This window comes from Cyprinodon tularosa, unplaced genomic scaffold, assembly GCF_016077235.1.
Source record: "Cyprinodon tularosa strain WSP-4 unplaced genomic scaffold, ASM1607723v1 ctg631, whole genome shotgun sequence".
In the NCBI taxonomy this organism is placed as follows: Eukaryota; Metazoa; Chordata; class Actinopteri; order Cyprinodontiformes; family Cyprinodontidae; genus Cyprinodon; species Cyprinodon tularosa.
This window is the reverse complement of record NW_024039376.1, coordinates 426,231-487,178: the sequence shown is the minus strand read 5'-3', so window position 1 is coordinate 487,178 and position 60,948 is coordinate 426,231. Positions and strand designations below refer to the sequence as shown.

At 40.1% G+C, this 60,948-nt stretch overlaps 3 protein-coding genes and 1 long non-coding RNA gene across 4 annotated transcripts; 1 reads left to right on the top strand and 3 right to left on the bottom strand.

The window, feature by feature from the left end:
* Positions 1-8,823: 8,823 nt before the first annotated feature.
* LOC119798631 lies at positions 8,824-17,897 on the bottom strand. The gene is made up of 9 exons (XM_038308185.1): positions 17,798-17,897; positions 17,473-17,718; positions 17,195-17,398; positions 16,927-16,965; positions 11,197-11,232; positions 10,470-11,061; positions 10,237-10,249; positions 9,969-10,007; positions 8,824-9,501 (listed from the first exon to the last, which is right to left on the bottom strand). Exons 2-6 carry the CDS (start codon positions 17,678-17,680, stop codon positions 10,772-10,774), a joined length of 777 nt encoding a protein of 258 aa, XP_038164113.1. The 5' UTR covers positions 17,681-17,718; positions 17,798-17,897; the 3' UTR covers positions 8,824-9,501; positions 9,969-10,007; positions 10,237-10,249; positions 10,470-10,771.
* A 4-nt stretch (positions 17,898-17,901) lies between these two features.
* On the bottom strand, positions 17,902-18,663 carry LOC119798641. Its single transcript, XR_005282746.1, has 3 exons — positions 18,545-18,663; positions 18,207-18,242; positions 17,902-18,063 (listed from the first exon to the last, which is right to left on the bottom strand). It is a non-coding gene; the product is annotated as an uncharacterized LOC119798641 (long non-coding RNA).
* A 10,156-nt stretch (positions 18,664-28,819) lies between these two features.
* On the top strand, positions 28,820-45,187 carry LOC119798647. Its single transcript, XM_038308204.1, has 21 exons — positions 28,820-28,839; positions 29,068-29,191; positions 31,940-32,389; positions 32,480-32,743; positions 36,175-36,240; positions 36,621-36,712; positions 37,251-37,475; positions 37,891-37,990; positions 38,097-38,223; positions 40,964-41,204; positions 41,310-41,466; positions 41,986-42,070; positions 42,184-42,246; positions 42,367-42,566; positions 42,647-42,778; positions 42,866-43,053; positions 43,216-43,364; positions 43,463-43,702; positions 43,800-43,962; positions 44,142-44,231; positions 44,807-45,187. Exons 2-20 carry the CDS (start codon positions 29,146-29,148, stop codon positions 44,229-44,231), a joined length of 3,078 nt encoding a protein of 1,025 aa, XP_038164132.1. The 5' UTR covers positions 28,820-28,839; positions 29,068-29,145; the 3' UTR covers positions 44,807-45,187.
* Positions 45,188-48,993: 3,806 nt separating this feature from the next.
* LOC119798634 (high affinity immunoglobulin gamma Fc receptor IB-like) lies at positions 48,994-53,527 on the bottom strand. Its single transcript, XM_038308188.1, has 6 exons — positions 53,406-53,527; positions 53,263-53,298; positions 51,155-51,418; positions 50,830-51,075; positions 49,480-49,593; positions 48,994-49,379 (listed from the first exon to the last, which is right to left on the bottom strand). Exons 1-6 carry the CDS (start codon positions 53,434-53,436, stop codon positions 49,324-49,326), a joined length of 747 nt encoding a protein of 248 aa, XP_038164116.1. The 5' UTR covers positions 53,437-53,527; the 3' UTR covers positions 48,994-49,323.
* Positions 53,528-60,948: the final 7,421 nt, after the last annotated feature.

The following is a 60,948-nucleotide window of genomic DNA, read 5'->3' as shown; positions in this document are numbered from 1 at the left end:
CTTGACAAAAGTCTGAATTTCTATTTAGCTTCCTCTTCAAAGAGTTAAGCCTTTGTTCAGCAATACCACGATTGTGTGGCATTATCACATTGTCATTTTTCAGAGGCAACTTGATGCAATAATGACCATCAATGAGCTGTGCTGATGTAGTTACAGCATGCATGAAATGCTTATCCTGCTGAGACAGTTCTTGCCTCTCCTCATACTGTTGCTCTGGGAAATCTGTATTATATTGCTTCTCCAGCATGTCTTCAATGCTCAATACAGAAATACGATTGACAAGAAAATCTTGTTTTTCAGTGAGACGTGATTCACTATTTTGACATCTGCTGACTGGTCCATTTACCACCCAACCCAGGGCTGTTTTCACGGCGTATGGTCCGTCATTCTGGCTGTTGACAATCTTCCATGGCTCCATAGCCTTGTGCGCATTAGCACCAATGAGAAGTCCAATATCTGACTCTAAACTTGGAAGATGAACTTGTTTCAGGTAAGGCCATCTCTCCAAATCTTCTTCTTTTGGTATATTACCTTTTGTTGCAGGAATGTCTGGTTGCGTGTACACATCTGGCAACATGATGAAGTCTTGTTCATCAAGTCCACAAACCTCTAAATCTGTAAGGACATAACTACAAACTTTCTGTTCCTGCGTCATGGTTCGAAGAAGGATTTTTTTCTTTTTTCCATGTACATTCAACTTTCTGGCCAGATCCTCGGTGCAAAAAGTTGCTGTGCTACCTTGATCCAGGAATGCATATGTCTTGATGATGGTTCTGTTTTTCTTGTGTCTTATCTGCACAGGCACAATGGGAAGTATGCATTCATTATCTCCGGCCCCAGTGACTTCACCTTTTTTATATCCAGTGGACACAAGAGCACTTGTTACTTCACTTGTGTTTTGTGGGTTGTCATCCCCGTTTTCTTCTGACACAACACTCTGCTTCACCACATGAAGAATAGTTGGGTGCTTAAGAGAACAGTTGGAACATGAGGCCTTTTTTCTACAAGCTTTATATAGATGACCTGCTGTTAGACATCCAAAACAAAGACCATGTGACTTCAGAAACTGTATTCTGTCTTTCGAAGGCTTTTCTTGAATTTTGTTACAAACACTCAAAGCATGGCTATTCTTACAATAAAGACATGGACTTTGAAAAGCGCTGATGGTCTTGACTGAAGAAGTTGTTACATCACGCTGGCTCTTGGTGGTATCCTTTTCGGTGCAAGATGTATTCACAGCAAAACTGCTTCTCTTTGAAAGACCTTTTAGTTGGTCAGACCTTTTCTTCAAACTGCTCTGATTAGCTGGTGTGACATCCAGAATATCTCCAAAAAGCGGATCATTAGCAACCTTTGCTTGTTGGTAGATGAACTCTACAAGATCAGGAAATTTGGCTCGCGTTCCTTTTCTTTCTTGAATGCTGTAAGCATGGTTTCTCCACTTTTCTTTCAGTTTATATGGTAGTTTGTACAAAATGCTTTTCATGTTGGTTGGATTGTTCATCTCACTCATGTAGTCAACGTCATTCACTGTGTTGGAACATCCAATCAGAAATAGTGCAAATGCATTCAGTCCTTTTCTGTCATCTGGTTTTATCTGAGGCCATTCCATAGCCTTTTTAATATATGCTGTGGCAATGGTCAACTCATCTCCATAGTGTTGATCAAGCAAAGCCCTTGCTTCTCTGTAAGCTCTATCTGGCTTCATGTGCTCACAGCTGCGTACAAGATCTAGTGGTTCTCCACCCGTGAACTGTTCTAGATAATATAGCCGATCTTGTTGGCTTTCAGTTTGGTTCTCAATAGCATGTTCAAAAGCTCTTATGAACGATCTATATGAAAGTGGGTCACCTGTAAATACAGGAATTTCTCTGTGAGGAAGTCGAGACATACTATGTTGTTTTATGAGCATCTCAGTATGTTGATTTTGTTGCTGTAGAACCCGGTACAGATCATCTGAAAAAGAATCAGAACATTGAGCATGTGTCGAAATCCCTTTAAAGCGAGACTTCCTTGATACTGGAGGATCAATATTTGCCTGCTGTTCATCATCTGACAACATTTCTTGCCTTTCTGATTTGCTTGCAGAATGAACAGATTCAACTTTAAGTCTTGAAATAGCTTGTAAGGAATTAATCTCAGACTTCTGAGCTTCTTCATTTCCTTCATACACCTTTAATTTTGCGTCTGAAATGGCAAGCTTCGTTTCAATTTCTAGTTGCTCCTTTCTGAACTTAAGACGGGCTTCTTCCAATTCAATTGCTTCTTTCTTTTTCATTGCTGCTGCTCTTGCTAAAAGCGCTTCACGTTCTGCTTTAATTTTCAGCCGCATTGAACTTGTACTTGATCCTTGGGATGTACAGCTTGCAACCGAGGTAGCCTTTGAAACACTGTCATGTGGGTGCACATCTTCCTCTGGAGAGCATTGTGCATCTTTTATCCATTCTTTAACGCTTTGCAAGAAAAGTTTAAACTCATAATGTCTACCCTCGAACACATCTTGGTCTTCACGTTTATCTTCCTCACTTATCAGTTCACATAGTTCGTTATTAATGTGTTCATACTCTCTCAGGCATTTGACAAATAATGGTAAAGATTCTTCATTAATGAAATCAGCATTGCATTCATTCTGTTTCAATCTTTCAATGTTATTCTTCTCTTTTGTCAACTGTGACAGCTTTCCTCTTCTTTCTCCTTTTAATCTAATGATTCTGTCATCTCGAGCTCGTTCTGTGGGCTTTGGCTCCCTCTTCTGTCCAACCTGCGCAACTTCACCGTCGTCCTCCATTTAGTCCTGTTTTAATTTTCTTTTAATTCTTACACATAAACTGTGAGCCTCCAAACAGCTTCTTACTCTTCTAAAACGTTCACAAACATGTGTGACAAGAGTTCCTTTATGTGCAGGATTTCTATGTGTAGTTCACCGGGCTTTTCTAGTCGACACGTTCTGGCTTACTTAGCAAGTTAGCTTAGCAACCGAGCTGATGCGGGGTAGCTTCTGTAGCCCTTGATAACGACGTGGTACTTACGGATTTTACCACTTCAACTCCGTTGTCTCCTTCAGCTGAATTGAATCTCCGTTCGTCTGTAAGTCCTCTTTTCATTTTGACTTAGTCTTGGAAGAGTCATTCCATGAGATAGTCTTTTGACTTGGTGTAAGTGCGGCAAGCCTCACTAGTTTAGCCCCTTAAAGCTCTTTCGAACGCGACACTTTTTTCTTGAAAAAAGGAGGTCTTGAATCCGACGGTATTTTTTAGGTCTTTACTGAATTTAAAAGAAATAAAATAACAAGCAGATTCAAAACAAATAAAGTGACGGTCAAAAGACTGTGTTTCTCCTAAGGTGCCAAACTTCTATAAAGAGCAAGTCCTTTTTTCTTTCATAAACCAATTATTCGAAAACCAATCAAAAGGCACCACGTCATAAGCTTAACAACGATTCAATTATAGATGCTTATCAATTCCAAAAATGTATATATGGCTCCTACAATCAGTGTTTTCTTCCCTGTTTCCAGGAACCAGTTTGTGAGCCATCTATTTTAGTACTTGGCTTCCTTTTCTTCAGAATTTTCGAGAGAAGCATTGTTTGGTAATTGCTGCAAATCTCCCTGTTTCCCCCATACCCTTCTGCTAGGTAGTTGTTGCTTTTCCTGCTTAGCTCCAAACCTTTTCACTCATCTGCCTGTCCACCTTACAACCCTCCACTGTTTCTCCACCATCTTCCATCTGAGAGAACGAGATGATGTATTATCTCTATAAAGACTAGCTCACCTTCCCAGGACTTTATTTCTCTCTAACAGTAAGTGGTCTCCTCCACTTTTTGTTTTACTTATATTTTTCCATTTTATAATCCACTGACCTACTGCCAAGTCTGCCATTTGAGTGAATTTAGCTGTACCAAGGTGGTCTAAACCAGCGGTCCCCAACCTTTTTTGCGCCAAGGACCGGTTATATGTCAGATAATATTTTCACGGACCGCCCTTTAAAGTGTGGGGGTAAATACGATCAAATAAAATGATACGACTGGCATAAAATCAAATACAACCAGCATAAAAATAAAACTCACCATTATGTTGAATTAGTGGGAGCCCTGAGCTTGTTTCTCCGAAACAAGCCGGTCCCATCTAGGCGTAATCGGAGACAATGACACACGAAGTGAACTCCTGATGTCCAGTCTGCTCTGTAGCTTTGTTTTGGTCGCTGTAACCACAGAAAATCCTGCTTCACAAAGATAGGATGTTATAGAGAGGATGAGTCTTGAACTGAATTAACCTGTGTCAAGAGGCACAGATGCACCGACTGATGTAATTGGGAGATAATACCCCAATGTTTTGTATTTTTCAAAATAAAACACCACTCGTCGATAAATTCTATATATATATATATATATTTTTTTTTTTCTGAGCCAAATGACAATTTCGGTACCAAATGACCGACGGACTGGTACCGGTCCACGGCCCGGTGGTTGGGGACTGCTGGTCTAAACCACAGAGCAGTTTAATAGGACAGGTTACACTCAGAACATTCTCACCATGGTCCCCCGAAGAAGAAGAGTTTAGGTGTTTAGCAACATATAATGTTTGAAGTAAAAACCTGGCTTGCATTACAAATGAGAGTTACTGTCCCGGTTTAAAAGAAAGCTGCTTCTTGAACCTATAGTTCAGACGACTGGATAATCATGCTGATTTTTGTCCAATTTGATCATTACGTGATGAACTGGCCAAAGTCTGGCGTAATGTTCCCTAAATAAATGTCATTGAAACAAAACTTTGGACAAATATATGTGATTTTAGTCAGTTGTGACATTTTTTTTTTAACTTTTATTTAAATAAAGTAAAGTAAATAAATACTAAGTCCAATTTAATGTATAATGGAAACCTAAAGTGTCTGGTTGAAATAAGTTACTCCAATATCGTCAAGAGAAGCCTGTTCAAAAGGTGACACAACTGGACACATGCGATAACCATCCCTATTAATGATTTTGAGCTAAGAACAAACCTGAGTGGATAAATAAGGCTGGAGGAACCATTTTTACAATGAGACACAATTTTTCACAAAACGAGTAGTTTTTTTTTTGCTAAAACACAAATCCCCATTTTTGAAAGCACATACTCCTACATACTTCAGCGCTAGTATCTAGGCGTTTTTATCATACATCTCTTTGCAGGTGATGAAGCAGACTGAAAATGTTTTATCGTTATCTCACTTTTATCTCCTCTTTCTTTCATCTTTTCTCCTTTTTTTCTGTTTTTCTTACATGGCAGTGTCCATATAATATAAAACTCCCTCCATAATTATAATAAAGCAATTTATATGCATGAAACAAGCGGAACACTATGACGATAGCCCTACTGCTCCACTTGTGAGAGTAAAATCTGTTGGGCTCTGTTTGGCATCAAGACAATTGTTGTTACCGCCACATTGTCAGACAGGACACTGTAAAAACAACAAAAAAAGAAAGCACATACTCCTTTTCCTAAACTATTTGTTAAATCAAACGCTCTTTTGGCCAAACCTCAAACAATTATCAGGTACTTAAACACAATCTGCAGATTTGTCTGGAAAATTCTAAATAGTTACAGCGAAATATGAACCTAACTCAAAGACAGCCGTCATCTTTACATAAAGAAAATAAAAACTTAACATACATGTATCGAATGATGTAATCAGACCAATTGGGTAGTCAGGTCCAAAGCACAGATTACAGAAATACAAACAGCTACAATGGACAGAACAATACAGACAAGAGGTCGTGGATGAGGAGACAAGTAAGAGGCAATAGTCACTGAGGGCTGTTTGGCACTGGAAAAAGGCAGGATGTCTTCCACATCACTGGAACAGACTCCAGGGTCAGACTAAGGGTAAAGAGGTTCTGTAGAATCCCACAGAGCTGCTCTGCACAGACCTTAAGGACACTGAGGCTGACACCATCAGGACCTGCTGATTGATTTCCATGAAGTCTCTACAGTTGCCTCTTTATTTGACTTCTAGTGACAGTCAGGTAGAAGGAGGAAGGATAATTAAAATCTTAGAAATAGAATTTTTTCCAACTTTGAAATAAGCTGTGTATTTTGGTGTAATAATTATAATAAAAACCTTTGAATATTACACGAGTCCAAGAAGCCAAAGAGTAATACGAAACGGGAATAAAGCTGATCATTTTTATTGTTCCAAACAGAAGAGGATCTCCCATTAACTTCATCCATCTTTTGTCAACCCAATGACATTTTACCAGAATTTGAACTCCACTTCAGGCAGACAAACCCACATAAGATACTACAATTGTTCAGCACAAACTTATAGTGAATTTGTTTCACCACAGAATGATGACATGGAATTTAAACCCAAGATCAGGCTCCAAACAGGATCAGGTCTCAGATATGGATCCACAGCGACATGGGAAGTGACAAAACACAGAAAATACAAACACAGAATGAATTAAAATAGTTAGTCTGCCCTCATAAACAACAAAATACAAGGCTGAGTGATTTATCAACAAGAAAAAAAATCAGACTTTAAAGGAGAGCAGAAAGCAGTCACAGAACTGTGAAACAAAACATAAATTACTAAATGCTTATTAAAAAAAATACGTTAATTGAATCAATCTAAAAAAAAATTAAAAACACTGCATACCTGAGTCCCAAAAGCCACCAAATCAAGATCAAGTTGGAACACCTATGTAAGAACACTACATCAGTACATGCAACATTAACAAATAATCAATTTAAACAGTTTTCCTCCAAACCTACAAAAGTCACCAAACAAAGGAAAGCATGGACCCAGCACACACCTGGTCACTCACCCAGGAAATAGACATCTAGCCTTCACCTTGCCAGCTCCCTGTTTATGGAATCTCTGGCTGCCACCTCATGGTACTAACTGTAACAAATATCAAACATAAAGGTAGGGCATTAGACCTGTTTACAACCTGGCTCAAAATACAGGGAAGGTAAAAAATTAAAGGAAAACACAAAAAAACAAGATTTCAAATACAAAAATAAAAATGAATTAATTCAAATCAAGGGGGAAAAGTAAATATCTGACAGTATTAATAATAATCGTAATTAATATTGTTATTATTATATGGGCAACAGTGCCGTCTGATGCAGCAGTTTGTGGTTGTGGGTTTAATCACTGACACCGGATTTCAATGTTGTTATTGTAGCGTCCAAGTTGAAAAGATGGTCTCTCAAACTGATGGTTCACAATTCTTTTTTATTGAATAGCCTTGCTTGTGAACACACCACAAGAGCTACATAATACACAAATAAAATCTACATCAGTAACTTAGACAGTATGTTGACTTTAACCTTTGTTACGTCCTCGATTTACCTTGAATCATATTTAACCTTAAACCTTTTTAATCTGGATGATCCTTATCTTTAGTGCTATCACCATATTTTGCCATGTATATTTATTTAACCCTTTAGTATAGTATCTCATAGTGCCTTGTACCATAAAATAAAAGAAAATGCATAATAATGTAACCATCTTTGACTTCCCATAGTAGATAACATTGCTGTTCACAAACATGTTTATTGCTGAATAAGGATGGAAAACTTAACAGAGACCATTAGCACCATCTAGTGGACAAAAAACGTTACTACAACAATTATAACTTAGCAGCAACCTGTAAGCTCTGTGAATATGACTAAATATGCATTAAAAATACAAACACTGATACGAATCTTGTTCCCTCATCAACCAGGTGCTAAAGACCCTTTGCAAATTAAAATTACTCTGTGACATTATGCTTTGTTCCTTTTTTAACTTTAGAACACAGCTTCTCTCTGCAGGCAGGTGTTCGCCCTACTGCTGTACACATTGCAACAATCTATCACGCCACTTTCCTGCTCTGGGCCTTTCACAATAAAGCACTGGCTGTATTTCTGCTTGAGCAAATAAACTCTTTGGATTAATTTAAGATGCAAAAATATTTATCAGGACATTTACAGTTATGTTCTCGGGCATGACTCTTCAGCTGCATTCCCTCCTGATGGAGGCCAGAGAGCAGCTCTGTATGGTAGCCTCACTCTGGATTACCACCATCAGTGTGTGTGAATGACTGAATGCATGGTAAAGCACTTTGCTCAAGTCTCCTGACTTGAAAAAGCACAATATAAGAACAGGCTATTTGCCATATAATCACTCCAATAGTCATAATTATTGGTATCATTATCAGTCAAGCAAACTTACTCATATTCATTCTTTTCACACTCTAATTTTTTTTTTTTAGCTTTTTCTAATTTTTCCTGCCCCTTCCTTTTTTTATTTAATGTATTGTTACATTTAAAGATGCCATTCAGAACCATGGACAGCGGCACAACAGGGATATTATGAGCAGGCTACTTATGAATTTAAACACACTAAATTTTCTTTGGAAAATATTTATTTGACAGACTACAGAAGAACAGTGTTCAGGAACAAGTAACAATCTTTTCTACTTAAATATATAACTTTTCTATTGGGTTATACCAGTTTATCTCCAGAACTAAACAGTAGGGAATAAGAGTTTCATTTGTGACACGAAGCTCAGACCAAGTGAAGCCAAAAGATTTGGTGAGGCACACACCACAGCATTAGGAAGGTACTAGGGTTGCGTTTTTTGATCTGAGTAGAGAAAGTACCGGGCTGTAGCATTTCTATGTTCTGATTGATCAGTTACAGTTATATTGAAGTTTTTTCCCTCAGTTTTTATTCTCTGCACTGATGGCAGCTGTCCAATAGAGGGCACTATCCAATAACCTTGATTATTGCAAAAATTAAATTAAATTGTTAAATTTAAATATGTCAAAATATTTTTATATATGTTTTTTAGATGTGCAAGATAAATATTTGATGTTTAATGACGAGTAAAGCATTTTGATTTTTCCTCAGCTTCGTTACGTATTTACGAACTGGGGTGCAGAAGCTTTGCCCATTGACTCTCATAAAAGTCGTACAGGCGCAGTAGCTCCTCTACTATGTAGAGGTATAGGAGAGTTTGGGGTGCAGTGTCACTACCCGATCCGTCCCGGAAGCACAATCTGTCCTGGGCATGCTGGAGCAGAGCAGCTCTGATGTTCCTCAGAGAGAACAGGACTCTGGAGTTGTTCTCAGAAGCTCTCCTCTTGTTCATCTCCTCAGAGGTTGGTCTGGTTCTAAGTCTTAGTGGAGCAGAGCTGCAGATGATGAACTGGTTCCAAACATCTACAGATGTTTCCAGAAGGTCAGCTCAGCCTGGAGCTGCAGGAAAACCCAGCTGGAGCTGAGATGCTCCAGGATGAAAGACATGATGCAGTCAGACATCAGTGAGGACAAAAACAGGATTTTATTTTCAACCACAGTCACTATCTGAAGCTATATTTACAGCAGATTTGATCTGAGTCAATTAAAAAAGGAAATTGATCTTCAAGGTGTCATGGAGCAGCTGTGTCTCTGCTCCTGGTTGCTCTGCAGGTGATTTGTCCCTGATGGACGTCTCCTGTCCTCACTGCTGAGTAAACTACAGATGTTGACGTTTCTGCAAAAGAAAAGAGTCGATTAGAGCAGCTGCTGCAGCTGGAAGACTGTTCTTAGTCTGCAGGAGCTCAGAGCAATGAAAGCTCAAACATGATCTCTGCTGCAGAGGGAAGAAAACAGACCGACCCGCAGTCAGAACCTAAATAACCGCCATCAGAGCTCATGGAGGGGAACTCTGACACCTCAGAGTCGGTTTGACCTGAATCTAAGTTGCTCTGTCTAAACATCAGGCTGGTTCTGACCAACCAGCTACAGGAAGCTGTGGTGGTTTACCTCTGATGATGCTTCCTAACACAGAGCATGCTCAGTCTGCAGGATATTGATTATTAGCTGAGATCACATCAACTCTTCTCTAAACTCTCCTGACTAGAGTTTTGATTCAAAGGCCTAAATTATGAGGATTTAGTTTCAATCTGATCCTGAACTTTGAAACCATTCCAGAATGAGCCAGAGCTCCTAAAGAGTTACCTCTGCTGTGTTCGAGCTCCTGGGGATTAAATCCAGCTTCTGAAATGAACAAAGACAGAAAAAACATTTAGTCTTTGGGAGGTTCAGTCCTTTCAGCAGGTTGGATATTGTTGCTTCATGTTGGAATTAATCTGTAGAAGATTAGCAGACAATAAACTCAGAACAGAAACTGTTGGAGCTGAGTGGAAAGAACCGATTAAAGAAAGTTTCTCTGAATTTCATCACAGAAAGTGAAGCTTCAATGACTCCAATAATTTGTCTCACTGACCTTCAGGCTTCCTCTGGATACATCGGCTCACCAGGAAAACCAGGAAGAAGAACAGAACCAAAACACAACCACAGGAGAGAAACAGGATGAGGATGGGAGGACGAGTGAGGGATGGAGGAGGCGAGGATGTAGGCGGAGGAGGAGCAGTGGTTGGTTTCCCTAAAATGATCCAAAGGTAATTATTTAGTTCTTGTCTCATAATGAAGGTTAAAGCAGAGAGAGAAGCTGCTGACCTTCAACAGAGATCCAGCTGGACGGAGACTCTCCATGACCACTGATGTTACACCTGTAGAGGCCTTCATCAGAGCTGGTCACATGGTGGAGGGTCATGTGACCTTTGGGCTCAGTCCTGATGAGGGAGCCATCTTTATAGAAAGCAGCTGGGAGGTTGGAGGGAATGGTCTTTGTTAGACAGCTCAGAGTGACGTCATCTCCCTCCATCACAGGGAGGACAGGACTCTGCAGGATCACTGATCCACCTCAACACAGAGACAAACTACAGCATTTCATCCATTTCCACACAGCTTCATCAACACTAACTCCACAGTCTGATCTTACCAGAGACAGTGAGCTGGATGCTGCTGCTGGCTGCTCCCTCTCTGGACGAACACCAGTAAACTCCACTGTCTGATATGAACAACCAGCTGATGTTACAGGTAGATCCAGCTGGTTTCCCCCATCCATCTCCACACTGAGTCCTGGTTCCTCTGGTTGTGTTCCTCCATACAGTCCATCCAGCAGAGCTGTTGTTCTCCTCACAGCTCAGAGACACAGAGTCTCTAGCAAAGAACTGAGATCTGCTGGGACTCACAGTCAGAGCAGCTGCTGAAATGACAAACTTTAGTATTTTTTCATTTATAAAAATTTCAGCTTCTATAACATTGACATCTTATCCAAAGTTTTGCAGAGATGTTTGTGCTAACTGTGAATAGTTTGGTGTAAATAAGGAAGTGAACCAACCTTGGTTTGTTGTGCAGCTCAGCACCGAGGTCAGAACTAAAAAGGAAAAAAATCACTTTGAACTAACAACTTCATCATTTCTCACATAAAACCAGTTTTATACCTCAGATAGTTTCCATTCAGACCGTTACTGTAAATGTTGTTCCAGCAGGTAGTAAATAGCTCTCTGTCCCAAAGTTTTATTAATATTTTCTATGTTTCATAATTTCTCCTCAGATTCCAGTAGAACTTCTCCTCAGTGTGTTTTAACCCAGTTCCAGGCTGTTTCCCAGCCTCTCCTCCATCATCAGTTATCTACAGAAACCCAGGAAATGTTCAGAAAGAATCTCTACTTACTGAGCAGAAATCTGACAGATGTTTCCTTCATTGTGTCTCTCAGAGCTCTGATAGAGATGTTCAGAGGCTGAGAGTAAAACCTTCCTCTTCCTCTGTGGTTGAGGGGCTGCAGGAACATGAAGCAGCCAATGATGTAACGACACGTATCTCCACCAACTGGGCCCTGGCTGTGGGTTAGCAGCATCACATCCCTTCCTGTTTGGCTCTAGGTTATTTATTTTAAAGTTGTTTCAAACAACTGTTTGCAGAGACAGAATCAGACTGCAGAGCTTCTATATATCTTGAAGTTTAGTTTCTGGCATCATTATATTAGTAAATAGGTTCATAAATCTTTTTAAACAGAGAGAAGAAGGGAGAGCTGCAGATTTAAAGGTGAAACAGATTTACTGGGATATGCAATAAAATATATCTGCAGGTTTACCAGAAATTTTACAAGAAAAAAATGCTAAGCTATATTTAAAATGCAGCGTATCCAATTTTTTTCTGGATGGAATTGAAATTGTACTTATAAGGAATTCATGATATATATTAATTTTGGTATTGTTCCCACCCTGCAGAAACAACCCCCGCCCCCACCCCAGAAAAAAAAGAAAAGAAAAAAACAAAAAAAAATTCCTCCTTTTCAGAAACCCAAATTTGGTCACCTTAAATATAGTGAACTATTTCTAGATAATTGTTAATTTGCATTTTCAGGAAATAAATAGTTTTTATAAAGCTGACTAATAGCTTCTCCTTCATTAAACTGATAAATGATGTTTTTTTTAGGATTGTGATTCCATATTGGACCATGCAAAACAGATTCAGTTGGGCAAGATTTATGTACAAAAATAAATCTGTACATGAAATTACGTTTTGCTTTTAATAAAGTGTTTTTATAATGTTTTTGTTGTTGACATTAATATAAATATACTGGTGTGAGTAGTTAGTATACCTTTGAAGGTTTTAGGTATACATCAGTGTTGATGTGAGGGCTGCAGCAGCAAACTGGCTCTATAACACTGTGTTGATATTTAGTGGAGCTGCTAAATGATCTTTATCTGTTCTTAGCAGGGAGGAGCATCAGTTCATCTGGAGCAGAGCAGCTCTGATGTTCCTCAGAGAGAACAGGACTCTGGAGTTGTTCTCAGAAGCTCTCCTCTTGTTCATCTCCTCAGAGGTTGGTCTGGTTCTAAGTCTTAGTGGAGCAGAGCTGCAGATGATGAACTGGTTCCAAACATCTACAGATGTTTCCAGAAGGTCAGCTCAGCCTGGAGCTGCAGGAAAACCCAGCTGGAGCTGAGATGCTCCAGGATGAAAGACATGATGCAGTCAGACATCAGTGAGGACAAAAACAGGATTTTATTTCCAACCACAGTCAATATCTGAAGTTATATTTACAGCAGATTTGATCTGCATCAATAAAAACTAAAATTGATCTTCAAGGTGTCATGGAGCAGCTGTGTCTCTGCTCCTGGTTGCTCTGCAGGTGATTTGTACCTGATGGACGTCTCCTGTCCTCACTGCTGAGTAAACTACAGATGTTGATGTTTCTGCAAAAGAAAAGAGTCGATTAGAGCAGCTGATGCAGCTGGAAGACTGTTCTTAGTCTGCTGGAGCTCAGAGCAATGAAAGCTCTGATGTCATTATTTAAAGGAACAGAACAGTCAGAGTTACCTAATGCTGATTGGATGTCAGCAGCTGCTCTTTTTTAGCTGCTCTTAACAAACTATATCCTATAACTATATATCATATATATATATATATATATATATATATATATATATATATATATATATATATATATATATATATATATATATGTATATATATATATATATATATATATATATATATATATATATATAGTACAACGACCAAGACTGCCAAGGCTAAGTGACAGAGTACCCTCTGAAAGTCTTCTAGAAGATGTAAATGCAGCACTACATACTATCCCTACTAAAGACATAACTGAGACCAACAAGCTGACCTACGCCACAGCTACAGTGATCCTAGAGATGCTTGGCTATAAGATAAACACCACAGACCACAAAGCAGAGCCCCCATGGAGGAGAAGGCTGGAAGCCAAGATCAAGGCAACACGAAGCGAGGTTAGTCAGCTGTCAGACCTGCAGAAAGGTGTAGGGAAGAGGTTACCTAAGTACAACAAGCTGTCGATTCCTGAGGTTCTAGAAACTGCCAAACAAAGACTCGCCGCCCTGGCCACCCGCCTAAAGAGATACAAGGGAGAAGCTGAAGCCAGGAGAATAAACCAGGTGCTCTCCACCAACCCATCCAAAGTGTACTCACAGTGGCAGGGTAATTCAAGATCAGATCCACCCAGGGCTGAGACTGAACAGTACTGGAGAAACATATGGGAGAAGGAGGCATCCCACAACACCAATGCTCAGTGGCTAGAAGATCTTAGAACAGATCACAGCAATCTCCCAGAACAAGAACCAGTAACCGTTACAACGGCAGTTGTCCAAGAAAGAGCGGCAGGTATGAAGAGCTGGACAGCACCAGGCCCTGACATGATCCACACCTACTGACTGAAAAACTAACCGTACTTCATGCACGCCTCGCAGCACAAATTAACCAACTGCTGATGGATGGGACCCACCCAGAATGGTTAAACCAAGGACGAACAATCCTGATCATGAAGGATCCCCAGAAGGGAACAACCCCATCCAACTACCGGCCAATAACTTGCCTATGTACAACATGGAAGCTCCTGTCAAGCATCATAGCGGCTAAGATGAATAGGCACATGGCTCAATACATGCACCCTGTCCAGAAGGGAATAGGCAGTAACACCAGAGGAGCCAAGCACCAGCTACTAGTGGATAGAGCAGTCACTCGAGACTGTAAGACCAGGCGGACAAATCTGTGCACTGCCTGGATTGACTATAAGAAAGCCTATGACTCAATGCCACATACATGGATACTGGAATGCCTGGAAATGTACAAGATCAACAGGACTCTAATAGCCTTCATCAAGAACTCAATGAAGCTGTGGAAAACAAGTCTGGAAGCCAATGCAAAGCCAATAGCACAAGTCACCATCAAGTGCGGCATATACCAGGGTGATGCACTATCCCCGCTGCTGTTCTGCATAGGCCTGAACCCCCTCAGCCAGATCATCACAAAGACTGGCTACGGATACCAATTCTGAAGCGGAACAATCATCTGTCACCTCCTCTACTTGGATGACATCAAGCTGTATGCCAGGAGTGAGCGAGACATCGACTCACTGATCCACACTACCAGGATCTACAGCAATGACATTGGGATGTCATTCGGACTGGACAAGTGTGGTCGCATGGTCTCAAAGAGAGGGAAGATGATCAGAACTGAGGGGGTTGAACTACCAGAAGGCCACATTACAGATGTTCAGGACAGCTACAAATATATTGGGGTGCCACAGGCTAACAGAAACCACGAGGAGATGGCAAGAAAGACTGCCACAGCTAAATACCTACAAAGAGTAAGGCAGGTCCTGAAAAGTCAGCTGAATGGGAAAAACAAGATCCAAGCCATCAACACATATGCCCTACCAGTCATCAGATACCCCGCTGGTATAATAAACTGGCCAAAGGAGGAGATAGAGGCTACTGACATCAAGACGAGAAAGCTCCTCACAATGCATGGAGGGTTCCACCCATAATCCAGCACCCTGAGACTGTACACCAAGCGTAGCGAGGGAGGCCGAGGGCTAGTGAGTGTCAAGACCACTGTCCAGGATGAAACAACTAAGATCCAGGAGTACATTAGGAAGATGGCCCCCAAAGACAAATGGCTTGGTGAGTACCTCAGGCAGGAGAAAACTGAAAGTGAGGACAAGAAAGAGGAAGGAGAACCATCATGGAGGGACAAGCCGCTGCACGGCGTGTACCACAGACAAATAGAAGAAGTGGCTGATATCAAAAAATCCTACCAGTGGCTGGAAAAGGCTGGACTGAAGGACAACACAGAGGCACTAATCATGGCAGCACAAGAACAGGCACTCAGTACAAGTTCAATAGAGGCCAGGGTCTACCACACCAGGCAGGACCCCCGGTGCAGACTGTGCAAAGATGCCTCTGAAACAATACAGCACATAACAGCAGGGTGTAAAATGCAGGCAGGAAGTGCATACATGGAACGCCACAACCAGGTAGCTGACATAGTGTACAGGAACATCTGCCATGAGTATGGGCTGGAAGTCCCAAGGTCAAAATGGAAGACACCTCCTAAGGTAGTTGAGAATGACCGAGCTAAGATCCTATGGGACTTCAAGATCCAGACTGACAAACAGGTGATGGCTAACCAACCAGACATTGTGTTGATCGACAAACAGCAGAAGAAGGCAGTAGTGATAGATGTGGCAATCCCAAGCTACAGCAACATCAAGAAGAAAGAACACGAGAAGCTTGAGAAATACCAAGGACTGAAGGAGGAGCTAGAAAAGATGTGGAAAGTAAGAGCAGCAGTGGTGCCAGTGGTAATTGGAGCACTGGGGGCTGTGACCCCCAAACTGGGAGAGTGGCTACAGCAGATTCCAGGTAAAACATCAGAGGTCTCTGTCCAGAAGAGCGCAGTCCTAGGAACAGCTAAGATACTGCGCAGAACCCTCAAACTCCCAGGCCTCTGGTAGAGGACCCGAGCTTGAGGATGACACATACCCACTCCACGAGGGGTGAGAAAACGGTTGGGTGTATATATATATATATATATATATATATATATATATATATATATATATATATATATATATATATATATATATATATATATATATATATATATATATATATATAATTATAATTATAATGTCGGCTATTGGAGCACAAAGAAGATCTCTGCTGCAGAGGGAAGAAAACAGACCGACCCGCAGTCAGAACCTAAATAACCACCATCAGAGCTCATGGAGGGGAACTCTGACACCTCAGAGTCGGTTTGACCTGAATCTAAGTTGCTCTGTCTAAACATCAGGCTGGTTCTGACCAACCAGCTACAGGAAGCTGTGGTGGTTTACCTCTGATGATGCTTCCTAACACAGAGCATGCTCAGTCTGCAGGATATTGATTATTAGCTGAGATCACATCAACTCTTCTCTAAACTCTCCTGACTAAATGGTTTTTTGTTCACTATAGTAAAGCTGCTGCTTTTATAATGGGTGGAAATGATGAAGGTGTAGTAATACAGTTTGACCACCAGGTGGTGAATGAAAGTCCAGCAGAGTTCCTTGAAATGCAACAAACATGAATGCAGGAAACAGACGAATGCCGTGACTTTAATGAATTTCTTATTCATCACTAAGTTTATAATGTTAGCAAGGAGTTTTTATTCAAAGGCCTAAATTATGAGGATTTAGTTTCAATCTGATCCTGAACTTTGAAACCATTCCAGAATGAGCCAGAGCTCCTAAAGAGTTACCTCTGCTGTGTTCGAGCTCCTGGGGATTAAATCCAGCTTCTGAAATTAACAAAGACAGGAAGAACATTTAGTCTTTGGGAGGTTCAGTCCTTTCAGCAGGTTGGATATTGTTGCTTCATGTTGGAATTAATCTGTAGAAGATTAGCAGACAATAAACTCAGAACAGAAACTGTTGGAGTTCAGTGGAAAGAACCGATTAAAGAACGTTTCTCTGAATTTCATCACAGAAAGTGAAGCTTCAATGACTCCAATAATTTGTCTCACTGACCTTCAGGCTTCCTCTGGATACATCGGCTCACCAGGAAAACCAGGAAGAAGAACAGAACCAAAGCAGAACCACAGGAGAGAAACAGGATGAGGACGGGAGGACACTGGAGGTAGGTGGTGAAGGAGCAGGTAGGTGGAGGAGTGAGGGATGGAGGAGGAGGTGGAGGCGAGGATGTAGGCGGAGGAGGAGCAGTGGTTGGTTTCCCTAAAATGATCCAAAGGTAATTATTTAGTTCTTGTCTCATAATGAAGGTTAAAGCAGAGAGAGAAGCTGCTGACCTTCAACAGAGATCCAGCTGGACGGAGACTCTCCATGACCCCTGATGTTACACCTGTAGAGGCCTTCATCAGAGCTGGTCACATGGTGGAGGGTCATGTGACCTTTGGGCTCAGTCCTGATGAGGGAGCCATCTTTATAGAAAGCAGCTGGGAGGTTGGAGGGAATGGTCTTTGTTAGACAGCTCAGAGTGACGTCATCTCCCTCCATCACAGGGAGGACAGGACTCTGCAGGATCACTGATCCACCTCAACACAGAGACAAACTACAGCATTTCATCCATTTCCACACAGCTTCATCAACACTAACTCCACAGTCTGATCTTACCAGTGACAGTGAGCTGGATGCTGCTGCTGGCTGCTCCCTCTCTGGACGAACACCAGTAAACTCCACTGTCTGATGGGATCAAGGAGGCGATCTTACAGGTAGAACCAACCTGTTCCCCCATCCATCTCCACACTGAGTCCTGGTTCCTCTGGTTGTGTTCCTCCATACAGTCCATCCAGCAGAGCTGTTGTTCTCCTCACAGCTCAGAGACACAGAGTCTCTGATGAAGAACTGAGATCTGCTTTGACTCACAGTCAGAGCAGCTGCTGGAATGACAAACTTTTGTATTAATTGATTAATACAAATTCAGTTTCTATAACATTGACATTTATCTGATCCAAAGTTTTGCAGAGATGCAGTGTTTGTGCTAACTGTGAATATTAAGGTGTTAAACAGGAAGTGAACCAACCTTGGTTTGTTGTGCAGCTCAGCACCGAGGTCAGAACTAAAAAGGAAAAAAAAATAACTTTGAACTAAAAACTTCATCATTTCTCACATAAAGACAGTTTTACACCTCAGATAGTTTCCATTCAGACCGTTACTCTAAATGTTGTTCCAGCAGGTAGTAAATAGCTCTCTGTCCCAAAGTTCTATTAATATTTTCCATGTTTCATCTGTTCTCTTCAGATTCCAGTAGAACTTCTCCTCAGTGTGTTTTAACCCAGTTCCAGGCTGTTTCCCAGCCTCTCCTCCATCATCAGTTATCTAAAGAAACCCAGGAAATGTTCAGAAAGAATCTCTACTTACTGAGCAGAAATCTGACAGATGTTTCCTTCATTGTGTCTCTCAGAGCTCTGATAGAGATGTTCAGAGGCTGAGAGTAAAACCTTCCTCTTCCTCTGTGGTTGAGGGGCTGCAGGAACATGAAGCAGCCAATGATGTAAAGACACGTATCTCCACCAACTGGGCCCTGGCTTTGGGTTAGCAGCATCACATAACTTCCTGTTTGGCTCTAGGTCATTTATTTTAACTTGTTTCTAACAACTGCTTCTGTTGTTAATCTCCTCATTAAGGAACCCTTCATAACATTTTTCTCATTAAAGCCAAAACATGTGTTAAAGAAAACATCAGAACTTTGGTTCCTGTTCTTCATCCAAAGATCTTTCTCAGTTCAAAGCTAGTGATGAAGAAGATGCCAGCTTTAAGGCGTAGGGGCGTTCTGTTCTGCAGACCTAACTCCACCTGTCGGTTGGCCTCCTAACAACAGGGGGTCATTAGTGGCGTTGTTATTCTGGCTCACTGAGAGAAACTGACTGAGGATCAGGCTAAATGCTGGACTGGATGTTGCTTAAAGCTGAAATCTGAGGTCTCATTTAAGCAGATCAGCTCCAAGCCAGTTTTCACTGCTGGATGATGGATCTCACATAGCTATTTATAATAAAAGCTCATCCAAAATCTAATCTCTGTCATTATGTCCTCCAGCAGCCTAAGCCTGTAGCAGCATAACTAGAGTGCTTAAGTGATGGTATGTGAGCAGCACACAGTTAGTCTGTCAAAGATAGGTTGGCACTGGAAGTAAAGGGCAAAACTTTTAGGTGTTCCCATTGACTCCACCTATTGGACTGAAAATATATTGCAATTTCTCAGACAATATACACTCACCGGCCACTTTGTTAGGTACCCCATGCTAGTAACGGGTTGGACCCCCTTTTGCCTTCAGAATTGCGTCAATACTTTGTGGCATAGATTCAACAAGGTGCTGGAAGCATTCCTCAGGGAGTTTGGTCCATATTGACATGATGGCATCATACAGTTGCCGCAGATTTGTCGGCCGCACATCCATGATGCCAATCTCCCGTTCCACCACATCCCAAAGATGCTCTATTGGATTGAGATCTGGTGACTGTGGAGGCCATTTGAGTACAGTGAACTCATTGTCATGTTCAAGAAACCAGTCTGAGATGATTCCAGCTTTATGACATGGCGCATTATCCTGCTGAAAGTAGCCATCAGAAGTTGGGTACATTGTGGTCATAAAGGGATGGACATGGTCAGCAACAATACTCAGGTAGGCTGTGGCGTTGCAACGATGCTCAATTGGTACCAAGGGGCCCAAAGAGTGCCAAGAAAATATTCCCCACACCATGACACCACCACCACCAGCCTGAACCGTTGATACAAGGCAGGATGGATCCATGCTTTCATGTTGTAGACGCCAAATTCTGACCCTACCATCCGAATGTCGCAGCAGAAATCGAGACTCATCAGACCAGGCAACGTTTTTCCAATCTTCTATTGTCCAATTTTGATGAGCTTGTGCAAATTGTAGCCTCAGTTTCCTGTTCTTAGGTGAAAGGAGTGGCACCCGGTGTGGTCTTCTGCTGCTGTAGCCCATCTGCCTCAAAGTTCCACGTACTGTGCGTTCAGAGATGCTCTTCTGCCCACCTTGGTTGTAACGGGTGGTTATTTGAGTCACTGTTGCCCTTCTATCAGCTCGAACCAGTCTGGCCATTCTCCTCTGACCTCTGGCATCAACAAGGCATTTCCGCCCACAGAACCGCCGCTCACTGGATGTTTTTTCTTTTTCGGACCATTCTCTGTAAACCCTAGAGATGGTTGTGCGTGAAAATCCCAGTAGATCAGCAGTTTCTGAAATACTCAGACCAGCCCTTCTGGCACCAATAATTATGCCACGTTCAAAGTCACTCAAATCACCTTTCTTCCCCATACTGATGCTCGGTTTGAATTTGCTCGGTTGCAGGAGATTGTCTTGACCATGTCTACATGCCTAAATGCACTGAGTTGCCGCCATGTGATTGGCTGCTTAGAAATTAAGTGTTAACGAGCAGTTGGACAGGTGTACCTAATAAAGTGGCCGGTGAGTGTAAATATACTGGTGTGAGGACTTAGTATACCTTTGAAGGTTTTAGGTATACATCAGTGTTGATGTGAGGGCTGCAGCAGCAAACTGGCTCTATAACACTGTGTTGATATTTAGTGGAGCTGCTAAATGATCTTTATCTGTTCTTAGCAGGGAGGAGCATCAGTTCATCTGGAGCAGAGCAGCTCTGATGTTCCTCAGAGAGAACAGGACTCTGGAGTTGTTCTCAGAAGCTCTCCTCTTGTTCATCTCCTCAGAGGTTGGTCTGGTTCTAAGTCTTAGTGGAGCAGAGCTGCAGATGATGAACTGGTTCCAAACATCTACAGATGTTTCCAGAAGGTCAGCTCAGCCTGGAGCTGCAGGAAAACCCAGCTGGAGCTGAGATGCTCCAGGATGAAAGACATGATGTAGTCAGACATCAGTGAGGACAAAAACAGGATTTTATTTTCAACCACAGTCAATATCTGAAGTTATATTTACAGCAGATTAGATCTGCATCAATAAAAAAAGTAAAATTGATCTTCAAGGTGTCATGGAGCAGCTGTGTCTCTGCTCCTGGTTGCTCTGCAGGTGATTTGTCCCTGATGGACGTCTCCTGTCCTCACTGCTGAGTAAACTACAGATGTTGACGTTTCTGCAAAAGAAAAGAGTCGATTAGAGCAGCTGCTGCAGCTGGAAGACTGTTCTTAGTCTGCAGGATCTCAGAGCAATGAAAGCTCAAACATGATCTGTGCTGCAGATCATGTTTGAGCTCTTTTCTAAACTCTCCTGACTAAATGGATTTTTGTTCACTATAGTAAAGCTGCTGCCTTTATAATGGGTGGAAATGATGAAGTAATACAGTTTGCTAAGCTATATTTAAAATGCAGCATATCCAATTTATTTCTGGATGGAATTGAAATTGTATGTGTAGGGATGCATGATATATCGATTTAGGCATTGGAAACGGTTGTTCTGGCACAGCAGAACCCCCCCCCCCCCCCCCCCCCCCCCCCCCCCCCCCAAAAAAAAATAAATAAATAAATAAATAAAACAATAATAATAACAGTCCTCCTTTTCAGAAACCCAAACCTGGTCACCCTAAATATAGTGTACCATTTCTAGGTTATTGTTAATTTGCATAGTTGCTTTAAAACAAACACATTTTCAGAAATTAAATAATTTTTATATATTAAGGAATATAAAGCTGACTAATAGCTTCTCCTTTATTAAACTGATACATTTTTATTTTTTTTGGATTGTGATACCTTATTTGACCATGCTAAACAGATTTGTCTTAACAAAGATTCAGTTGGGCAAGATTTATGTACAAAAATAAATCTGTACATGAAATTACGTTTTGTTTTTATAAAGTGTTTTTAAAATGTTTTTGTTGTTGCCAAGCTTGTGCTTTGTCCTTCAGTGTGTGCACACGCTCTTTTCTCTGCTCCCTGCTTGCTTGCACTTTCTGGTCCTTTTATCTTCTTTTTATCTCTTAACCAAAACTACAGAAAGTTGGATTTAGTTATTTGATTTACTATTATTTTATTTCTTTTCAAATATATTCTTTATTTTTTTCCCCGAAGTGGATATGGAGAAGAACCACCCGATTCAAAGGATGCCTACCTCCAGCACAGACGAACTTGAGAAGCTTCTACAGAAAATAGCTGTCATGGAGCTGAAAATCCACCAACTTGAAGTAAACTATGATGTAAACGCCGCGTATGGTAATGAAACAACGCTGCCTGTGATTCCGAACGGGGACCACCAGCCCAGCAACTCAGTGAACAAACAATTCCCAGAGGAAAATGAGAATCCCTGGACCACTCTGGCTGCTAGACCAAAGGATCAACGAACCCACCTAGACACAGAAAACTGGCCGAGACCACAGAGAGATGTCCCAAGAAAAGTGAAACAAAAACGGGATGTTCTCACAATAAATGATAGGAGTAAACCTGCTGGAAATATTGGAATTCCGTTACAAAACAGATTTGCTCCACTTCGAGATGAGACCCAGAAGGATCACGACAATCAAAGGTATGTCAACAATCTTCACTCTAAGCTACCAGAGAAAAAACAGGCCACAGGGCCAAGGACTCTGATATTATGCAGTGGATCTATACGTGGGATTAAACATTTCTGTAACAAGAAAAACACAGAGGGGCTGATTTATACCCCTTTGAACTATGGCCTGGTGTCTAATGTATCAGACATCCTTCCAGAGATCATGAAAAAACGCCCGACCTTGGAAAAACTCATCATACAAGCTGAAGCCTTTGGCGACGCAGGCCTGAGGAAATCTGAAATACTGAAAGAGGATTACATTCGTCTGCTGAATTTAGTTGATGGTCTTAATGTCAAGGTGTTTCTCAGCGGCCCTCACATGACCATTAATTGTGGAGATGAAATGTTTTCCAGAGTTCTGATGTTAAACAAATGGCTGGATGCAACATGCAAACAAACAACTGTAACGCTCATAGACAATTTTAACATCTTCTGGGAGCGGAGACATCTGTGGAGACATCTATTTAGGGAGATGGTTTCTCCCTAAATAGGTCAGGAGCGAAACATTATCAAACATTTTCTATTCTGTGAACCATGCACCATCAGCTTTGTTCCAAAACAAAGCTCAACCAGTGCATGAACAAACGATAAGCCCAGTAAAGCCCGAACAAGCCAAGATAAAGATGGCCAAAAAGATGACACAGAAAGAGCCTACATCAGAACTACAGGAGGATTCATCCCAGATCTCAGCAGGACAAAAAGAGGATTCCCCTTTACCGCCATCCCCACAGACACCAGTCCAGACTGCACCCAATTCCCCCTCTCCCCCACAAAGCCCAGATGTTCCTTTTCTGGAATTTTCTCATAACATGAACAAAGTTTTCAAGATTGGCCTACAGTTGACATCCTCTCCACATAGCCATTCTGAGAACCGCAGCTATGTGAAAAAAACAGCACCTTCTAAGAACAGCAGAGCCCCAGATCCTCCTCTACATATCACAGAACGTCAGGACCTTCAGATAACCTCTCTGTGATACACACCGGGCCCTGGCAACAAGCTTATCAGACATAACAGTTTCCAGCATCAGCTTGGGCCTTCCACTAGAGATTATGGAATATCTGTGATAATACCTGGCAGAAATAAGAAAAGCAAAATGGGAACAAACAGGAACAGACACTTATGAGTCATAAACTGTCAGATGCAGCCTGTCAAAGAGACAACATCAACCACTAATTCATATAAACTGGCTTTATTAAACATCACCCCCGGTTCTAAAGTCCTTACACTGGCTCCCTGTATCTCAGAGAATAGACTTTAAAATACTTCTGTTAGTCTATAAATCTCTGAATGGCTTAGCACCTAAATACATCACAGACTTGCTATCAGTGTATCAACCCTCCATACCACTCAGGTCTTCTGGCTCCAGCCTGCTCTGCATACCTAGAACCAGAACTAAACATGGAGAAGCAGCATTTAGTTCCTATGCTCCACTTATCTGGAACAAGCTTCAAGAAAACTGTAAAAGTGCGGAAAGCCTGAGTTCTTTAAATCAAGACTAAAAACACATTTGTTTAGGATTGCCTTCCACTGTTCTAGTTAAACAGTTCAACTAAAACATATTTTCTTTAAATTAATCATTTCAAAAGCATTACCATTAGTATAATAATAAAGAATATACATACAAAATAAAAGATAACTTTTCTTTTTGGGGAGCAGAAAGGCAATTCAGGTTTTTTTCCACCTGTGAACCAAAAGACCTCGCATAGGAACGTGAGGCTCTCTCTAAGACTGAGAGGAAGGTTGTAGGTGCCACCAGAAGGTATTTAATTTTACTGAGACATGGGTAATCTAGAGTGGGATCCCCCCCAGTTATCCAGGTTGGCACCATAGGATTGGTGTGTATCGGGCAGAGTTAAATTACCTGTAGATAATGGGAAAGGTTTTGCAGTTCTATGGTAGTAGAACAAAAGGCAAGGTTCTGGGGAATTGTCAACTGCCCAAGGAGAAATTTTTGATCAAATGCTAACAGCTTTAAAGATAATTAGTAATCAAATACTGGAAAATTAGCTCAAACAAAGTCCTCTTCTTCTCCATAAAAAAAAAATAAAAAATCAAATAAATAAATGTAATCTAACAAAAACTTCCAACTGTTTTTATATATTTTTTTTCTGCATTTTTTTATTTTATTTTATTTATTTTCTTTTTTTTTCCCTAATTGCTTTGATTCTGTTTTATCTTCCTATATTTTAATCATGTAAAGCACTTTGCATTGTCTTTGTACTGAATTGTGCTATAGAAATAAATTTGCCTTGCCTTGCCTTGCCTTGCCTTGATGAGTAAAGACAAAGCTAACAGGATGGACTGAATGCTACGCGATTCTACAGTAATATGTTTTGAGGTGTTGTTGAAGCTTGGACAAGCTCTATTTCACTAAGGGATTAAACACTGATATAACATTAGTGTTTATGTGTTCCTCAAATGCTCGTTACATTTCCATTACCAAGTATGACCAAGAGTCATTTAGTGGAATCCTGATGTCTATTCGCTGCTAGATATTTCAAAGAGGGTAAAGAATCATTTAGCTAAAGATTACTGGTTCCTGATTAAGCCAGTTATTTAATAAAACATCAGGCCAAATAATGTTTTATTCACCTCATGGATTTGCATTGTGAAATGGTCTGAAAACATTCCAATTTCTCTAAATTAGTGAAAAGCCAATTTGATCATATCCCGAATTCTTCTTAGCTTCACTTCATTGGCTTCCTGTTAAAAAAAGAATAGAATTTAAAATGCTACTTCTCGCGTATAACGCCTTAAATCATCTGATATCAGACATCTGATTGTTCTTTGTTTGTTTTTTTTTTAGGTTGAGGTCTGAATTGCCCCTTCTCCCAAGCACATCTCAACTCTCCGCCAAGTGAGGAGCCCATTTCCCCCGTCCTGCTCTCCCTCCGCTGGCTGGTGTCTGGGGTCGCCAGTGATCTGGTGGAGCTCTGGGTTTTGAGGTGGATGCCCGGGGCTACTGGCTTATTCCTGGCAGCTTCTCCGCGGGAATAGGCCAGGCTAGGGTTAGGGGTTGGGGCCTGCCCCTGCCAAAAGTCCAGGGCCGGAATTACTTCAGGGTGGTTGGCTGCCATGCATAATCAAGCAGAACACCATGGAGAGAGCCGTACTGATCCTCTTGTGAAACTAAAATATGTTGGGCTCTTTTTGGCATCAAGACAATTATTCCTATTGTCACATCGACAGACAGGACACTGTTAAAAAAAAAAGATACATGAAAATAATATGAAATGGGTGTCTGGGACTATGGGCCGGATCTATCAAAGGTTTGCGTGTATAAAAACCTGAGCTATTTCACTGCGCACGCTAAAAAAATTTACAAACTGATCTATCAACAGCGTGCTAAAAGGATTTGGTCTTTAAAACGTGCTAAATAGCGCCTCTTATCCATTTAGTACTTTTTCTGCAATGAATATGCAATATGGGGCGTTTACACGCAAAAGTGCGTCTTGTGGGCGGAGAACATGTAAATATATTAATTTAGCACTCGCAAAGTGATTTATCAAACCTGAAAGCAATTTTGCTAACGGTATCTGACTCTATATTAACACGTTTCAAAAGAAGGTGCAAATGGTCTTTATGCGTAATTGCGCACACATGTCAGCGGTTATTGTTGCAAGAAGGAGACATCGAAATGAAGCAAGGAGACGCAGAGAACGCATTTTTTCACTCCGTGTGAATATTTTTGCAATGAAGGAGGAAACGATCATCAAAACATTTCGTTTATCCAGCATTGCCATTTTGGAGCTGTTGGGGGAACTCCAAATGGATTTGGAGCCAGCCACAAGAAGGACCCACGCAATACCAGCTATCACAAAACTCCTTGCAACATTGCACTTTTTTGCATCTGGGTCATTCCAGCGTATGGTTGCAGCAAGAGCTGGGATCTCCCAATCTCGTTTTTCAGAAGTGCTGTCCGACGTTCTAAATGCCATGTCGCCCTGACGCCCTTCCGGAGAACCCCAACTTCCCACTTTTTTTTTTTTTTTTGGAGGGGGTGGGGGTGTCACTGTAAGATTAAAATTTCTTAATGCACTAGTTTGCACAAACTACAAACTACTTTGCCACAAACCACAAAACGCGCAAAACCATCATTTAAATAGGGCGTCTCCAACAGTTTTGCACCTGCCACCAGTTACGCAATCGCTCTTGTTAAATCACCCGCAAACCATGGTTCAGCCCCTCGCGCAAAATTCCAGTTTGCGAGCGCAAATTACTGCACGCAAAATTGGATCTTGATAAATCCGGCCCTATGTTATTCACTGATAAAAGACTATATCTGTTGTTAAAAGAAGAAAATATATGTTTACTTATTTGAGAATGTTGTGAGAGAATGTTTAAGAATGTTTGAGAGGTATTCTCTACGTTGGCCTCTGTTATACTTTTATTTGTTAAGTTCTGTCTCATTACCGGATGTGTCCCAACTGCTCTTAAACATGCTGTTGTACAACCTCTTATCAAAAAGAAAAATCTAGATCCCTATATGTTGTCCAACTTTAGGCTTATCTCGAAATTGCAGTTTTTAATCTAAAATTGTAGAGAAAGTGTTTTTTTTATCCAAATTCAATCATTTTTAATAGCCAATGATATATATGAGAAGTTCCAATCTGGTTTGAAACCTTTTCATAGCACTGACATGGTGACTGTTGACTCAGGAAATCCTGCTATGCTCGTGCTCCTTGATCTTATAGCTGCCTTTGACACTGTGGACCATGGGATTATCTTAGCATGACTTGAACAGTGGTTGGGCATTACAGGATCTCTCATGGTTCTAGTCTTATTTGACTGACCAGAGCTTTTCTGTGCAGCTAGGTCAATTCACTTCATCTTCAGCTCCTCAGTTCTGGGGTTCCCCAAGGCTCCTTTCTTGGAACTATTCTTTTTCTGTATATGTTACCATTTGGGTCAATTTTAAGGAACCATAATCTTTCTTTTCATTGTTATGTTGATGACGTCCAGATCTACTTTGCTTTAGCATCAAAATCCAACAACCTCATACAGTCATTTTCAATCTGTTTAAACAATGTTAAGCCGTGGATGACCTCAAACTTTCTAAATCAAAAGTAAGACTGAAATTATAATGTTTGGTTGTAGTCTAGCAGTTTTTCCTCCTGGCTCCTTGGGCCCTCTTACACCTAACATTCGACCATCAGTAAAAAAATCTTGGTGTAATATTTGATGACAGGTTGAAATTTGATCGCCAGGTTAGTTCGGTCGTAAAAAATGGCTTTTATCAGTTAAGAATTTTATCAAAAGTGAAAGGGTACCTGCCACAAAAAGATCTGGAGACCGTAATCCATGCTTTTATTAATACAAGATTGGATTACTGTAACTCTTTATATGCTGGCTTGGACCGCTCACTTTTACACCATCTGCTGTTGGTACAAAATGCAGCTGCCCATCTCCTTACTGCCACATGTTAAAGTGACCACATATCACCTGTTCTAGCCTCGTAGCACTGGCTCCCGATTGTTTTTAGGATAGATTTTAAAATTTTATCGTTTGTTTTTAAAGCTCCTTATGGTCTAGCCCCCCAGTATTTGACTGAGCTTCTCTAAATTCATGCCCCGGCCAGAACACTGAGATCTTCTAATCAGTTGCTGCTGGTCATACCTAAAACCAGACTTAAAACCAAAGGTGATCGTGCCTTTATGGGAGTGTCACTAAGACTCTAGAATAACTTGCCTTGGCATATTAGATCAGCAGGCTCCTTTGAGGTTTTTAAATCCTCTTTAAAAGCACACTTCTTTTCCCTAGCTTTTAATCAAGTCTAAGTGAAAATTGAGCAAATATTAACTTTAAAATTTTATTTTATTTTAAAATGTGTTTTAATTGAAACATTTATCCTACTATATTTAACCTCCATTCATTTTTTCTTTTTGTAATGTATTTATGTATTTTATCTTATGTTCCTTAACTGTGATTCCTGGAAAGCACTTTGGTCAGCCCCGGTTGTTTTGAATGTTTGAATGATTAGGTCTTCTTTTGTTCTGGTTGTGTGAAAACTGAGTAGTTTGTTTATAGCAGAAAACAGTAAAGAGAACTGCCCATAATAGTTTTCAGGGGTGTGGAAAAGACTCTGGATGGATATAAAAGAATGCAGAAAGGAACAGAGCACTAAGACACAGGGGTGACAGCAGGTAGGTCTGACAACAAAGAAAAACCTTCAGACATGTAAGATTTGTCTTTTTGAATCACACATCTGATTCTGTTTTATCTCTCGTAAAACTGTAACCAATAGATTGTGAATCGCAGTTTCTCTGTCTGCTATAGTTTATTACTGAATTGTCTTTTTGTACTTTAGCACAATATCAGCTGCAACATCATTGTTTATATATACAGTCTGTTGTTTGCTATTGTTTTTGCTAACAATTCTCTTATATTAATTTATTTCTTACTCAGATTAAACAACCGAAAGAAGCTGAACCTTTTGGCATCCGACAGAACTTCATCTCGTCAGTTGTTTGCCAAGCCACCAAGATGATTCGCCTTTTGCTGTTCTTATGCACCCTTATATTTCTGACAGGTATTTAAAAACACACACGCGTATTATATATGCACAAACATTTGCTGTTATTGCTGGAATAAAAAGCTTTATGTCAAACATTATATTGATGAAACTGAATACAAATATTTATATCAACACAGCATTTTTACCTTTGTTCCTTTCCACTGAAACCAAATATTTTAAAATGGTCAAGGATCTTAATCTAGCATAAATCTTGAAGTCCTAAAGTATTGCCAGCTGTGATTAAGCATATGGAAAAATGTATTAACCGACAACATGGAGGGCAGAGGAGGGTAGATTAAAAAAGAAAAAAACAGCAGCTCTGGAGTTCTGGTCCTCTGAAAAACGGCATTGCAGCAGGCTTAATTTTCAGAGTCTTTGGCTCAGATCTAGGTAGAGAAAGATACATCCTCCCAGTACTGCTGCTGGTTGGACAGAAGGAGGAGCGGTTCCAGTCTATTCAGCTTCTCAGGAGGGAAGGCGCTTTGCGCATCCCACATCCCACACTAACCCAAAAGAAAACACAACGCAGAGTCCATAGCGTGTCTTCCAACAGCTGAAGGTTAAAGAGGTAAAGCCTGGGTTACAAGATAATTGATAACATACATAATAAGTTAATCACTGTAGGAGTTTTTTTATATCTGGAAAAAAGCCTTCAATACTATGGTCATCAAATATTAATATAAAAATTTGAGCAAAATGGCATTCCAGGAGTTTCACTGAACTGAGTCCAATCGTATTCTTCTAATAGGAAACGATATGTACAGCTAGGGGAATTCTCAACTAGAAGACTCTACATCACTTGTGGTGTGCCTCAGGGATCAGCTTTGGGCCCTAAACTGTTTCATTATATATAAATGATCTTTGTCATATCTCAGCAAAATTTAAGCTTACAATCTTTGCAGACGACAGTAGCATAGTCTGGTGAGTGAAAGATCTACAGCTCCTGATGACTGAAATCTCAAGCAAAAACTTTTTTTATAATGAGTAATCGATTAACATTTCTAAAAGTAAGACGTTTGCTATGATTTAATGAATTTAGTGTTAATCAGTAAAAAATGAATATTCCCGTCAGTAAAAAAAAACAAAAAACAGATTTTTCGTCGCCATCACTGAGTCTTGGAGCGGCCATTTATGCCCAAATATAGCAACCCCTCCCTCCTGCCATCTTCCAGCAGTGACGTCACGGTGCGGTAAGCCTAGCGCCATTCTCCCCGCTTTACAAGCAAAATCAATGGGAACTACTAGACACATCTGCAATCAACAACAATTATTGAAGATTTCCAGAGGACTTCACCATTGAAATTCACCAGAGCTATAGTGAAACTGACAATGCCCACGTGCATGGCAGCTGGATGCTGGAATACATCGGGTAAAAGAGAAAAAAAAAGAGTTATTCCACCTTTCTGATTCCTGGTCCTCCACGGACGGGTTGGTCGTTGGATCGCCAACTTGAAGAGGGAGGATTTACCATCGAACTTCTGGCCAGAGAAAAAACACGTAATATGTAGCCAACATTTGGAAGAAGAATGTTTTCAAGATGACTTGGATAATAGCGCGTTGTGACAAACACCAGATACAGCAGTAGGACTTGATCAACAGCCGATACCGCACCGTGACGTCACAAACCAGTAGGTGGCAGTAGTGTTCTTTGGCATGGATTTCAAATTAAATTACTCTTAATTTAGAACACTTATCATTTATTGAACAGTATGAAATTATTATATATATAAAATACTTTCAGAAGTTGGAATTCTGAATATTACTGGACTTTTCCTTTAAAAGTCTGGGGCTCAGCCAAGCAGAAGTTATGATCTGGAACCAGTTAGATATGGAAATAAAAAGGAGTACCACACTAAGACAATTTAAAAGCATGTATAAATGTGTTGTCTTTTAAAAATATTCAGTAACCCAAACACTTAACTGTAAAAATTTGCAACATTTTCTATATATACTACGGTAATAGATATCTTTGTCTCTATGTAAAACTGCTTTCAAAATAAGACTCTGTATTCGTGTAACTGTGCTTTGATTTGTAATGCCTACTTTTAGCAAAAGATCCTACTTAAAATCAAATATTGGTCAGTGAAGCAACTTGAAACTGAAAAAAGTAATAATAAGTATAATAAATATAAATATTTTTTTAATGATTCAATTTAAATCAGATTAGTCTAACTTCTAAACAGGTCTGAACAAAAAAAAAGATTGAACTTTGAACTTAATATTTTTTGTTCAGCCTTTTGCAATCAAACTGACTCTGCGTCTTCCCACAATGACTCTAGCCAGCATATTTCTCTCCAGAATGCCTTTATAGTCCAAAGATTACGTCTAACCCTGCAAAGATTCCATCAACATCTTGACCGCAAATCTTTTTGTGTAAACTGGCTGGAATCCATGATCTGAATTCTTCACCCCCATATTTATCCATCCAATTCCCCCACAAACTCCACACAATGTTATAAAATAGGATTATGTAACAAATGTGACTTATCTAAGGATGGTTTTTCTCTTAATGGTTATCTGCTTGTACTTGAAACAACAAAATTAAAATAAAAGTAATAGGCTGTGTATTTTAGCATGGACTTACTGTATGTTCTAGATTGCCTAATTCAAAACCAAACTGAGGTAAACCAAGAATACAGGAGATGCTCCTGAAATGAACACATCATCTTGACAGAATTTAATTTCTTTTTCTGTTGTTTGACTTTTATTGTGGAAGTTATTATTAACAGTATCTCTCTCTCTCTCCCTCCCTATATGTTGTAGAACAAGCTCTCTCATGTGTAGTGGGAAGTTGTTCTGCAGGCATGGACTGCATCAGCGTAAATGGAGCTCTTCAGTGCGTCGATCCCTGTAGCCACTATACTGAACTACATGATGATTGGCGCTCAGTGAATAACACAGACCAGTCCAATATAAAGTGTGACCAAAATATTAACTGGGATGGCTGGTATCGTTTTTATCTAAACCAGATCAGTGCTTCTATTCCTGAACACTGTGTGGAAAAAAACCGATGTGGGACAAATGCTCCTTTGTTCATAACAGAGCCTCATCCTGCACAGATCAATGAAATTGTGACACGCAATGTGTGTGGTCACTGGGGCTCTTCCTGTTGTCAGTTTGCCTCAAACTCTATAAAGGTCAAGCTCTGCCCTGCAAACTTCTACATTTACAAACTTCAGAAACCATCTAATTGCCATCTTGCTTACTGTGCAGGTACTGTTCCATGATCACTATTATTAATATTTTTAAATGTTTCAGTGTTTGTCTTTAACCCAGAACATCTTGATATAATTCTCTTTCCAGATATAGCTCCGCAGAACGTGTTTGATTTAAAATCAGTGGGACAAACTGAGACCAGCATCACTCTACAGTGGGGCAGATCAAGCAGCATTGTCAACTTTGTTCTCCAGTATAATGGTATCGAGACACAAGTCGGAGCACAGAGTGGAAGTGGACCGGTAACATACACCGTTTCATCCCTCACCCCAGCAACTAAATACACCTTTACTGTTTCTGATGTGCTTGGAAATGTTACAAACCATGGACTACAACTTACAGCTGCCACTGGTAAGATGCTTCACTTTTACTTTTGAAGGAACTTCATCATTATCATTATTTTCACCATCAGCAGCATTTGCTTGAGATACAAAATTTCCTGATTAAATTTTCAGCTTCTATAGAGCTTAGAACTGACATGGGAGACATAATTATTTATAAGGTGGACATGAAATACTAAATCGTTCCCACAAAATATTAATTTGTGGCCACAAAGTATTTCTTCGTGAGCAAAAAATACTAATTAGTTCTCTCGAAAAACCAATTTATGCGCAAACTTGTTTTCATTATGTAATTATTGGTTATCTAACACCTGATTGGTCACCCTGCACATTCAGGCGAAGCAAATCGATTACAGAGACTCAATTCGCCTTAACCCCGCCCCCTAACTTTGATGGGTGAGTTTGACAGATTCTTTTAATGGCTTTGATGCACTGCGACACAGGACCATGAAATAATTAAATGCACACTGAAATAATTATATATATATTTTTTTTAATAAAATGAAGACGTATTTTATTTATTAAATTGCACATTTAATTAATTGTTTATCGTTGTATTTATTTATTTAATTGTGGCACTTTATATTAGTGACATGGTTTTAATTAATGAATGACACATTTATTTATTTAATTCCACATTTAATTAATTATTTACACATTTAATTATTCATTTAATGCTGTATTTATTTATTTAATTTTGGCACTTTTTATCCTCCTTAGAAGAGGGATCCAATGAAGCAGTAAATAATTGAATTCATTACTTGGCACATGGTATTGTGTGCATCTTACTGTATAGTCAGCTGCAAATATTAAAAGAGGTAGCTATGGTCTGTAGGTGGAGAAGATGCAGGCAGAGAAAGGGCCTTCTCTTTTAGAGCTTTAAATGACAGGGGAAAAAAACTAGAACCTCTTGCCTAAGATGACTTGGAGATTCAATTTCGGTTTCAATGCAAAGAAAGGGCCCAATCTGGGTGTTAAAATAATGTATTTCCTTTGAAGAAAAACAATATTTCTATCAGTTTTTTAGTGTTTCATGTTTGAAATTCAATTTTCACATTAAAAAATACATTCAGTGTAACGGGCAGGGACTAGACCTAGAGTTCAAACCAGCGCAGGTAAGAGACTTTTGATGCAAGCTTTATTGAAATATAACTTAAAAGCGGAGGTTCAGGGGCGGGCTGCTTGCTCCAAAACAGGAAATCTCCTGTAGCAGAGACAACAGGTTAGTGATCAGCAGATAGTAACGGGCTAGAGAGAAAGAAGCTGTATCACTAACCTGATTACGGGTCTTCCGAGTCTGGGGAACCGACCTGATGTCAGAGAGCCGGTCCGGTTATGGAACCCGACTTGGTCCAGGGCTTTGGGGGGTTACTGTTGGTACGGCCAACAGGCAGGCAGGCACTCCGTTCAGGGTTATCCAGGGTCGTTATCCAGAGGGGTCCGGTGTCCATACACATAATTATATATATTTTTTTTAATAAAATGAAGACGTATTTTATTTATTAAATTGCACATTTAATTAATTGTTTATCGTTGTATTTATTTATTTAATTGTGGCACTTTATATTAGTGACGTGGTTTTAATTAATGAATGACACATTTATTTATTTAATTCCACATTTAATTAATTATTTACACATTTAATTATTCATTTAATGCTGTATTTATTTATTTAATTTTGGCACTTTTTATCCTCCTTAGAAGAGGGATCCAATGAAGCAGTAAATAATTGAATTCATTACTTGGCACATGGTATTGTGTGCATCTTACTGTATAGTCAGCTGCAAATATTAAAAGAGGTAGCTATGGTCTGTAGGTGGAGAAGATGCAGGCAGAGAAAGGGCCTTCTCTTTTAGAGCTTTAAATGACAGGGGAAAAAAACTAGAACCTCTTGCCTAAGATGACTTGGAGATTCAATTTTGGTTTCAATGCAAAGAAAGGGCCCAATCTGGGTGTTAAAATAATGTATGTCCTTTGAAGAAAAACAATATTTCTATCAGTTTTTTAGTGTTTCATGTTTGAAATTCAATTTTCACATTAAAAAATACATTCAGTGTAACGGGCAGGGACTAGACCTAGAGTTCAAACCAGCGCAGGTAAGAGACTTTTGATGCAAGCTTTATTGAAATATAACTTAAAAGCGGAGGTTCAGGGGCGGGCTGCTTGCTCCAAAACAGGAAATCTCCTGTAGCAGAGACAACAGGTTAGTGATCAGCAGATAGTAACGGGCTAGAGAGAAAGAAGCTGTATCACTAACCTGATTACGGGTCTTCCGAGTCTGGGGAACCGACCTGATGTCAGAGAGCCGGTCCGGTTATGGAACCCGACTTGGTCCAGGGCTTTGGGGGGTTACTGTTGGTACGGCCAACAGGCAGGCAGGCACTCCGTTCAGGGTTATCCAGGGTCGTTATCCAGAGGGGTCCGGTGTCCATACACAGAGAGACAGATATCCAGTGGCAGTACAGGTAGGGTTTGCCAAGAGAAGAGGTCCAGTTTCGGTCCAGATCTGTTAACAGGCAGGCTCAGAGATTTCACAAGGGATAGGGGCAAATTCGGTACTCACTAGCAAGCAGGGTCAGTTTCACGAGAGGGTTTCACTGGGTCAGGCTGGTAGGCAGGTCCAAGGATAGAATCGGGTCAGGCAAGAGACAGGCAATCAAAAAAGGCGAAATACTGGAATGCTGGTGAAGCTGGCTAGAGACAATCTGGCAGTGTCAGCTGATCTGCACAGGGTTTATATGAGGTGAAAACAGTTGGAACCAGTAAGGGCTGATTGCAGTTGAGCAGGTTTGATGAATGGTGGATCAGACCAATAACAGAGCTGAGACTGTCACATTCAGAAGTTCCATTAAGAGGCGATCAGAAACACTTTTACATATTTAAAAATGTATTTTTGATTTTAGATTACATGATAGTTAATTTCTCTTGTGTATTATTTTACAATATGACATCCCTTTTGACCAGTACATATAATTATCTTTTAAAGTAACTTCCTGTTACACTGTGAAAATGGCACGGCTGAGGTTAGAAGTGATTAAGCCCACTCTTCATTCAGCTCAATGTTTGAAGCCAAAAAAGTAATCTGCTGATGTAATTTCTGAGTTTGTTTTGAATGTTCAGACCTTGTACGTTCTTGCAACTTGTACTAGTAGAGTGATATATTTGGCTCTTGAAATGACGACCAAACATTGAACCAATCGGAGAGTTGGGGGAATTAATTATTTGTCTTCTTTGTGTCCCAAACTAATCAGCCCAATTGTGTGATAATTTATAATACAAGCTATCATTCTTCAAACTTTCCCACTTTAGGATTGATTTTTATTTTCTTTGTATGAATTACTAATTAATTCATATTTCCACCTGATATTTCATGAACTTGCACGATATAATTGACATGTAGTGTGATGCAACGTTTAAAACATTTCTAAATTTGCTCTTCAGCTCCTCAAAATCCAACTGGCCTGCTGTCCTTAAGTGAAGACCAGTATAACTCTGCAGTGGCAAAGAGTGAGCAACGTCACAAACTTCATTCTGCAGTTCAACGGTACCATGACAAGAGTTGATGCTCCAGCTGGAAATGGACCAATAAATCACACAGTCTCATCACTTTCTGCTGAAACCACATACACCTTCACGCTGTTCTCTGTGTTTGAGAATGTTCAAAGTACTGGAGTCCAACTTGTTGCTCAGACTGGTAAGATTTTAATATTATTTGTCATTTTCTGATGATGGGCAGCGAGCTTCTTCTCTTCTTAGAGATACTTGTGTAATTTATGTTTGATGAACATCAATTGCAGTTCACATTTTCATATTTACACTAAGTTATCTAGAATTTCATACCATCTCTATTTCACACTCTCAGAAAGTTTGTGTTTTCATATCTGCAGGATCTTCTTCAGAGATATTCAATGCAGCTAAGATGTTCAACCTCACCTTGTGCCCCATATTTTTTTATCAGAACATGTACCAGCAGGTCTATGTAAGTAAAAGGGAGTCACATTCTTCAGAATAAACCTGAATATTTGCTAGCGTGGGTTATGAGGCGAGTTTTTAACATGCAGCAGCAAGTTCATCCATCCCATTTAGTGGTTGAATCTTAATGTTTAGTTATAAGATTCTATATATTTTATATCAAGTCTTTGTTTTGTTTTTATTTTGATTTTAGTATAGGAAATTGGATGTCTCTGACCAAACATTCCAATGTGAATCATCTGTGGCTAAAGATTAAATGCATGGAGTACAAGGGTAGAAAAAAACACTGTAGTGGTACCTTTATGCACTTAATATATTAATATTTACCGTACCTGTATGCAGATAAAAGAGTGAATCTGAAAGTATAAAATTCACCAACATAAAGAGTGAGCAGAAGACTTAAAGACAAGCCTAAATACTTTGTCTGCACATTCGTCAAATCGTGGATAATTCCCCACCTGACTGCTTTCTTCCAAAACCATGTTGCAAACCAATCACACGTTTGAAATTCTGCATCATCCCTTTTTTTGTTTTGTTTTTAACAGGTCAACTTCACCAATGAGAACTTTGTGATTTGCTTCAATGGTTTTTACAACCTCAGTAGCGACGGTGACTGCATTATTGGGCCTAAACCGGACTCTGAGGAGGCGAAATTCAAGATCAGGGAAAAAGATGCTTCGTATGAAGCACAAGTCAAAGGAGCAGTGCAAACCATCACCAGCAGCATGAAGTGCTATGTGCATTTTGAGTTGATGTACATGAACAAAGAAGTAAGTATCATGTCCAAAATGCCATTTGAAGACATTTTTTAATTCCTCCTGCTTATAGATTAACACTTTACTAACCGACACATGAAATCCCTAAAGTACCTCATTAAAAAAGTGTTTCTTTTTTAATGAAGGTAAACCTAAACCTCTTCAGTTTTGGGGAACAAGCAGCTCTGCATTTCAGTTCTGTCTCCAATGACCCCGAAGAGGTAAGTCTTTTTTTGGTCTGTTATTTGTATATTTACTGTACATTACTTATTGTAAGACAAAGAAATGTCTTTGAAAACAATATTATGAATAAAATTCTTAAGGTAAAATGTAGTTATGAACTATTTAAACAATAATCTCCTATCTTTATGTTTCTTTCTTTTATGCTCTCTGTTTAGAACAATAACAAACTATTTTTTTGCTTTTATAGACGGCAGATGTAAAAGTTGAGGGGAGGCTAGCTGACTCTGTGCCTCTTGGATTAGCTGACTCTGGTGGATTTACAGACATCAGCGGCTGCAGGATGTCAGGTTGGTGAATCGCTTTTTTTTGTCCTAAATCTGTGAAGCAATGCTGAAGAGAAGTCAAAGGTGTTCTTTGAGTTTTGACTCCCAAAAATCTCCCTTTATTCTTCAGGCCTTGGGATTTTACCCAACTCCACAGTACGTTTCCAGAAAACCTGCTCAACCTTAACCTGCAGTGTCGACAGATCTGTCACTTCAACAAGCTGTGGAGACCAGGAGGAATGTGACGGTCATGGCAGGTAAACACTATTTACTTTTATAATGTAAAATCCTGGTTAGGCAGAAAGCTATGGACTATCAACACTAGAACCTCACACCACAAGAACCGTTCATTTAGCTTCTGAGGTCAGTCTCATCAGTAAAGACCCCCCCCTATTGATGATGAATGAGTTACTTTAACTAACATGCCAGAGAGAAAGGAGACAGAGATAAAAAAAAATATATATATACACTATATTGCCAAAAGTATTTGCTCACCCATCCAAATTATTGGAATCAGGTGTTCCAATCACTTCCATGGCCACAGGTGTATAAATTCAAGCACCTAGGCATGCAGACTGTTTTTACAAACATTTGTGAAAGAATGGGTCGCTCTCAGGAGCTCAGTGAATTCCAGCGTGGAACTGTGATAGGATGCCACCTGTGCAACAAATCCAGTCGTGAAATTTCCTCGCTCCTAAATATTCCACAGTCAACTGTCAGCTGTATTATAAGAAAATGGAAGTGTTTGGGAACGACAGCAACTCAGCCACGAAGTGGTAGGCCACGTAAACTGACGGAGCGGGGTCAGCGGATGCTGACGCGCATAGTGCGAAGAGGTCGCCAACTTTCTGCAGAGTCAATCACTACAGACCTCCAAACTTCATGTGGCCTTCAGATTAGCTCAAGAACAGTGCGCAGAGAGCTTCATGGAATGGGTTTCCATGGTCGAGCAGCTGCATCCAAGCCATACATCACCAAGTGCAATGCAAAGCGTCGGATGCGGTGGTGTAAAGCACGCCGCCACTGGACTCTAGAGCAGTGGAGACGCGTTCTCTGGAGTGACGAATCGCGCTTCTCCATCTGGCAATCTGATGGACGGGTCTGGGTTTGGCGGTTGCCAGGAGAACGGTACTTGTCTGACTGCATTGTGCCAAGTGTAAAGTTTGGTGGAGGGGGGATTATGGTGTGAGGTTGTTTTTCAGGAGCTGGGCTTGGCCCCTTAGTTCCAGTGAAAGGAACTCTGAATGCTTCAGCATACCAAGACATTTTGGACAATTCCATGCTCCCAACTTTGTGGGAACAGTTTGGAGCTGGCCCCTTCCTCTTCCAACATGACTGTGCACCAGTGCACAAAGCAAGGTCCATAAAGACATGGATGACAGAGTCTGGTGTGGATGAACTTGACTGGCCTGCACAGAGTCCTGACCTCAACCCGATAGAACACCTTTGGGATGAATTAGAGCGGAGACTGAGAGCCAGGCCTTCTCGTCCAACATCAGTGTGCGACCTCACAAATGCGCTTCTGGAAGAATGGTCAAAAATTCCCATAAACACACTCCTAAACCTTGTGGACAGCCTTCCCAGAAGAGTTGAAGCTGTTCTAGCTGCAAAGGGTGGACCGACGTCATATTGAACCCTATGGATTAGGAACGGGATGTCACTTAAGCTCATATGTGAGTCAAGGCAGGTGAGCAAATACTTTTGGCAATATAGTGTATTTGTGCTTTAAATTGTTTTTTTATGTTGAGAAAATGTGTTTTAATCTCGCTAATAAATCTTTTTTGTTTAAAAACTTATGGTTCTACTTTAATCTGTGACATCATCTGATTAAAGGCTTCTACAAAGGAAGCTCCCAGTCTGAACTTCAACCCTAGCTCTCTGGTTCTATCACAGTATTACATATTAGCAGTTTTTTTATTGGCCAAGGTCAGAGGTGTGATAATCCAGGCCTTGAGTGCTAATCTTTAGGAAGCATCCCTGCTGCAACAGCCCTTGGGTCCGTTTTACAAAGCAAGTTTACAGAAAACTACGTTTTCTCAACCTGAATTCAAGGAAGCCGAGTTTTCCGTTTCCCAAAGAGAGTTTATGTAACCTCTGTTTCTGTTACCATAGTAACATTCTAAACTCAGTGTCCTTTGCCTCCACTCTTCTTTTAGCCAATCAGGATGTCTTATTTCCTTATTTGATTGGAAGAGTTCTCTTGTAGTTACCTGCAAGCAAGAAAAATCATTCACTTGGTTCATTAGAGACACTAGGTATTAAAAACACAAATATATCATGTCTTTTAGATGAAGATCCAATAAAAAACTGAGCTGCATTAATTCTCAGAGATTTCCATATTTATAGGGAGAGGTTTCTCAGACAGCGTTTTGGTGTCCTTCATATTCAGAATGTTCCATTTGTTGCAGGACTAGAAGAACCAGAGATACAGATTCCTATGTTCTCTAGTTAAAAGACAGTAAATGACTTCCTTCCTGTGATGGTGGCAAACTCAATTAGATCAACAGCTAACATAATGCTAAGTAAGCTAATTGCATGTTACATTGCACAGTTGACTGATTGATTTGCTCTCTGTAAAGAATCTTGAGATGACTTGTGATGTGAATTGGTGCTATATAAATAAACTGAATGGAACTGAATAGAATAATTTCAGTTTCCGAAATACTTTCAAACCTTTGGCCATGTGGGCCAAAACTGTCAATCTGACACTAAATGAGACATTTTTTTTCTTCTTGAATTTAAAATTAGATATTTTATCAAATCTTTCATTTTTATCTATACAACTAAAAACAAAACAAAAGCTAAATCCAATAAAATGTCTGTTTAGAGATCTGAAATATAAAATCTAATTCTTTATCAAAAAGTGCAAACAGTATTTTAACACTGAAGTAAATGGCTTGAGCAGAAGCTGCATGTCAGGAAAGTTTCAACCCAGGTGAGCGCAGAGGTGGCTTCAACTCTAATATGAACGTATCTTTATATGTCTTTCTCCATCAGGTGCTTTATAAACAGGATCTGCACTGTGACCGGCCCCACTGTGGTCGACTCTCAAGGCTATCAGAGCTCTGTGACGGATCGGTGCATGTACTCTCTGCTGTCAGACTCATCCAGCAGTTTTGAAGTGCTGGCTAACTTCCAGGAACGTCGCCGTCGGGATGTGAGCTTTTTGGACCGTGTGAGCCTTCGACCCTTTGGCTCAAATGATTACTTTCACCTGGAACAAGGTGGCAGAGTAAAGGTAATTCCCAGCAAATCTGATTAATATTCCTCTATACTGCTTTCCTTGGCCACATAGGTTCTCTTCCTATGACTAACTGCTCTTCCTTGGCTCTGCTGCACACAGATGAACGAGACATTGTTGACCCTGAACAGTTCAGCCCAGCAGATTCAGAATATTTTGTTAAGCAAGGACAAAACTGGACTGTCAGCAGTGTTTTCATTCTCTGGGCTGAAAATATCAGTGATGTTTGATGGCTACACGGCACAGATCCACATGAATGGTAGGGAACCTATAAGGCAGTAAGAAGTCCTTAATTACTTGTTTGATTTTTTTGTGTTCCTAACTGAATATAATCTTTTTATTACATTTAAGGGCACGATAATTTATTTGTTTAACGGTTTTCAGGGCAAGTAATTTCTTTTATCAGTTATTTATTCGTAGTGCCTGCTGGTAGTGGTCAGAGTGTACAGGCTATTTACCTTTTATATTCTGTATTTATTCCTAATTATTGTGGGATTAATCCTCAATTCATGGATTCATTGTTTCTATAGCAACAGATACGTAACATTTTAATCTCTAAATGTGCAAAAAGGACACAGCCTGTAAGATGTGAACCTGTAATTGAAGCCAAATGGTGGTTGGCACATGGAGGCTGAATTTAAAACAACAAATAATAGATTGATGTTGTGTGATATGATGGCAGGAAAGCTACCAATAGTTTCTACACTAGACAAATATTTTAGTGACCTTCTCTTTGACTGATGCTGCTTTTACCAACATTATGTCTGGAATCATTTAGTACCTGTTGGATCATCGATGAAGGGCCTATGTGTTGACTCCAGGAACATTTCAAGTGTGAAACGTCTTGATTTAAGCTCTCCAAGGTACGACGTTGTTATGAATAAGCAGTTAAAAACAATTATTTTGCATTTCAAAGGATTCCCCCAAAAACATGAAGCTGAGTTGTCCTTTTATTTTTTTATTTTCATTTTGCCAGCTGTGAAAGGCAGTATGAAGATCCTGTCGACAGTCAAATAAACTGCAACATGACAACTGAATAGTGAGTAGATTTATAAAAATCTCTGTTATTCTTTGGGGTCATTTTCATGCTATATGGCATTATGTACGATGACCTAAAGTGGAAGAATAATTGATTTTCTTTCCTTTCTGTGTGATAAAGCTGTAACCTGTTAAGAGTCCCCCCCTTCTCCTGCAATGATCACATCGACCCAACTCCCTACATCAATGCCTGCAGCAGCACTTTGTGCAAATATCCTTCTGTGGACGACCTCAGATGTCAGTTTCTGTGGGGCTACGCCAGAGCCTGTAGCCTGCAAAGCAACATAAAACTGGAGGGCTGGTGGTCAGAAGCAGGATGCTGTAAGACAATCCCAGCTTCAGGGCTACGTTTATACAGTTTGCATGTTTTCAGAATAAAATGTCACTTTCCTTCCCTGCAGCCGAGCCTCAGGCTTTTTGCCAGGACAAGCTCTGCGGTGATCATGAATTCTGTGGCAACAAGCATAGTGGGAAGACTGGCTGCCTCTGCAGAGCCCTTTTTGCCTCCAAGTACAAAGTGTCTGGCACTCTGGGTGGGACATTGCTGAGAAATACACAATAATACTGAGTCTTTGGGAAAAGACATAGATCAGAGTTTTTAAAGATGCTTTAATTCCCAGGTGAGCCAGCGGTCTGCAAGCAGAACTCTGGTTCCATCACTCTTGTTGGCTGCCTGCTAGAGGAAAAAGGCATCGACTACTCAGTGTTGCACCTCAACGACCCGAGCTGCAGGGGCGTGATGGACGAGGAGAGCCACACAGTGACCTTTAGCTTCGACAGCAGCAATACCTGTGGGACGGAGATCACGGTGGGATCTTAGATTCATCCCTGCATTCCTCTTTTTTGGAATCATTTTGTGTTTCTTGTCAATTTTCTCATCCATTGGGTTCAATAATATAACCAAAAAGCAAAACAAGAGATAACTGCCATGTATCTCCAAGTTAAAATGAATGAATGTCTGATTCGGCAGAGAAATGGCAGCCAGGTAAACTACGAGAACACCATCATGACCCAGAAGAGCTCTGATGTCATCACTCGCCATGATCAGGTGTACATCAACTTCTCCTGCCACCATACTCAACCTGAGATAAAGGTGGTGGAGCTCAGAATTAAAGACAAGTGAGTGACTGCAGGCAACTTTTGTTTCAGTCATGATGGAAATGTTTTCAGTGAGTGTCCGAGTTTAATAAGCCTCCATGTGTTTGGTTGCTCTGCAGCTCTGTGGTCCAGCACATCAAATCTGGAGAATGGAGCTACTCTGTGTCTATGAAAGCATATGTGAACGCTGGCTACACAAAACCTATCGATTCTGCTGTGCTGCTAAACCAGAAAATCTGGGTGGAGCTGAAGACCGACGGACTGGATGCTAACACGGTTGCCGTGGTGATCGACTCATGCTGGGCAACCAGCCAGGAATCAGACAGCAGCAAACCAAGATATGACTTGATTAATGATGGGTGAGATGCAGACATGTAAAGCGAAAATGATGAGAATCATAGACGTGTTTTCAGATTGGGCTTAAAGACTCACATCAAATGTTTTTATTTATCCCAGCTGTGCTAACCCAAATGACGGGACAGTGGAGGTGGAAGCAAACGGAGAAGGAACCTCCTGCTACTTCTCTTACAACATGTTTGAGTTCTCTGGGAGCGCTGGTGAAGTCTACCTTCACTGCAAACTGCAGCTGTGTCTCAAACACCAGAACAACTGTATTCCGGTGAAAAAACTATCCAAACACATTTCCCTTCATTACTTATAGGAGCTCTGATGGTTTTAAATGCAAAACTAAACTGACTCTTCTTAGTTTGTGAGAAGATAATTCTTCAGAAAATGATGTCTGTAAATATGTGGCACTGGTCTGCAGAAATGTAATGTTTCTTTGTGTTTTAATGTCAGGATTGCTCCGGTGGATTTAGGAGAAGACGAAGGTCTGCGACTCTCAGAGATGGAGACCCAGGCTTCATCAGCCTGGCCTGGATTCATTAGGCAAGACACTTTGTTTTTCTCATGCATTGCCAGAGCTGTCACTGTACTTCAGAAGCTGGAAATGGCAATTTAAATAAGCTGTTCTTTAAAATAAAGAATTTAGGTATTTGTTAAACTATTCATGAGGCTAGTAATTCATTAATTAAGCTTATTTATATCTTAAACTTAGTCTTAATTAAGTTTATTTATATATGTGTTGTTGATTCTGCCAGGAGGACGTAAGTTTTACACACACATTTATATAAACATATATAAAGAATATAAAACATATATCAATGAAAAGATTGTAGATGTGATAAAAAACTGTCACAGATATTAATATTTTAAAATTACGTTGAATTAAAATGACCAAGATCATTTGTAGCCTTTGATATAAACATCGATGTTTACCTGCTTTATTTTCATTCTCTGCTCCTCAGCCCGACATTCACGGCTCATAACAAACTAAAACCCAGATGGTTAGCAGCGATATTAAACCAAGAAGTGGCTAAAAAAAAATACTGACAGAGCAGGTTGTTAAAACAGCCTTTTGCAGAGGATAAATGTGTCACATTGACATTTCCTTGTTTTCTCAGGAGGCTTCCATGTGAAACTGGACTGAGCGGCCGGCTGCCGACCTTTATGCTGATTCCTGACTTCAGTCCTGATCTAGCAGATGGGATGTTTAGAAGTATTGGGTGTTTCTTGCTTTTAGGATGGTGCTTCTACTGCTCTTTTAGTAAATATAATCTGGGGAAATAAAGAAGTAAATAATCCTGAAATAAGCTTTCTGTGGTTTGGATTAAATTGGATGTGGGGAAGCATGTGGGCTACATTTAAGCAAATTAATTTGTTTTCTTTTAAAGAATAATGTTTATGATCTTTTAATAGACATTAATGCATTGCAAACCTTGTACTTTCACTTCTTAGAAACAAAATGCTAAAATAATACAAATAAAGATTCCATGCAGATTCCATCTCCTGTTTTATTTATTTTTTTTACTTTCAATGCTTTGCACAGTAAAATTGCTCAGGAAGCCTTCCTGCATGAAGTGGTGATGAAACCATCGGTGCTTGGAATAATCTGTTTAATTTATCTGTAGATGTGTCATGATGGGTAATCTGAGCTAGCCCAAAATGGAGAACACACACGGAGGCTGATGAAAAGTTTAACAACATTTATTGAAACATAAGCACGTGAATATTGCACTGGAACAGGTTCTGGCCAGGGGGCAGGTTCACTGGAGTCTGCAAGGATGATAGTTCAGTTAGCTCAGGGACCGGGAAGTTATGAGTCAGAGAGTTTGATGATGTATACCTTGAAGGAGTCCGGGTATCTCTTTGAGAGAGGAACTGTTGGGTCCAGAGACTGTTTGGTTCAGCAGAGTTCAATAACCGCTTCAGCGTCTTACTTCTGACCTTGAGGGCAGACCTTGATTAGGGTTTCCAGCTCTTAGCCAAGAGCTGCAGGGGAATCCAGGGAAGAGTCTTCAGGTTTGGCTCACGAGGGCAGGCTCGACAGGTTAAGCTCATCCAGAGCTTCAAGGAGAGACAGGATTCCTGTGAGGCAAAAACAAGGAAGAGTTAGAATCTTATCTCAACAGGAGATAGCAAAGATTCTCAGGTTTTACTAGGCTCGGGTGCTAACCAAACTAGATCAACACTGCGGCGTTGAGGCAAGGTCTGAAGGCAGGTTATATACTGGAAGATCCTCTAATGACGAGATGCGCCACAGGTGTGTTGCGGGCTCAGCTCAGGAGGATCCACGACGCACTCTGCTGGAGAAAGGTGGCACAGCTCCAGATCCCAACAAGATGGGAAATATACCTCCAGACAAATAAAACTGACTCAGTGACTCTTTGTTAAGGGAATATAAAAACACTCTCAAACGTTATCTGTTTAAAGCCTTAGTGGTATTTTTCTCTTTTAGATGTCAGGAGTTCAGGCGTTCCATTATCTTCCTAAAAAGTCCTACATTAGAGTGTCAACAAGCTTTTCCATTGACTTTCTATGCTTTCTTCTAATATTTCTTTACTATAACAAAAGGCTCTTAAGTGGAAAAGTGATACATATATAATTCCCTTACATAATAATTACTGATGAATTTAAAATTAAGTATTAAATGCTTATTTCTATCACAGTGTTTGCATCCTCCCCTACTGTAAGCCTTTCAGTCAGCAGAGGGCAGTATTGATTACTGATCGCTAATGGAAATGAATGGATTTACAACACGTACTCGGGAACCACTCTATGGAGATCCAATGATGCAAAAATGCATGCTGATAAATATTAATTAATTTAAATATAAATCCAGGCATTCTATGTTTTGATTTTTACTTAAAATGTGGAAATTGTGCATCCTAGACTCTTCCATAGTGTAGTGTTTTTAAACATATTTCTGACAAGCATTAGCAAGTTGAGTTGATAGAGTTCAATTAAAATTCAAATTTGATTAATTCTGTTAATTGCAATATTAACATGGGAATACAAGGGTTTTATTAGTACAACTATTAGATAATATATTATAACTACTCATTCTTTTAAATGAGTTAAAAACTCTGATCAGAATCAAAGGTGTTAACAGAAGCAAACAAAAAAAGTGATTTTGAGCTTCATTGCATCAATATAAACATCTTTGTTCTGTCAAATTTGCAGTGAAATAAACCTACCTTTGAGTATCTAAAAGTTGGAATAAATCTCACTCGAATCTGCATGAATCTCAGTTGTATTTACAACATGAATAAAGTTAGACAGCTTTTGTATTGTTTTACATATTTCTATGAGCTCCCTTCTATGTGGAAGCTTTCCAGCTTTATTTTACTTTTTATTGTCACTGTAGTGTCACAAGTACAGAGCAATTGTGGGTCATACGTGTCTTATGCCCAGAGTGGCAGTCTGTGGGAGTCGGGCTTTAACTCAGAACCTCAGGAACCTCAGGATTCCAAGCTCTATCCGTAACCACCCTCCCCTCCTGCTACATGTTGATGTTCTAGTTGCCTTCTGAACCAACTACCAGTTTTAGTCCGTGAGGCAAACACCCTGTCTACTTTTAAGACTAGACTTAAAACTATTCTTTTTGATAAAGCTTATAGTTAGAGTGGCTCAGGTTATCCTGAGCTTTCTCTATAGTTCTGCTGCTATAGGCTTAGACTGCTGGAGGACATAGGGACCCCTTTTTCATCATTCTGCTTCATTCTATCTCTATTCTTCCACTCTGCAGAATCTGTTAGTTCAATACTGCTTTAGCTTTGCCTTTGCCTTATCTGTTCCTGTTTGGCTGTGACTCCATCCTGGAGAGAAATATCAGCTGTGCTGCTTCCATCAACTCCTTCGTTTATACATGTTGGAGCTTGGCCTGTTTTCCAGTGTAGTCCTGTTTCCCTGACTGTGACTAACTGGATGTGCTCTCTTCGTCCTCTGACATGGGAGCTGGCTCGGAGCTCGACTGCCTGGCTTTGTGTTTCCTGGATGGGGCCGCCTTTTACAGCTGCTTTTTGTGTCTCTGCTTCCGTCTCCTTGAACCCCAGTCGGCCTCAGCAGATGGCCGCTCACACTGAGCCTGGTTCTGCTGGAGGTTCCTCCCTGTTAAAAGGGAGTTTTGTTTTTTCTCTCCACTGTCGCTACAAGCATGCTTAGAGTGAGGGATTGCCTTCCAGTCAATGAGTCGATGCAATCAGCTGTTTTTTCTTAGATAGATAAGTTTTAATCAATTGGACTGGATGATCTGTTTGAACTGTAAAGTGCCTTGAGATGACATATGTTTTTAATGGTGTTATAAAAAAACTTAATTGAATTAAATTAAATTTGCACTTTAGCATATGAATGAGTGTTTCTGGATGCAAGTCATTGAATGTTATCATGATATAAAGCCCTTTGAGTGTTTGGTATGAATAGAAAAGTTTGATCTAAATCTTTTCTAAATCTGAACTTTTCATTGTCATTGCCATCAGTGTTCCTAATATAGCACCAGCCTGGATGTTAAAATGTCATATTTACACCAGCTCTAGTACCTAAAAGAAATATTTACACTGGTTTCAAATGTGTACTGCTACAAAATTTTACGTTTATCACCTTATTAACAACTCATTAAAAGACAAATAAATTATATTTTAGCAGTTTTAATGACAATATTGGATCAGATATAATCAGTTGCTGAGTAGTACATCCTTCGGTTGAACTTCGTTATCTGACGGTTTCATCCACATGTTGCTACTAAGCAGCTGATTAATGAAAAAAGTAAAATAAAGTTTGAGATATAAAGCTTAAAATATTAAACAGTAGATAACCCTCTAGAGCGGAGGTCTTCAACAGGGGGTCCGCGACCCCTAGGGGTCCATGGAGGTACTGCATGGGGGTCACGAAAGTTTTCGTTCATTAGACCCTTTTTTGTATATTCCCTCCTGCAATTCTTTTCACTAATAGAAATGTCTTTAAATCCACATTAACATGAATTCAACACACTGTAGTAAACAGATAATTAGAGACAGAAGATGTCTTTCAGACATCAATGCACACAGTATAAGACAGTCCAAATAATATCTGATCACATAGCATAATTAACACCCTGTCTAAGGTGGGCAATAAATATATCAATATTGCACATCACTGACTCCATCAATAGATGCATACAGCACCACAATGCAGAAATTTGATTTATTCATATCCGCAAGGAGAAAACTCAAAATTTTAAGTAGCCGTTTTTGAGTATGAATATTTAACATTCCTTTGTGGAAAAGGTAAAGTTCCCCATTTTTGTTGAAAAGCCTGGCGAATAAAACAGATTTTGATATAATATCTTTTATATGTGTTGTCATTATTGTGGTACTACCTTTCAACAAATTTAAAACCTTTATATGAGGAATAAATTCTTTATGCTGATGTTTGTAAGCTCAAAAAAAAAAAGTTCCTCTTACAGTAACTTTAAATAAAATGAGCACAAGCGATGCAACTTTATTTTCTGTTTTCAGTAAAAGTCCAGATGCCATGAAGAATAACAAACATTTAGTGTTATATATATAAACACTAAACATTGTTGAAATTCACACTGAAAGTAAAAACAACTAATAAAAAAATAATTTCAGAAATCAGAGTGGTGACACCAGCTATGACATCATCAGGCTTGGCGAGGGGCGTCATCACCATGGAAACAGTTGAAACCCTTACTGCTAGCTAAAAAGAAAATGTAGATATTTTGATTTTAGACTTTATAATTTTAAACAAAGCTGACTGATTGATGAGGAGCTCAAAATAAAAAAATATGAACAGTTACCTGTAGCTTTTCTTCGATACAAGAAAATCATACGGAGAGTTGAGATGAAGTATGGGCAAAAGACCACCAGGTGGCAGACCAGTCTGAGGTAGGTGGCTTTAGAGGTCGGCAGGGCTGTGGATACAGGTTTAATTAGACTAATTTAAACTCTAAAAGCCGTCATGGAAAACATCAGACCTCATCGTGGACTTCAGGAAGAACGCCGACCCACACCCCCCCATCCACATCAAGGGGACGGCGGTGGAGCGTGTGGACAGCTTCAAGTTCCTGGGTGTCCACATCTCTGAGGACCTGACCTGGACGACCAGCTGCTCCAAACTCATCAAGAAGGCCCACCAGCGCCTCTTCTTCATGGGGACCCTGCGGAAGAACCATCTGTCCACAGAGATCCTCACGAACTTCTACCGCTGCACCATCGAGAGCATCCTCACCAACTGTATCACAGTTTGGTATGGGAACTGCTCTGCCTCGGACCGGAAGGCGCTGCAGAGGGTGGTGAAAACCGCCCAGCGCATCGCCGGGGCACCGCTTCCTGCCATCCAGGACATCTACAGGAAGCGGTGTCTGAAAAGGGCCGGGAAAATCAGCAAGGACCCCACTCACCCTGCACACAGACTATTCTCTCTCCTGCCCTCTGGGAGGCGTTACAGAAGCATACGGACTAAAACCACCAGGCACCGGAACAGCTTCTTCCCCACAGCTGTCACGCTTCTGAACGCCTCATGACACGAACTATAAGGACTGTACTCCCATCCCCCTACACAACAATAACCATGGACGCTCCTCACACATACCACAAACTGCTTCCTCACACGCATTCACAATCCGTGTATATAATATGTCAACTTGTACCATACATTATAACCCCACTAATATATATATTTATATGATCCAGGTAACATCTCTGTATAGTTGTATACATGTATATAGTGTCTATATTCATTTACAGCCTCAATCACTGTTAATGCTGTTATACTGTTTATACATACATTTTATAGTCTATTTATACATACCCTCTGTACACTTGTAATGCATATTTATATCCTGTATAGCACTTCTGGATAGATGCTAACTGCATTTCGTTGCTTGTACTTGTGACAGTGCAATGACAATAAAGTTGAATTCTATTCTATTCTAATGATAGATGATAGATAAGTGCCAACTCAGATTTAATAAGGATCAGAACAAATCGTCTTTACCGGCTTCATTAAACTTTGGTGCAGCTTTTGATTCTGTTATACAGGTCCAGATAGATTGCTTGGTCTCAGTAATTCTACCATGTGTCTAAAGGGTCCTGTAAATAAAGACTGATACAATTTATTCTGGATAGAAAGTAGAACGCTCCCTGACCTTCAACAGAGATCCAGCTGGATGGAGACTCTCCATGACCCCTGATGTTACACCTGTAGAGGCCTTCATCAGAGCTGGTCACATGGTGGAGGGTCATGTGACCTTTGGGCTCAGTCCTGATGAGGGAGCCATCTTTATAGAAAGCAGCTGGGAGGTTGGAGGGAGTGGTCCAGGTTAGACAGCTCAGAGTGACGTCATCTCCCTCCATCACAGGGAGGACAGGACTCTGCAGGATCACTGATCCACCTCAACACAGAGACAAACTACAGCATTTCATCCATTTCCACACAGCTTCATCAACACTAACTCCACAGTCTGATCTTACCAGTGACAGTGAGCTGGATGCTGCTGCTGGCTGCTCCCTCTCTGGACGACCAACACCAGTAAATTCCACTGTCATCTACAAAGAGGCTGCTGATATTACAGGATGGACCAACACGTTTCCCCCATCCATATCCACACTCTGACTCTCTTCTACTTGTGTTCCTCCTTACGGTCCAGTCAGCTGAGCTGTTGTCCTCCTCACAGCTCAGAGATACAGCTTCTCCATCGAAAAACTGAGATCTAATGGGACTCACAGTCAGACCAGCTGGGGAAATGAAATAACAATAGTTCCTGTTAGTTTGAGCAACCTGTTTAAGGGTCAAATTGTCAGAAGCTCAGAATGTAGGTCCAAGAATTCAAGCAGACAGGTCAGAGTGTTTTCAAAGCAAGCGTTTATTAACTGCTGAGCGTACAGCAGCTCCTCAGCTGTGGCAGGATCACTGGATACTTTGTAGAGGTGGAAACTCAGGTTAGTGACAACAAAACTCAGATGGGAATCGATAATGAGCATGTGAGTCACTAACCTGGTTAAAGTTCAGTCTGAGCCCAGAAGAAAAACTGGAATCAAGAGGGATTGTTTCTCCACAGCAGGTGGCAGGAGCCGCCCCTACAGTTCCAGGAGAGAAGCAGAGCAGACGGACGAGCAGAAGTCAGCAGACACGCGTCGAAGCAGGAGCAGGTTTCCAGGCCAGAAGTTCAGAGATCCTAGGAGGTGCTGAAGGAGTTTCCAAGCCAGGGTCAGGAGACAGATCCAAGGTTGTAAGCCGGCAGAATCGAGGTAACCGTCCAAAAACAGATCAGGCAAACAGAGCAGAACAGGGGCAACCAACAGATGTTTGAGTGGATTACCACACACTTTAACACAAAGTTCATTTTTATACACCCTGAGTTTTATGCTGATGAAGATTCTCAGTCATCCAGGTCATAGTCTAGGGTGACCAAACGTCCGTATTTCCCGGGACATATCCGTATTTCACGTCCTGTCCCGGGTTTTTTTTAGAAAGTGAGGAAACGTCCTTGATTTTTTAAATTACCTTCATTGGACCATTAAATTTACAGGCACTAAGGCCCTGCGCACGACGCTGCGTGTGACGTAATCCCTGAGCCGCGTCAGTGCGGGCAGCCCTGTTCTTAATCAGAATATAGATTGCTTGGCTGTCAGTACGCCAACAACATGCAAAAGCGCAAATGTATGTTTACCAACGATTTACAAAAGAGTTTCCCCGCTTTCAGACCGGGTCGAGACACATTGGACGCCTTGTGCACAGTGTGTAAAGCAGGCACATATGTCTCGGTGTCCAATGGAGGTGCAAGGAATCTGAAAAGCCACCTGGACACCGAAAGTAAAGATAGTCTATTGATATGTTTGTTAGTTTTTGGTACATTTTGAATAATTTTTGCTACACAAAAGGAATTTTTTGTTAATTAGCTCATTTGTTAATTTATTTTGTCCAATAGCCTACAGAACAGACATTATTTCCTTCATTGCTGAGGCTGAGTATCATCTGAGAGTTATTGTTAACTTTTATTGTTAAGTGACGGATGTTTTAGATGAGGCATTATTTCTTTCATTGTGCTATTCATTCATTACAGGAATTGTTAAGCATTTTTAATAAATACATTTCGACTGAAATTATCATTTGTTATTGGAGTTATTGCTGTTGACTTTTACTGAGAAGCATTTTTAATAAATCAACTGTAAATATCATGTTATTGTAGGATTACGTAGGCATATGTTAGGTGAGTGCATGCCACAAACATCTCCATGCATGGGAACAGAAATCCCAAACAGATCTGCTTTTAGACTGGGAGATTCAACAGCTTTAAAAGATTATTATAATGTCTTTGTGCTTTAAATAGTATATAATGGCACCTCAATACATCTTTTGTCAGTGTATCAACCTCCCAGACAACTGTTTTGTTTGTTTTACTACCTGCTTTTATCCTGTTTTTATCTTTACTTGTTATTTTTCCTTCTGTTTTATTATTTCATTCATTTAAGTACTTTGAACTGTCTTTGCACTTTATTGTGCTATATAAATCAACTTGCCTTACCTTTCTTTAACAGTTAGTTTCAGAGACAGAAGTAGTGATAGAAAAGCTTCTAACCTTGGTTTGATCTGCAGCACAACAGGAAGATGAGAGCTGAATAGAGAGAAATCAAACCCAGGTCAGTCTGACCTTTGATAAGCTGCTCTGTGAGAAGATGCAACATTTTATCCCCAAACACACATCTATCAGCTGGGACTCACCCAGGATCCCGTGGACAGATGTTCCCTTCATCCTACAGCTGGATACACTGAGATCGACAGCAGTTTGACAGACAGGAAAATGTAGTGACGGAGGCTGCGTTTTAAAAGGCTGTGAAACAAAAGACGTCGTGTTGAGATCATCAAAGTGGAAGGACAAACACAATCATCACTAAATGTCGACATCTGGCAGCCAATCCCGTTGTTTCTTACACAATTAAAATAGGTTGTGGGTGTTTTAATCTAACATGTGGTGAAGACTCAACTTCCTTATCTTGATAAACTTGTTCTGTATTTTTGCTGCAGCAACGTTTCTAAGAAAATGTTTCCTCTTCTTTAAAGAGGAGGTCAAATCAGTCTCCTGGTGACATCAGACTGACTTTAGTCTGTTGCAAACGTCAGAGAGAAGTTTACCGGAGAGAATAAAATGAAAAGGAAATGTTTCATGTTAGAGATAAAGTTCATATCTGGTTAGTAATTTTTTCTGATTGGACTAAACTAACCGATGACAAATGAGGGGGAGATTCTGTGAAATGTGCCATGATGTTTACAGAACATCATGAGAATAACAGAATATTATAATAAATCTGTTTAACTGGATCGACCCATTCTATGAGCTGATATCCTGAACACCATCTTTAATTCTGGTAGTTACTTGCTTATTTAAAGAAATCAATCTCTTCAAATGCAGACAGACATCAATGCTGTAAAAAGTATTAGATCCCCTGTAATTTCTTTCGTTTTCAAGTTTCTTTCCCATTTGTTATGTTTAAGACAGTGTTAGTTTTCATACTGGATGAAGATAAAATGGGTGAACACAAAAGCACTTTTCAAATGATTTTATCTATTATAGTTGGATATTCAGCAAGGAAATTTGCTCTTAATGTTAATTTCACTCATTTAGTTTGTGGAGGACTTTTAATCAATGAAGGTTTATTATGTTGATGATGTCAGAGCCAGAGCCCTGAAGGTCTGTGCAAAGCAGTTCTGTGGATTCTACAACACCTTTTCAACCTTAAGACCAGAACACACTGAATGCGATTTTGCACCCAATCCGACAAGAATTGGTTTTGGACGAGGTTGTGGCATTTAGCTCTCATTGAAAGTGTCATGGTCTTGGTTCTGTTGTGCTTTACTTTGGTCCATGTTTTCTAGTTTTATTGGTTTAATTCTTATTTTGTTGTAGTTTATACATTTATTTTAATTCTCAGGTTTTTCTGTGGTTTTCCCTTGTTGCCCTCTTGTGTGTGTTCCTTTCCACTTGGCTCCCTCGTTGTCTCCTCTCACACCTGCTCCTTATCAGCTCGTTAGCCCTGCCATTGTCTCAGTCAGCTATATATACTCTCCCTCTGCTGTCATTCCTTGTTGGTTCCTTGTCGTTGCTGGCTACTCATGTTGTTGTCTACCTAGTCTCTCCCTGGCTCCTCGTGTTTGGTTCCCCCTGATGTCTCCATGGTTCTGGTTTGCTTTACATTTTTAGTTGGATTTTTGGATTCCTGACTTTGTTTATTGTTTTCATCATTCAGAAATCTCCTCAGCCTCTCTGCCTCTGCATTTGCGTCCTCAAACCTCAACCAAACCCAGACAAAATGGCAATAGAGATGATCACACCTGACACGATTTACTGCAAGGGGGCTGCGTAGCTCCAAAAAAGAACCCAGGTCATGAAGAGGGACATCATTGACCCTCTTTATGAAAAAATACAAAGGTCTGGTTTGTTTCTAGAAATAAGTCTAAAATGATACTGTGGACCAGCAGGAAGAAAAACACCTTCAGGTTTAGTTTATAACCTTGGAGAGTGAGTCTGATAGAATAGTGTAACTGCCATTTTGACAGTTGCTGTTACCAGAAGTGATCTCTGTGGCTATTTTTTTTTCAGGAAGTGATGCAGATATTGCACATTAGATTATGATCATGTGTCATCAGAAAAAAAAAGTTAGATGAAAGTTTGATGATTAAAGTTAAGCACGTCTACTGAACCAGTAATTCAAATTATCCAGTTATTTTTTAGCCTCTTTATTTACGTAAACTTTCTGCTTTTTTATACCACTGAATTTAGATCTGCAACAACCAAAACAGGGAGTGACGCAAGGCAACACCCACAGAGTAAGAGCGACAATGTGCTCCATCCCTCCATCACACCCCAGTTTCTGCTTTTTGAAGAAGCTATAACTCATGTCAGAAAAACAGTTCAGCATGACTTTATGGTAATCTGTCTCACAAGCAAGGATTCTACTAAAATTAAACATTTCTAATAATGCCTTGATTTGAAAAATTGTTGCAACAAAAATGATTTTATATTAAAAAAATTGCTTTAACATGTCTGCCTGTTGCAAATGAGAACTTAGAGAAGATAGTTATCAGTAGATGAATGATTTTTGTTAATGAATTGATCAATAAATGAATGAAGCTCCCAGGTTTTTTGTCTCTCCGAAAAGCAATAACAGCTCTTTAAATGTGAAATAGACAAACATTTATAGATCTTTATGTTTTTTTTGTTTGTTTGTTTTTGTTACTTTTTGTCTCTTTATTTGTATAACCTTTGCTCTTGAAATGCTTTTCATCAATATTCTTTTTTACTCTAAATAACTTACTGGTGTGTGAAATAAAATAATTAATTGTTTACCCTTTTCTTCAAAGTTTCTAGGATTTTCTCTCTCAGAAACTCTTCAGAGGTTTAATGTGGTCCAACCTGATTCAGTCAGAACCAGGGATACATTATTTTCCTTCAGTCGAACCACTGATGTCCGCCTACTTTTCTTTAGATGAAACTATGTTCACTTTAAGACCCTTATGGCATTCAGGATTCAGAAATTGTATCATTTCCTGTGTGAAGTAACATCCGTTCTATTTTCTTACCATGTCGTTTAAACTTTAGTCACTGCAGCAGCTGCAGACTTTTATCTGACTTGAAGGATTTCATGAGCCACACAAAATATGTTTAAATAAAGTACTTATTCTGGAAACATTTAAATTCTTTGTAATTGAGTTCACAAATACTGTACTGATCCCAAATTAAAATTTGTTGTAGTAACTACATATCTTTTTTGACAAACTATACAGGCCTTGGTTTAATTAACTACAATATAGTGTTTGGAAAGCACTATAGATGCTGTGAAGGATTTGCACAAACCAGCCAGAAAAACCACTGAAAATAAAAAAAAAGTGTTAAAAAATGAGAAAACTGGGCCTAAAAACAGAGGTAAAAAAAACAGACTTCAATTCAGGTACTAACATAAAGAACTCAAGTACAAACTGACCTATCAAACAGGACATGAGGGAAACTAAAATAGTGGCAGGTCAGACCACCGTTGACACACAAGGGGGAGCACTGACTGATGACTGGCAAACTAACCAACAAATCAACTTCATTAAACAGATAAATATTGGCCAGAGTACTTTTTAAATTTAACAAATGAATTAAACTATCCAAAAAAAGAATATCTAAAAAAAAGATGAACATATTCCCCTTCCCATTACAACAAATGGTGTGACCCACTGATTAGCCTGCAACGACCAATTCAGACGAAAGCTGCAGCTCATTGCAGCCCTCCAGCAGCAGATCCAAAGGAGACTGGCCACTCAAAGAAAAGGAAATTAATCAATTGCATTTTAACCAAAATGTAATAAACTGACAAAGTTAAATAAATGTGTGCACTGCAAATAGCTGACAAAAAGTCAGGCTAATGAAAATATTTGAAATGTGCAACTCATTTTGAAAATGAAAAATATAAAACTTACCACACAACTTGAAATCATTTTATGCAACAGAAAAATAACCTGTTTTCTAAGAACAAAGTTTAACAGTTTCTGTTGGTAAATATCCTGGGTCATGCAGGGTTTTCAAACACATAAGTAGACAGCTTCCCCTAGTGGTTAAAGGTACACTATGCAACCGGTGTTGATTTTCCAGTGAGGCTCCCTCCAGAGGGCGAAAGTAAAAGTGCACTGTCGTAAATATGCTCAGCTGTTCTCCTGGTTTCTCAGTCAAGCCAGGCGCGGTTGTTTTGAGCTTAGCAGCGAATGACTAACGCTGCGTTCACACTGGATGTAGCTGGCGCGACAGAAGCAGCGAGTTTACATGCAAAGGTGCCGCAGCGCGTTTTGAGCTGCAGGCGCTGCACGTCTGAGCGGCTGCAGCAGCGCGTCGGGTGCGTTTAACGCAGGGAGAGAGACACAGCGCTGATGATCACTGCTCTTAAACAGTTTATTGACGCCTAAATTAACTTAAAAGGCAGAAATCTGCCGGCAGAATATGCAGTTTGGATTATTTAGATGAAAAACACCTACCAGCTGCCGCGGTGAACCGCTGATGAAGGGATCCATACTGTCGGCGCATCCCTGGTATGTGGGGGTCTGAGCGGCTCCGACAGAAAAAATATTGAAGGCAGGATAATAATCTGGATGAACTGACGGCACTGATTACGTTTTCAGGTGGATTTTCTCACTTAAAAACATATTAAAACTACTTTATTCCCACTGATCACAGCAAATATAGCTGCAAGGCAGAGAAAGGATAGTGAAGCTCTGCCCAACGCGCCTCAGACACACTTTTGCAGCCAGAGCAGCAAAACTGTTTCAGCCGCGCGTCAGTACTAACTGGTACAAGCAGCAAAAAGGAAGCAGCAGATGCGATTTTGCTGCTTTTGCTGCGTGAACGTAGCATAACTGCACAAAGATCGCCACTGTGCTAGCAACGAGAATGCTTTTAACTGGGGGGTGTAGCAGTTCTCGCCGTAAAGCAAGACTGACTCTCACGAGACTTCTGAGCCTGTGGGTGCGGGTCGGTGCTCCTGCAGTTGCAAGTGCAGTATTTCCCCCACAGACCACCAGGGCGGCCGAGAATACCTTTGTTCAACCTGAAATGACTCATTTAGTCATCCATAACGTTATGGAACACATTAATTAACTGAAAAATGTTGCATAGTGTCCCTTTAATGGGCTCTATGCACAGCTCCACTACTTCCTGAATTTAATGCAGCTCCTTTGTTTCCTGTCTTTCATTACTAGACGAACTGATTAATCCAGGTGTGTCTGGCCAGTTAGGTCATACACACCTGGATTAATTAGTGTATCCAATCATGAAAGACAGGAAGCAAAGGAGCCTCCTGAAGTTCAGGAAGTGGTGGAGTTGTGCATAGAGCCTATTGAGTCAAATAACAGGAGCACGAAAAACATCCATAAATATTTATAGAAATAGATTTTCAGGCAAAAAAAGTAAGATTTAACACAATTCTATAGCTCTGATGGTTCCCAGAAACTCTAAACTGAAAATTAGAGGCAGATTTCAGGCTCCTATCTGGTGGCTTCCAGTTTTAGTTTGAAAGTTATTTTTTTGTTTTTGAAAATGTTAATAGTATTACATTGTTGTTGTTTCTGACATAGCACACATGTCTATATGATTTTACCTATGCGTTACAGCTCATAAGAATTTGGATCAAATCTTCATATTCATTTGGGATTTTAACATTTTCTAAGCAATACTTTTTAATATTTGTGTATATGAAGCTCTCCTTTCTATAGAGCTGAGATGATCCTCACACATTGTTCAGAAGAGCAGACAGAGACTAGACCTTCTACTCCAGGGGTAACCAATTAAAAATCAGTGAGGTCCGAATAAAGAAAATCATCAACCAGTAAAGTTCCAGAGACATTTTTAATTATAATATGTTACTTTAAACAGAATTAAACACTGAAAAAAATGACGTGTTTAGGCATTAATGTTATAAATTGAATTTTTAGATATTAAAAAATATTAAAAAAAGAAAATTTTCCATTTTAAAATCTAAATTGTTTTTGAAGTACAGAACAGCAATCATTCAGTTTGATTTATAGACAATTTTCTGATCCCATATTTTATAAAACACCTGAACTGAGCGTTTGTAATTTGTCTTTCTTTTTTCTGTCCTAATGTTGGCAGTGGGCTTTATGCTGCCCTGAAAGGCTTTAAACCTGGGTTTAACCAGAGACTAAGCCATTCTCAAGCACATATCAAGGAGCTCATTTTGAGCCTGGATCCAGATTTATTGTTGATTCTGTTCATGGTGGAGAATCCTGCTTCACAGCAGCAGGTTGATCCAAACATCCTCTAAATGTTCAGGGTCATCTTTGAGCACGCCATTTCACTTTTCTTTCACCAGTTCACCGCAGTTCTTCCAGCAGTCCACACTTTCTCTGCTCTCTTTTTCTCATCGTCTTCTCCGTCTTTCCCATCGCCCGGCTTGCCACAGGTTTGCCTGCTGTGTCTAAAAGTAGCAGCTGCAGCAACCCAGACTGACAGCAGCTCATTGGATCATTTGGATCATGTGCAGCCTGGAGCCGGACGCTCCGGAGGACTTTACCGTATTAACAGGAGAATCTGCGCAGGTGAAATTAGACACTGTCATTGGACAACATGCAGAAATTTATAAATGTTTTAAATCAGGTTGGGTCAGGATTGGCGGGGTGGGGTCCAAGCTGGATCCGGACCCCAGTCCGCTAATCCGTGACCTCTGTTCTATGGCATTTCAGAAAACTGCAGACCAACTTCTACATCATCATCATTTAGTTTATGTGTTATTCCATCTGTGTGTGGTTTGGCTCATCTCATAAAATAAACGGGTCCAAAGTGCAACTAATGTTTACGTCTGAGGAAATAAGAAGGACAGATTTAACCACCATCCAGAAGACTACCTGTACAGGTCTAGAGTCAGCACAGCTAACACATCCTGGACAGAAACGGTTTAGACTTTTACCCTCAGGAGGCTCTACAGAACACTATAGCTAAAACACAGACATGAACAAAATAAACACCTACAGGGTAAAGCCTACATGGTAGCTCCTAACCCATCAAAACCAGTTTCATCCTTGTCTTTATAAAGAGTGTAAAATGAACATACTGCTCCAATACATTTTTTTATTTTTATTTACCATAATGTTTACAAAGGCTTATTAAAAATAAAAAAATAATTCTTTGTTTGTGCAAACAAACTAAAAAAATACATTTTGATGTGATTCTGATGTGAGCACTTCAGATTTTCTCATGGATCATGGAGTTCATATTGAGGGATATAATAACTATTCCACATTCTAGAGATTTTTCCAGATACTCTCCATTGTTTCCATTTTGTCAATGAGAAGAAACTTAAAGTTTTCTTTTCCACTGTTTCCACATGCTTTTTCAGAAGGAGGACAGATGGAATCACCTTGGAAAAGAAGAATCTGTTAGGAATCCAGTTTGTGTGGATAGTTTTGTGTTTGTCTCTCCCTCCACCACCAGGTGGCGCCCTGTCCTCGTTGGCCCTCCTAAACACCTGCGGCTCGTTGGTTCATCACTGGGGAGTATTTGAGCTGTTGACTGACATCTGTTAGTGTTAATAGTTTTGGGTACTCTAGCCAAACTGAGATTAGCTGAGTCTAACCTGAGCCTCTGTTTCACTGAGTTTTAACGTTGTTTTTTGTCTTTGCCTTTCAGCAGAAAGCCTTCCTGCAAACTGGATGTTTGGCCTTCCCTTCCTGGAAGGATCGTTTGTATTCACACTGAGCGGGGGAAAAACCTCCACACGAC

Coding starts and splice junctions, on each gene's coding strand:
- LOC119798631 (XM_038308185.1), bottom strand. CDS start 17,680: ATGGAGGGAGATGACGTCACTCTGAGCTGTCTAACAAAGACCATTCCC. Junction 16,966..17,194: donor TATCCAGAGGAAGCCTGAAG/GTCAGTGAGACA, acceptor TGTTAATTTCAG/AAGCTGGATTTAATCCCCAG. Junction 11,062..11,196: donor GAGCTGCACAACAAACCAAG/GTTGGTTCACTT, acceptor TTGTCATTTCAG/CAGCTGCTCTGACTGTGAGT.
- LOC119798647 (XM_038308204.1), top strand. CDS start 29,146: ATGATTCGCCTTTTGCTGTTCTTATGCACCCTTATATTTCTGACAG. Junction 36,241..36,620: donor TAACTCTGCAGTGGCAAAGA/GTGAGCAACGTC, acceptor TCATATCTGCAG/GATCTTCTTCAGAGATATTC. Junction 43,963..44,141: donor ACCAGAACAACTGTATTCCG/GTGAAAAAACTA, acceptor TTTTAATGTCAG/GATTGCTCCGGTGGATTTAG.
- LOC119798634 (XM_038308188.1), bottom strand. CDS start 53,436: ATGAAGGGAACATCTGTCCACGGGATCCTGG. Junction 49,594..50,829: donor CAGCTGGATCTCTGTTGAAG/GTCAGGGAGCGT, acceptor CTGTATCCACAG/CCCTGCCGACCTCTAAAGCC. Junction 49,380..49,479: donor GTATCGAAGAAAAGCTACAG/GTAACTGTTCAT, acceptor TTTTCTTTTTAG/CTAGCAGTAAGGGTTTCAAC.